The 70,969-nt window shown below is 38.1% G+C and overlaps 6 protein-coding genes across 12 annotated transcripts; 4 read left to right on the forward strand and 2 right to left on the reverse strand.

The window, feature by feature from the left end:
- The first annotated feature begins 701 nt into the window (after window positions 1–701).
- On the forward strand, window positions 702–3,079 carry LOC112167850 (FBD-associated F-box protein At2g26860). 2 transcript variants are annotated; one of them, XM_024304938.2, is made up of 4 exons: window positions 702–916; window positions 1,192–2,198; window positions 2,342–2,500; window positions 2,584–3,079. In XM_024304938.2, exons 2-4 carry the CDS (start codon window positions 1,257–1,259, stop codon window positions 2,869–2,871), a joined length of 1,389 nt encoding a protein of 462 aa, XP_024160706.1. In that variant the 5' UTR covers window positions 702–916; window positions 1,192–1,256; the 3' UTR covers window positions 2,872–3,079. The 2 variants fall into 2 exon arrangements, with proteins under 2 accessions (XP_024160706.1, XP_024160707.1); XM_024304939.2 differs by having other exon boundaries at window positions 1,234–2,198.
- Window positions 3,080–3,799: 720 nt separating this feature from the next.
- LOC112164081 (F-box/LRR-repeat protein At3g26922) lies at window positions 3,800–6,592 on the forward strand. Its single transcript, XM_024300321.2, has 4 exons — window positions 3,800–3,852; window positions 4,731–5,681; window positions 5,824–5,976; window positions 6,058–6,592. The coding sequence occupies exons 2-4, from the start codon at window positions 4,746–4,748 to the stop codon at window positions 6,349–6,351; spliced, it is 1,383 nt and encodes a 460-aa protein (XP_024156089.1). The 5' UTR covers window positions 3,800–3,852; window positions 4,731–4,745; the 3' UTR covers window positions 6,352–6,592.
- A 3,266-nt stretch (window positions 6,593–9,858) lies between these two features.
- Window positions 9,859–13,295, forward strand: LOC112166231 (phosphoinositide phospholipase C 2). The gene is made up of 9 exons (XM_024303019.2): window positions 9,859–10,296; window positions 10,378–10,574; window positions 10,696–10,831; window positions 11,013–11,165; window positions 11,255–11,451; window positions 11,597–11,714; window positions 11,836–11,988; window positions 12,104–12,190; window positions 12,858–13,295. Exons 1-9 carry the CDS (start codon window positions 9,988–9,990, stop codon window positions 13,158–13,160), a joined length of 1,653 nt encoding a protein of 550 aa, XP_024158787.1. The 5' UTR covers window positions 9,859–9,987; the 3' UTR covers window positions 13,161–13,295.
- A 16,619-nt stretch (window positions 13,296–29,914) lies between these two features.
- On the forward strand, window positions 29,915–42,554 carry LOC112166942 (phosphoinositide phospholipase C 2). Of its 6 annotated transcripts, none has more exons than XM_040505535.1 (10): window positions 29,915–30,774; window positions 30,862–31,058; window positions 31,191–31,326; window positions 31,494–31,658; window positions 32,075–32,271; window positions 32,421–32,538; window positions 32,655–32,807; window positions 32,930–33,016; window positions 41,169–41,414; window positions 42,019–42,554. In XM_040505535.1, the coding sequence occupies exons 1-10, from the start codon at window positions 30,463–30,465 to the stop codon at window positions 42,181–42,183; spliced, it is 1,776 nt and encodes a 591-aa protein (XP_040361469.1). In that variant the 5' UTR covers window positions 29,915–30,462; the 3' UTR covers window positions 42,184–42,554. The 6 variants fall into 6 exon arrangements, with proteins under 6 accessions (XP_040361469.1, XP_040361471.1, XP_040361470.1 ...); XM_040505537.1 differs by lacking the exon at window positions 42,019–42,554 and adding an exon at window positions 41,934–41,999 and having other exon boundaries at window positions 29,917–30,774; XM_040505536.1 differs by lacking the exon at window positions 42,019–42,554 and adding an exon at window positions 41,540–41,684 and having other exon boundaries at window positions 29,917–30,774.
- A 10,191-nt stretch (window positions 42,555–52,745) lies between these two features.
- Window positions 52,746–55,184, reverse strand: LOC112166137 (putative serine/threonine-protein kinase-like protein CCR3). Its single transcript, XM_024302909.2, has one exon. The coding sequence runs from the start codon at window positions 55,102–55,104 to the stop codon at window positions 52,804–52,806; it is 2,301 nt and encodes a 766-aa protein (XP_024158677.1). The 5' UTR covers window positions 55,105–55,184; the 3' UTR covers window positions 52,746–52,803.
- A 1,132-nt stretch (window positions 55,185–56,316) lies between these two features.
- LOC112167114 lies at window positions 56,317–59,426 on the reverse strand. The gene is made up of 6 exons (XM_040507400.1): window positions 59,399–59,426; window positions 58,936–59,040; window positions 58,303–58,664; window positions 57,979–58,074; window positions 57,259–57,318; window positions 56,317–57,176 (listed from the first exon to the last, which is right to left on the reverse strand). The coding sequence occupies exons 2-6, from the start codon at window positions 59,036–59,038 to the stop codon at window positions 56,985–56,987; spliced, it is 813 nt and encodes a 270-aa protein (XP_040363334.1). The 5' UTR covers window positions 59,039–59,040; window positions 59,399–59,426; the 3' UTR covers window positions 56,317–56,984.
- Between the last annotated feature and the right edge of the window lie 11,543 nt (window positions 59,427–70,969).

Here is a 70,969-nt window from a genome sequence, read left to right on the forward strand (position 1 = left end):
ACACCAAGCATAATCAGCAACAACAGACACTCCTCGAGATCAAAGTGAACTAGGTTCGATCTGAGGACAGTGAGGCAGACTTGTTTACTAAGTCATTGCCCAAATCCACGTTCGAGAAACATGTGGCAAAAATTGGCTTGCGGAAATTATCTGAACTTCCATGATCGTAGTCATCAGGGGGAGGCGCAGACATCAGGGGGAGATGTCTACATGTTCACCTCGAAACGTGAAGGGTGTATTGTGCTCTTTTTCCCCTTCGACCGAGGTTATTTTTGTCCCACTGGGTTTTTGTTACTCGGCAAGGTTTTTAACGAGGCAACGAGAGAAGCACCGCGTTTGGGCAACACAAGGAGGAGTGTTTAAGGAAAACTTAATTTGTGTTTAGCCCAAACTCTAAGTTACTTGACCTAGTGGTAATAGGGTTCGATTAGAAGGATCTAGATTCCTAATTGATGTAAGATTACTTTCCTTGTATGATTAAGATTCTATGCATTGTAATCCTCTATATAAAGAGACCCCTATTATCAATGAGAATACACAGCGAATTTCTCTCAATTTCAGTTTCTCTACAACAGTTATTGTTTTCTTTCTTTCTTTCTTTTTTTTTTTTTTTTTTGAGAAAGGAAATTGGATTTTAAGTCACATTACTGCAGTTTTGGAGGGAAAGAGATCCACTTTCCCGCGCTCCCCAAAGTCGATACTAAACACCCAATGAGTTGGTCGTGAACTGTGAAACCCTTTGCAGCCACCAATTTCCACCGTCAAAACCAATCAGTCAGCCACAAGGTGCTGGGCTCTGCTTCTTCGTTGTCTCTTTCGTCGCCTCTTCCAAACCCATTTCCTATTTTGCCAAAAAAGACCACAAAGCACATACATTTCATCGATCAGCGGCCATCCTCTGGGTCATCCATTTTAGGTAAAGTACTCTCCTTTATGAAATACATGGTTCCTTGAATTTGAGCAACTTTGTTTTGCCATACTTTATGTTGGGCTTCATTCTTTTTTCCCTTCAATTGTTGTTCTTCAAAGGATTTTTTTTCTGACTAGAAATTGATTTTCCGTCTGACATATTATGGTTGGTGTAAGATTGTTAGAATTGTTATTAAAATATTGCACTATCATATTCATATTGAAGTGGAATTGTAATTGTGATGCCATAGTTGAAGTGTATAAAAGTTTCAAAACTTGTAGGTTCTTTTTGCAATTGATTTTTGATTGTAAGAGATCATTCAGCATAATTGTGACAAGGTGGAGCTATGGATGCAAGTTCTCAAATGCTAAAACCCAAAAGGCAGAAGTTGGATGGGGGAGAAGAGAATCGAGATATGGAAGGAGGCATGAAGAGTTTAAGCAATTTACCTGATGTGGTTCTTGAAAAAATTCTCTCCTTGCTTTCGACAGAGAATGCTATCAGAACAAGCATACTTTCGAAAAGATGGGAATACCTATGGACATCAATTCCCACACTCAACTTTTTTCAAGGGACTCTTAATAAGAGAACTGCCATGGTGAATGCTGTGGAAAGAGCACTTATGCTTCGTCGTGGTGTTGATATAAAAAAGTTTACTCTTTGCTTTGAAGTGCTAGGTGATGCATCTCTTCTTAATCCATGGATCTCTGCCATAGTAAGGCTCAACGTTGAAGAGCTTTTTCTTGGCCTGTATAGCTTGAATGGACCGCTTTGTTTGCCTCATTCTTTGTTTAGTTCCTCAATACTGAAGGACTTGCAACTAGATGTGCCCTTTATTTTCAAAGTTCCTTCTACTGTTTGTCTCTCAAGTTTAAGGAGCTTGACACTTAGGTCTGTGGTGTTTTCTGATGAATACTCTACCCAGCAACTCTTTTCTGGTTGTCCAGTTCTTGAGAAATTATCTCTACATAACTGCAATTGGGGGAATCTCAAGTTTGTGAGTATTTGTGCTCCAAAGCTTTTGAGATTGATCATAAATGAAAGTGATTTGCAAATTTCCAGAGATGCAGGCGGTTGCCGGATTATTGTGTTTGGTGTCAGTCTTACATATTTTTCTTATGCGGGTGAATTCCTAAATGAATATACCTTTCATAGCTCATCAGTAAATCAGGCTGAGATTAATGCTTGTCCTACTAAGATGTGGAGACATTTGAGTTACCGATTGTATAAGCTTTTTAGAGGGCTATCTAGTCTGAAGATACTAACTACCTGTTCTTATTTCTTTAAGGTATGTATGCTTATCTATCATTAATTTTCAGTTAGAGCTATCAATTACTGTTTACAAATTGCATGTGTTGCATTACCTTTCTATACAAGGAATGATTTGGAAAGTTTTTGGTCCTAATGATTGGCTGCACCCTGTGTGCTTAGGTCATGCTGGCTAATGTATCAGAGCTGCTTGCCCAGATGCCCTTGTTCAATGATCTAACCACGTTGGTATTGGATTCAGTACGAGTAGATCTTGATTGTGAAGGACTATTGAGGATGCTCCAAAACTGTCCCTGTCTTCAAACTCTCGTATTCAGTGAGGTAAATTCATAAGCATTACAATGTTTATCTTGCATTGTGTTTTCCTGTAATATTGTTAAAATTGCTGAACTTTGATGATTCAGGGGATTAGCCTGTCCTCTGGTGATGCAAATGATGATGGGGTTTTGGACCCACTGCCTCCTTGTTTCTTGACAAGTCTCAAAGAGATTAAAGTCTATGCATTTTATGGAGATGAGGATGAAATTTATGCAGTAGAGAGTTTGCTTAAGACTGCAATGGTATTGGAGAAGGTGATTGTAACTTTCGCTAAGTCTCTTGAAGGAGGACCAGAGGAGATAAATGATGTTGGCAGACAGTTGAGTGATTTCCCAAAGGGGTCAGAAATCTGTGAAATTGTTCTTCAGTACTGAGTTTTTAATTTGTACTCTAGACTTTTAACTTGCTTTAACATGCTTTCGTTTTGTAACCTGCTGATGTGCAATGATCTTCTGTTACTTTGGCTCTGTAATTTGTTATGATCTTGTATCCTCCATGCAGAAATATCAGAACTAGGCTAGAGAGATGAATAGCCTGCTGCTGATTATTTCCATTGTTAACCTTAAACTGATTGCCCCCAAATTTTTCTCAACTTATAGTTCCCTATTTGAATATATATATATTTTTTGGTCAAGATTACTACTTAAATACTACATCTCTTGTTTATTTCAAATCAATCTGCATCGTAAGAGAATCAATAGGCAACCTGGGGGAATGAAGTCCTCTATGTTAATGTGTTACTGGCTTGTAGTGTACTGATTCTTTTGCTTTTCTTGTGAAAAAGTTCGGAATTCAAATTTTCATCCCATTAAGAGATTGTGTTTGTCTTGTGCTACTTATTGTTTCGTGTCTAATAATTTTGTCGAACAAATCAACGCTATAAAGTAATATTATCACAGAACCATAACAAAACACAAGCAATCAAGTTGCATTTTCATCTTTTTGTTCATAAGGGAAAAAAAAAATCCTAAACTGAATGCTTCAAAACGGTTAAGGATTTTAGAGCACTTGGTGCAATACTACCAAGTTAATTAACACCAACTTGATTTGTGTTTTGTAAGTCATGGGTTCGGATTCATATTCGGGTCAAACAAACATTAGCCGGCCCAAACAGGAATATAACCCAGTAAATGGCCCGTTATCATGCAGCGCCTTTTCTTTATCTGCCGCGTAAAAACTTTTCACCTTCCCCGGGTAAATCAAGAAGTAAATTTTATTTACCAAAAAAATATTCAAAACCTCTTTAAAACCCCCTTTTCATTTCTGTGGTGGGTTTTTCAGTTTCTTTCTGGGCTCCAAACGTTTCCTTTTCTCCCTCTCCAGAGCGATCATCTTGCTCATCATTCGGTTTCTGGGTAAGTTCTCTCTTCCTTTATGTATTGCTTCTTGATTTTAATTAACTGGGTTTGCTTTATCTCATTGAATTTTGCTGTTCTTTATTGTTTTGTTCTCTGTTTACATTCACTGAAAGTTTAATTCTTGAGTTCTTGGGGAAAATGTGCTTCGTTCTTTTGTATATACATTCACTCGGAGTTTAACTTTCACCAAAGACTGATTGAATATCCAAGAAACCCATACGATTGAATCTTCAAGAAACCCAGATGATTGAACTTTCAAGAAACCCAGATGATTGAACCTTCAAGAAACCCAGATGATCGAATCTCTAAGTAACCCAGATGATCGAATCTCCAAGAAACCCAGATGAGTTTAGGTTACCCAGAATCAGAAGAGGGAGCTAATACTATCATAGAATAATGGCAAAGAGTATGAATATCTTGAAGAACACAATGAAATCTTTAATAAACTTTCATCATATGAACTCAGAATATAATCATATCAGTACAACGAATCAATCACACACACTCTTCTCTCTTCTTTATCTCTCAAATGCAACAATCTCTCACCTCTCTATTAGTTTCTTTCTCTCTTCTTGTTAATCACACAATTATCTACGTCCCTGTATATACTACTGGATTAGCTTGAGAAGTAAGCCATCTCTATCACCCTGTTTGTGGTCACCACACAGATATTGCACCTGTTCCTCTTCTAGTAGAATCCTGCCAACCTGGAGATACAATGTATTCTTGTACATGTATATGTACTAACATGATCAAAATGAAATTCCAAAAGGAGGGCTATAGTTCTGTATTTTATTTTTTAACTATTACTGTATTTCATTTTTTAAAACTTGTTGGTCCTTCTCTGCCTAATATTGGTTTCTATGTTATATCAGGGAAAAGATAGGACTATGGATGCAAGTTCTCGAATGGTACAATATAAAAAGCAGAAGTTGGATCGAGCAGAAGAGATGATAGGAGGCAGCAAGAGTTTAAGCAATTTACCGGATGTGCTTATTGTAAAAATTCTCTCCTTGCTTCCAACCAAAGATGCTATCAGGACAAGCATTCTGTCTAAAAGATGGGAATACATATGGACATCACTTCCCAATCTCAAGTTTATTCAATGGAAGTTTGAGAACAAGAGAACTCTCTTGGTGAATGCTGTGGAAAGAGCGCTTATTCTTCGTGGCCCTGCTGATATTAAAGAGTTCAGTCTTTCATTTGAAGTGTTGGGGGATGCATTACGTGTTAATACATGGATCTCTGCTGTATTACAGCACAATGTTGAAGATCTTTCTTTAGTCCTGCACAGTTTCAAGGACCCAGTTTCTTTGCCTCGTTCTTTATTTATGTCTGCGACATTGAAAGTGCTCCTGCTGGAACTGCCCTGTATTTTCAAAGTTCCTTCTACTATTTGTTTCTCAAGCCTAAGGAGCTTAACTCTTTCGTCCGTGGTGTTTTCTGACGACTACTCGGCCCAGCAGTTGTTTTCTGGTTGCTCAGTTCTTGAGGAAATATTTCTATATGGTTGCAATTGGGCAAATCTCAACTTTGTGAGTATTTCTGCTCCGAAGCTTTTGAGGTTTACCATAGATGAAGGGGATTCACAAATTTTAAGAGGTTCAGATGGTTGTCAGATTATGGTACTTGGAGTTAGACTCGCATATTTTTCTTACACAGGTGAGTTCCTAGATGACTATTGCTTTTATAACTCATCAGCAAATGAAGCTCTGATATCTCTTAATTCTATCAAGAGGGTCCAACATGTTAGTTACCGGTTGAATAAGCTTCTTAATGGGCTCTCTAGTGTGAAGCACCTAACCATCTGTGATACTTCCTTTGAGGTATGTTTGCTTCTCTTTTAGTGATTACAATTGTTAATTTGATCCATCAATTTCTTTTTCCAAATTTCATGAGTTGCATTAATGACCTGTGCCACGAAGAGAGTCTAACTCATCTTGCTAATTGGCTTGACCCTGTTCTTAGGTGGTTCAGACTAATGCTTCAGAACATCTTATGCCCTCGTTCAATAATCTAACAACCTTGATATTTGAACGAGTGGAAGTAGATCTCGGTTGCAAAGGACTATTGGCCTTTCTTCAAAATTGTCCTTGTCTCAAGTATCTTATATTCTGTGAGGTAACTTCATAATCACTAAAATCTGTACTCTTGAATTGTGTTTTCCTGTATTGATAAAATTGTTGTATTTTGATGCTTTAGGGGATTGGTTTGTACTCAGATGATGCAAAAGATGATGGGATGTTGGAGCCACTGCCTCCATGTTTCTTGAATAGTCTTGAAGAGATTGATGTCTTAGAATTTTGTGGAGATGAGGATGAGCTTCATGCAATGAAGGTCTTGCTAAAATGTGCAATGGTCTTGAAAAAGGTGACTATTAATTGGTGCAGCGGTGTTCAAGTGGAACCAAAAACGATGAAGGACATTAACAAACAGTTATTAGATCTCCCCAGAGGGTCAGGAAACTGCAAAGTTGTTTGTTTGTGCGCTCGTTGAGATTTAAATTTCTACTCTAGTTTTGGGATGCTTCAGTTTTGATCTGTCTTAGGTTGAACATTAGCTTTCAACTTGATCGAATTCTCCAAGTTGAATCTTTCTAAACCGAAACTAGCCTAGAGACAATTTGTTGTAGCTAGAACATGGATTGCAAAGGGTGCTGCTGACTAGCTACAAAGCAACAAGTCATATGGAACTTTATTTAGTTCATATTTTGATGTTAGTCTGGAAGAAACTTGGAGTGTTATTGGTTGCTAATGGCCTTCTCAGCTTATCCATTGCTCATTAGAAAATGTCACCCAATTATAATAGCAAATTGGACTGGCTGGGTTGTATGAGGTACTGTTGATTAGCTATTAAGCTACAGTTCATATTGAATCCAAAATAGTCATTTGTTCATGCTGTCAGCCTATCAATAAGCTTTCAAGAGAATCAAATCAATCAATAGGCAACCTGTTAATGAAGTCCTCTATGTTAATGTACGTGTTACTAGTTTGTACTGTGTTGGTTCTTTTAACGGTCTTATGTTCATAGTGGTAATTTGTGTTCATGGATTTATGTTTATTTCGTGTTTCATTTTAAATACGTGCCCATTTCAACATGACCTATTTAGTTAATTTTGTGGAACAATCCAATACTAACTCATTTTGTGCTCGACAGATTTCATGCAACTGTGGTTTTTGCTGCATGGTTGTTGTATTCATCAGTCTGTAGCTAGTTTAGCTCAGTGCTCCCTTTGAGTACTTTATTTCATTTTGTTCTCAGAGAGGTTTTGGTTCTTGTCCCCCTCTCTCGTTTTGTGATTTTTTTTCTTTTATTACTAAAATAAAATAGAGGGACGGGCGGTGGGTTCCCGGTTGTGATGACCCCCTTTCTTTCGAGATTGCGGGTGAGTGCCAATTACCCCAAATCGGTTGTCACAGAGGAACTAATATCGCCTAATCATTTATTTAATTTAAAAAATAAAAAAAAACAATACAAACTCATTTTGTTTGTGAAGTGTTGGTGGTGTACTGGTGTTAAACAAACATTATCCCATTTTTTAACGCGGTGAAAAGTCCCATTTTCAGTTTGGCGCCCTTTTTTTCTACCTACCGGGTGAAATATTTTCACGTTCCCAACTCAGCAAACTCAAAAACCTGTTTAAAACCCAATTTTTATTTCACTAATAAAGTGGTGGGTATTCTGGGCTCCAAACCTTTCGTCTTCTACCTCTCCAGAGTTCATCTGGCTCATTATTCTGATTCTGGGTATGTTCCCTCTTCCTCTAGTGATTCCTTCGTGATTCTAATCAACCGGGTTTGCTTTATCTTATTAAGTTTTCATTTTATAGCTTTGTGTATACATTCACTGAAAGTTTAATAATTGAGTTCTTGGGCAAGTGGGCTTTATTCTACTGCTTTTTCATTCAGACCCAAATCGATTTTCATTGAAAAATGAAGCAGCTTCAGGCGATTAGATATCTGAGATGTGAATATTGGGTTTTTGATGATATGCAGACCAAAAGGTTTTCTCTGACTGGAATTCGATTGGTTGGTGTAAGACTGTTGGGGTTTTTGATAATAAAAATGAATATAAAAAAGGAGAGAAATAGTTCCGTATTTATGGTGACATATAGTTATGTATCTCATTGTTAAGATGGAATAAATTTGTTAAACTGCTAGGTCCTTGGCTACCTATTATTGGATTTTATGTTATCTGAGTAGGGTAGATAGAAATCTGAACTATGGATGTAAGTTCTCAAATGGCAAGACCCAAAAGGCAGAGAAGAGATGAAAGGAGGCAGCAAGAGTTTAACCGATTTACCTGATGTGCTTATTGAAAGAATTCTCTCCTCGCATTCTTGCAATCAGGAGTTCAGGAAAAGCATACTGTCTAAGAGATGTTCAATTCCCAATCTTGAATTTGTTCATGGTTGGATGCCAAGAGATCCCCCTTGGTGAATATTATTGAAAGAGCACTTGTTCTGCGTGGCTCTGCTGATATAAAACAGTTCCGTCTTTTGTTTCCTGTGCTTAATGATGCATCTCGTGTTAATGCATGGATCTCTTCCTTAGTACGGCTCAATGTTGAGAATCTTTCTATAGACCTGTGTAGCTTGAAGGAACCAATTTTGTTGCCTCATTCTCTATTTACGTCTGCCACACTGAAAGTGCTGGTGCTTGATCTGCCCTGTATTTTCAAAGTCCCTTGTACTATTTGCTTCTCAAGTTTAAGGAGCCTGACACTTATGGAGGTGGTGTTTTCTGATTACTTCTCAAGCCAGCAGTTGTTTTCTGGTTGGCCGGTGCTTGAGGAATTATGTCTTTATAATTGCAATTGGTCGAATCTCTAGTTTGTGAGTATTTGTGCTCCCAAGCTTTTGAGAGATGAAGGGGATTCACAAATTTCAAGAGGTTCAGATGGTTGCCAGATTATGGTATTTGGAGTTAGTCTCACATCTTTTTCTTACTGGGGTGAGTTCCTAGATGACTATTCCTTTTATAACTCATCCGCAAGTGAAGCTCATGTATCTCTTAATTCTATGAGGGTCAGACATGTTAGTTATCGGTTGTATAAGCTCCTTAGAGGCCTTTCTAATGTGATGGACCTAACTATCTGTTATACTTGCTTTGAGGTATGTTCTCTTCTCTTTTGTTGATTACAATTAATTTAATTTGTCTATGTCTATGTGCAAATGCATGTCTCGCATCAATGTTCTGTGCCACAAGTGCTGGGCTAACATCACGTCTTGCTGATTGGCTTCACCTTGTTCTTAGGTGGTTCAGACCAATGCTCCAGAACTTCTTGCCAGATGCCCTTGTTCTATAATCTAACCGCTTTGGTATTGTATCCGCTGCAAGTAGATCTTGGCTGTAAAGGACTATTGACCATGCTCCGAAACTGTCCTTGTCTTCAAGCTTGTACATTCTGGGAGTAGCTTCCTAATCACTAGAATATATTTCCTTGTTTTTTGTTTTCCACAATTCCACTTTTCCTTCCATGATTTTAGAATTGCTAAATTTTGATGATATAGGGTATTAGCCTGTCCTCAGATTTCTTGAAAAGCCTTGAAGAGATATATGTCTGAATTTAGTGGAAACAAAGATGAGCTTTATGCATTAAAGGTTTTGCTAAAAATTGCGATGGTGCGTGATGATCAAGATATTAGAGAAAATGTCACACAGCACAGCAGGATCCCCTTAATTATATTAGCAAATGGGAAATATTCTGTTCAAGCTCTGAGAGAGAGAGAGAGAGAGAGGGAGAGAGAGAGAGAGAGAGAGAGAGAGAGAGAGAGAGAAGTAATCTCTTTACTTTTGCCAACACAAACTATTGGCCAAAGAAAAAGTTTGGGGTGAGATTGGAATTACCATATAATAACAAAAATAGTAGAGCGAATGTGGAATACTGAAAAATAAAGTTTGCATGAGCACAGATTCTGACTTGGCTGTAAAGCCATTCCTAAGAATTTCAATCCATTTATTATCTTCCAAGAAATTCCAACGATTATCAATTGTTGATGTGTATTTAGATTCCTCTTTAGACATATAATGTATGTGGATGATTTCTGAAAGCAAAGACTATGTTCTTCGTTTCTCTGTTTATGTAAAGAGTATCTAGAGAAACTATTGCCAACACAAACTATTGGCAAAGATGTCCACCAATAAGCAGTCTTTCAAGGTCTGCTTCTGTTTCAGAAGAATATTTAGGCTGAAGGTGGCAGAGCCTCCGGAAGATATCAAGAAAATGTTTGATATGTATGCCGAAAATGGTACCATCTCCCTCGATGACCTTCACAGCTTTCTGATTGATTTTCAAGGAGAAGGTGAGGCCACCAAAGAAGATGCTCAGGCCATTTTCAACAGTCTCAAACATCTCAACATTTTTCAAAGAAAAGGCCTCCATCTTGATGCCTTCTTTCGATATCTCTTTGGTGATCTTAACCCTCCAATCTCTTCAAAGGTAGATTCATTTTTACCTGTATTTTCAGGAATTATAGTGATCCTCTGAATATTAATGTATATGATATGTTTGGTTGATCAGGTGCATCATGACATGAAAGCTCCATTGGCTCATTATTTCCTATACACCGGCCATAACTCATACCTGACTGGAAATCAACTCAGCAGTGACAGTAGTGTCTTCCCAATCATCCAGGCACTCCAACGAGGCGTTCGAGTTATTGAATTAGATTTGTGGCCTAATTCTAAAAAGAATGGTGTAGAGGTTCGTCATGGAGGGTATGAATTAGTTTCATTTGTTGTTGCTTTCCTATAATTACAACAATGATATTAATTTTGTCCAATATTTAGCAATCGTGTAGTTAATACATGATCTCTTTGAACCTTTTCTAAATTCTAGGACTTTGACTAGTTCGATTGATCTCATCAAATGCTTGCGTGCTATTAAGGACAATGCTTTTACTGCTTCTGAATATCCTGTTGTTATAACATTTGAAGACCACTTAACTTCAGATCTTCAAGCTAAAGTAGCCAAGGTAACAAAAACATATACCCTTTCCCATCACAAATTGTTTGTATCACATTTACTGATGACATCTATGATAGAGATGAGACTCATGTGAAACTCACTACACACCTTTGTTAAGGATATAGTTAGAGAGTGAACGTGGTTCATGCTATCATTTTCTGATGAAAAAAAATAAATTGAGATTGTAGATGGTGACTGAAACATTTGGAGATATGCTCTACGTCCCTAACTCGGAATTTTTAATGGAATTCCCTTCACCTGAAATATTAAAGAGAAAGGTTTTGATTTCAACCAAGCCACCGGAGTATCATGAAACTCAGAGGTCTGGAGCCACTGATAAGGTGCATATGAAGTAGTACTGTACATTGTGCTAATCATTTGCTTACTCCTACTTTTAAGGTATCACTGATTAACACTTGAAAATAAGCAGGATAGTGACGAAGATGATCCAGAAGAAGATGAGGAGAATGCTACTCTACAATATAAGCAGTTAATTGCAATCCATGCTGGAAAACCGAAAGGGGGGTTCGATATGTGGCATATTGATCCCTTGAAAGTCAGACGTCTTAGCTTGAGCGAGCAACAACTCGAACGTGCATCAAGAACTCGTGGAACAGATATTGTTAAGTAATGTTTACATTCCTTAGCTTTATGGATACAATGTTGAATACTCGGGCAATTCAAGTTCCGGGGTTCACCATGTCTGAATTCATGTTACTCTTATTGTTTTTCACCATCTAAATCATCAAATTTGCTCCAACTCATTTTTTAGGTTTACACAAAGAAATTTGTTAAGGATATATCCCAAGGGTACACGTTTGGACTCATCAAATTATGACCCTATGCTTGGATGGAGCCATGGAGCTCAGATGGTCGCATTCAATATGCAAGTTAGACTTCTTTAACTTCTAATTTGATTTCCTAGCTAGTTTCATATATACATGATCAGCTTTTTACTTGTATTGGAAGTTCTGCTTCTGCCTCACCTCAACCAATTTATATTTCTCCAAGGGACATGGAAAGCACCTTCATATTATGGAAGGAATGTTCAGAGCTAATGGAGGTTGTGGTTATGTGAAAAAACCTGATTTTTTACTTACCAGCGGTCCAGATAATGAGGTTTTCAATCCTGAAAAATCGTACCAAGTTAGGCAAATCTTGAAGGTGGGTTGATATCTGATTAAACCTGTAACCATGTGTCCACGTCAGTTACTCTTACTATTTAGATATGTGATGTTAAGAAGTGTCTAGCTTCATAATCTCTCTTCTGGATAAACAGGTAAAAGTTTACATGGGCGAAGGATGGCATTCAGATTTCCACCGCACACACTTTGATCTTTATTCTCCACCGGACTTTTTCGTGAGGGTAAGTCGACACGTTTCATATAGATTCCTAACAAATGGGAAGTAATGTTACGAGTTATGACAGTGTTATTCTAGAATATTGATGAATAGATAAAGAAAAAAGTTTTACGGTACATTAATACATCAATACATTAAAGTAGACTAGTTTGATATATATTAGTCTCAAACCAGTGTATGTCTGTATTGAACTAGTGTACCTTTTTTTTTTTTTGGAGTATGAAACTAGCCTACCTATGTCAAACTAACCTGCAGACAAACTTATCATTTGAATGTAAGACCCTATATATTAAACCTATTTTATATAGGTGGCAAATACCATTTACCATTAAACTATTAACTATATGGGCTAGCTAATTAGGGAAACATTAATTTCTTTGTAGATTCTGACATCAATAAGAGTACTACTGATGGAATAAACCCTTTTTGAAATATTTAAGATTCAAATCAACAGTCTCATGACATAATATTTTGGTTGCAAAAAGAACATTACCATGCAATTAGTAAATGTGTACTATAATGTCCAACTTTTGCAAGTTCTGTTATCAAACCATTAGTCTGGATTATTGATCATTTAGACACGAATTTGAATTAATTCGTATTAATAGTCCGATAACATAATAATCCACATATGTAACAACAGAATATTACGCTTTAACGTGTGTTTGTAGGTTGGAATTGCTGGAGTCCCAAAGGACACAATAATGTTGGAGACCAAGCCGATCGAGGACGACTGGATTCCAGTGTGGAATGAGGAGTTCAGCTTCCCATTGAGTGTTCCAGAACTAGCTGTGCTTAGAGTTGACGTTAAAGAGTATGACAATTCCGGAAATCATGACTTTGGTGGCCAAACATGTCTGCCAATATCAGAGCTCAGAACTGGATTCAGAGCAGTTCCTCTGCATAGTAAAAGAGGGGTAAGGTATAAATCTGTGAAGCTGCTTATGAAATTTGAGTTTGAAAGTCCTGAGTGAAGTATATGGTATCTCATTCTCTGCTTCTACTGTAATCTATTTACATGTGAAAACTAAATGAACTACAGCACATTGTGTTTCCATTATCAAAACCTGGAATACTATTAAGGCAAGTGATTGAAGGTCTGCTACAAATTTTCTGGCATTAAAATATGAAAGTTCTCCATTTGTAGAATTTGTTGTTTATATTAAACCACCACCATCGGACTTCTGAATTCAGGCTAGTTGACTTGAAAAAGAAAAAAGGAAAAAGCTTGTGCTAAAAATAACTTCAGGTCTCTGTTGAGACCAACCCTTATTAGAGGCCATTCTACATTAGCAGCCCATAACTCAAGCACTCTCCAGAATTCTCTCAATCACCATCGTACCTTCGTACTACAACTAGCAACTTTGTTTTCTTCCTCATAGTAGGCGGTCCTGAACCGCGTCTTTTCCTAGCTCAAGGACTTGGTCCCATTTTCCTTTAAATATGTAACTGTTGCACCTTGTTTTGGCAATCAATGAGAAATGAGTTTTGAATGATTGCCTTTCCTTTTCAATTTACTCTTTGCACTCACTAGTCTCAGAGAAATTTATTGTGCTGATCACCATGTGTTTGAATCCTCAAGATGAGTTAGAAGTTTTCATACACTATTGCATTGGAAAGGAAAAACATGTTGTGAATGAAAATGACTATTCATGCAATAGGTATTGCTTAATGTATGCGATTGACAGACTCGTAATGTATGCGATTGACATACTTGTAATGTGCGATTGATTAGTATACCTATTATGTATTGTCTTTTGTATACATGATGTAACCCTATATAAACCTCATGGTGAGATGAATACAATACAATGATCCAATTCTCTACAACACGTTATCAGCACGATACTCTAACCCAAGCCCTAGCCAGAAAAAAACCCCTAACACCCGAAATTTCTTTCACCAAAAACTGCCGCAAGCTCCTAGCCCTTGCTAGCCATACCGTGCGCTGCTCCTGCAGCCCTTGAGCACCCGTGTGCCTCCTACTACCCTGCAGCATTGTCGCACACCTGCTGCCCCTGCAGCACGCTCGTTCCTATGCAGATCAACCTGTTTGCACGCCCCGAAACGTCTTGATTGGGACCTCAGATCAAAATCCTTCCCTCATCAAAGTTGTTCGTCTCTGCCTCTTCTATCTGACCTCCAAATTTCAGCCCTATTGGAGTCGTTTTGAGATCTGTACACCATTCGAAGTGGGAGCTATTTAGAAGCGAATCTGCTCCGAATTTCAACAATTTTTAAAGATTAAAGTTCCTGCTTTCTTGTCTTTTAAATTCCTTTATTTTCTGCAGGATTTTCAATATACGAACATGGGTTCGATTATTTAATAAAGCAGAATTGTGGGGATTCACGCTTAACGAACTAAGAGTGTTCGTATGAACTAAGAGTGTTCATAATGCTCGGACTAAGAGCGTCCGTAAGCATCAAATTGTGACCATATTAAAACATTATTGTTTAGTCTAATCCAAAAGAGATTCTTGGAAATTGTTTTCTTGGTAGCATAGCTCGGAAATCTTATTATTTTAGTTTTCGTGGAAGTTTAGCTCCGAAACTAATATATCTTCTCTTCTTATTTTCAGGATGTCGAATGAACCTAGACTCGACTTTCCCATGCTTGACTCAACAGGCTCGGATTACCACAGTTGGGTAACTGATGTTGAGAACCACCTCACTTCAAAGGGAATATTACCTATAATCCAAGCACTTAACCCGGATCGTGTGTACATGCGAACACCTACAAAGCTTGCTCAAGCAGTTATCTTGATGCGACGCCATATGGATAAGGCACTCAGATTGGAGTATATGTCGATCAAGGATGCAAGAGAGCTATGGGTAGCGCTAGAAGAGCGCTTTGGCAATGTCCAAGATTCCTTCCTCCCTAACTTGAAGGTTCAATGGAACAATCTGCGCTTTGCTGATTTCAAGTCTGTTGCTGAATATAGTTCATAAGCTCTTCGCCTACAGTCCATGTTGAGGTTTTGTGGACAACCTGTCACAGAGCAAGTGCTAATTGAGAAAACTCTCTCCACCTTCCCTGTTTCATCCATTGTGGTATCAAAGCAATACTACACTGAAGTCAGTGCTGGAGGGATCACGAGGTTTCATCAGCTTATCAATCTCATATCTGTAGCTGAGAAACATGATAACATACTCATGAGGAATTATAATTTAAGGCTCATTGAAACTAAAAGCGTTCATGAGGCGAATTATAATGCACCCCAAAGAGGGCGCAAGGAGCAGAACCCTAAGAATAAGGGATATGAGAGACGTATGGGTCCATACAACCGCCCTAACAAGGAAGGAAACCGCAGGTTTGGTGCGGATACACGTGGTGGCAATGCCACACGTGGGAGAGGTGGTCGTGGTATCCCTGGTCGTGGTGGTGGCGCTATGGCTCGTGTTGGAGGCGCTATGGGTCCTGGTGGTGGCACCAACCCTCCTAGGGAACGCCCACAACGTGCACCTCAGTTAAAGGGAGGCAACCACAATGACATGTGTCATCAATGTGGATCAAGTGAGCATTGGTTCAAGCAATGCAAGGTAAGCGAGCAACTAGCTTCAAGATACAGGGCATACAGGGACCTGGGGAGCAAGAAGTGTACCTTGCAGAAGAAGAAGAAGATGGTGGAGATGTCAATCTCACCATAGAGGACTTCAAAGCTGAAGATGAAGTGCACAAGGATGCTGCAAACTTTGATTAGAATAGTCCTTTTATTTTCCAAGAATTTTTGTAATGGTAATGTGCCTTAGTCAATAAATGACAATTGTATTAAACTCTTTCTTATGTGGTGCACCAAATGAAATATGATGTCTAGGAAAGTCATTGAGATTAATGGTACTTAAGAGAGCCTCACTCCACCAACATCTCTCTCTACTTTCCTGGTCATATTTGATTGGAGTTACCAAACGGATAGAGTGACTATAATGTGTCTTAGTTTGATTTTATTTTGGATTAGACTTTTTGGGACATCTGATGTAATCATTGGCTATCTTTATTAATAAAGTATCGTATTATTATTCAATGTCATGGACATGTTTTAAATCCGAACTTTATTATTTTTCAGTATGTTTCCTGGAGAGTTGGAATGCTTTGTTGATAGTGGCACCACACATACTATATTGCGACATAGGCAACTATTTCTATGGATGACGCCTAGTCGATCTTCTGTGACTACGATGGCTGGACCATCACAATTGATTCATGGTCGAGGACCAGCTCAATTTATGTTGTCAAATGGCACAAGTATTAATGTCACCGAAGCTCTATATGCTCCTAGGGCTGGAAGGACCCTATTGAGTTTTAAAGATATAAGAGCCAATGGTTTTCATGTGGAAACACATTGTGAGAATGGACAAGAGTTCCTTTGCATCACCTCTAATGACTACGGACATAAACGAGTATTAGATAAACTTATGTGTCGATCTAGTGGGTTGTATGCAACCACTATTCGAATTATTGAATCCAATCATGTCATGAGAGATGACTTATGGGATTCTGACACATATAGGCTTTGGCATGACCGTTTGGGACACCCAGGTCGTGATATGATGATCCGTATATTAAAGACTTTACACGGACATCCATTATTCAAAACGAAAAGAAGTCAGAACCAAAATTCGATCCAAGGTAGGGATGGTGTCGCCTACCCCCTGCGGCCCAAAAGTGGTATTGACACCACCAATACCTCCTTGGTTCCTTTTTCTACTTATAAAGTCAATTGTGACTTCGTGGCTCAATTGAATACTTCCCTAGTTGCTTCTAAAGCCCATCTTTCATTTTGCAAAGCCTGCTCTTTAGCAAAATTAGGATCGAGACCATCCTATGCAAAGGACACTAAAGAAAATATTCCATTCTTACAAAGAATCCAAGGTGATATTTGCGGACCTATTCAACCAACTTGCGGACCATTTAGATATTTTATGGTGTTGGTTGATGCATCGACACGATGGTCACATGTCATGCTATTGTCCACAAGAAATGCTGCATTTGCTAAACTCCTAGCACAAATTATTAAATTAAGGGCTCACCACCCTGATCATCTCATTAAGTCAATTCGTCTTGACAATGCTGGAGAGTTTACATCAAAAAAGTTTGATGACTATTGCATGTCCATTGGGATTGAGGTTGAACACCCTCTTCCTCATGTTTACACCCAAAATGGTCTCGCAGAAGCTGCCATTAAAAGACTTCAAATGGTCGCTAGAGTATTGGTTATGAGCACCAATCTCCCTGTTTCTGCTTGGGGCTATGCAATATTGTATGCAGCTGTGCTCATTCGTCTGAGGCCTACTGCCACTCAACCCTTTTCTGCGTCCCAGATAGTTACTAGTTATGAGCCCGATGTCTCACACTTACGCATATTTGGGTGTACAGTTTATGTGTCAATTGCGCCGCCACAGCGCACCAAAATGGGTCCTAAAAAACGATTAGGCATTTATGTTGGATATGACTCTCCAACCATTATCCGCTACTTAGAACCCTTGACAGGCGATCTATTTACCACTAGATTTGCGGATTGTCACTTTGATGAGACAGTCTTCCCGTCGTTTGGGGGAGATAGGAACAATAATATTCAACAGGAACGACAAGAATTGTCGTTATCTGTCCCCACTTTGTCTCATCTTGATCCCCGAACCGCACAGTCCGAAATTGAAGTGTGGAGAATTCTCGATCTTCAGAACATAGCAGACTCTATGCCTGATGCGTTTTATGATATCGCTAAAGTGACAAGATCACATATACCTGCCGCAAAAGTGCCTGCAAGGATTGATGTCCCTAAAAATCATGGAAATGGCGCCACCCCTAGGGGTATTGGGCATGGCATCTCCACCACTAATAGTGATGGCAAAGTGGCTCAGGCCAGGCTCCCAGCAAGGAAACGTGGGAGGGCCAAATGTTTGATGGATTCTTGCCCGAGAAAGAAAGTGAGTTTGGCACAGAAGGATCCATTAATCATCGACATAAATAACCCATCTCATGAAGATATTCCGGATTATGGTTATGTCCAAGAGACATCATTGGGGGACGCTCCAATGTTAGAACCAATTCCAGGGAATTTGGAAATCTCCATAAATTACACTAGTGTACATGAGACGTTGAATCGAGATTCTATTATCCTTGATAATGTGTTTGCATATTCTATTGCTTAAGGAATTATAGAACATGATGATATCGAACCTCGCTCCGTTGAGGAATGTCAACGAAGAGCAAACTGGCCTAAATGGAAAGATGCGATCCAGGTTGAATTGGATTCACTAACAAAGAGACAGGTATTTGGGCCTATAACACTGACACCTCTAAGTATAAAGCCTGTTGGCCATAAATGGGTCTTTGTTGGAAAGCGTAATGAGAAAAATGAGGTTGTTAGATACAAAGCCCGCCTTGTGGCGCAAGGTTTCTCACAACTCCCTGGAATCGACTACGAAGAGACATATTCTCCCGTAATGGACGTTATAACGCTCTGCTACCTTGTCAGTTTGGTAGTTTCTGAAAAACTTGACATGCAACTTATGGATTTGGTTACAGCATATCTCTATGGGGATCTAGATTCATATATATATATATATATATATATATGAAGGTTCCAGATGGACTTCAATTACCCAAGTCAAGTGTGTCTAAACCACGGAGCGTGTTTTCAATAAGATTGAGATGCTCACTATATGGATTGAAATAGTCCAAACGGATGTGGTATAACCGTCTAAGTGACTACTTGATTGGGAAGGGATATGTCAACAATGAAATATGCCCATGCGTGTTTATAAAGAGGACAAGTTCCGGATTTGCAATTGTAGCAATTTATGTCGATGACATGAACCTAATTGGAACTCTAGATGAGTTAAAGGAAACTGCTAAGTACTTGAAATCCGAATTTGAGATGAAAGATCTTGGGAAAACACGGTTTTGCCTCGGACTAGAACTGGAGCACCGTAGTGATGGGATTATGATCCATCAGTCAGCATGTACTAAAAAATTATTAAGGCGCTTTAATGAAGATAAAGCAAAGCCTGTGAGTACTCCCATGATCGGTCGTAGTCTTGAGCCTGAAAAAGATCCGTTTCGTCCAAGGGATGAGGACGAAGACTTATTAGAGGCTGAAGTGCCCTATCTAAGTGCAATAGGCTCATTATTGTACTTAGCTCAATGCACAAGACCGGACATCTCATTCACAGTGAACTTGTTAGCTCGACACAGTTCTGTGCCAACACGCCGCCATTGGATTGGCATAAAGACAATCTTTCGATACTTGAGAGGTACGATTGATATGGGCTTGTTCTATCCCTACAGAGAGAAAAGAAATAATGGAAGTGTGGGATCGGACTCCACAAGGCAAAACGCCACCTTTCGTGCCCCTCCTCCTTTCCATCAAAATGGCAACGATGTCTTGATGGGTTTTCCTGATGCAGGGTATCTCTCTGACCCTCACAAAGGTCGCTCCCAAACGGATTATGTCTTTACCATGGGAAGCACTGTGATATCTTGGAGGTCTACAAAGCAAACCCTTGTTGCTACTTCCTCAAATCATGCAGATATTATCGCTCTACATGAAGCCGTGCGAGAATGCATATGGTTAAGGTCTGTAGTTAGACACATTCGAGAAACTTGTGGTTTGAACCTACATGCATTTATGAAGATAATGCAGCTTGTATTGAGCAAATGAAGTTAGGTTTCATCAAGGGCGACAACACCAAGCATATATCGCCTAAGTTCTTTTACAATCAGCAACAACAAACACTTCTAAATATTGAAGTGAATCAAATCCGTTTAGAGGATAATGTAGCAGACTTGTTTACCAAGTTGTTAGCTAAATCCACCTTCGAGAAATATGTGAAGAGCATCGGATTAAGAAAGTTATCCGAACTCCCATAATTGTAGAAATCAGGGGAAGACCTTGACATCAGGGGGGAGGTATGATGCCTACATGTTCGATCTCGAAGAGTGAAGGACGTGTTGTGCTCTTTTTGCCCTTCGACCAGGGTTATATTTGTCTCACAGGGTTTTTGTTAGCTAGCAAGGTTTTTATTGAGGCAACGATCAAAGCGTCATCATCGAGTTTGAGCGGCACAAGGGAGAGTGTTGAAGGATGTCGACTACTCCACATTCACGCGCATTGTGCTCTTTTTCTCCTTCGACCAAGGTTGTTTTTTCCCATAGGATTTTTATTACTTGGCAAGGTTTTTGACGAGGCAACTTAGAAGCGCATAGCAGAAGCAACACTATTGACATGGAATATCCAAGAGGGAGTGTTGTGAATGATAATGACTATTCATGCAATAGGTATTGCTTAATGTATGCTATTAACAGACTCGTAATGTGCGATTGATTAGTATAGCTATTATGTATTGCCTTTTTTATACATGATGTAACCCTATATAAACCTCATGGTGAGATGAATACAATACAATGATCCAATTATCTACAACAAAACATACTTGATAAGTTTGCTATGCTCTCCATGAAACACGCAATGGTCGATGCAACTTTATTACACGCTCTTGATGCGTACATTGATGCATATCTATTTACTAACACATCAAACGTTAGCACGAACCAAGAAATCCCCAAGTTAAGGGCATCATTGTAGCCAATTGCAAATCCTATTTCGTCTCCAAAATAATATGCTTTGTAGCTAAAAAATTAGAGACAGATATGGGTGAATTGGTCAATCTCAGCTTCAAACAACTGAGTAACACAAAAGCGTCAGATTGACAGATGAAGAAACCATGTAAAACTCATAAGTTCAAAAGGATAGTATCATTTTGGACAGTATATAAACACAATACCAAATCAGCTAACATGTTTTACACGAACAAATGGGATGATCAATCAAGCAGATAAGAAATGTTCTTCTCTAGCAGGATGATCAAGATATTAGAGAAAAATTCAAAATGTCACACAGCAGGGTCCCCTCAATTATATTAGCAGCTAGGGTTTACATTTCGTATGGGATGATGTTAACATTGACCATGTTAATTTACTTTTCGTAGTGGGAGGAGGACTGATGGCTCTGCTAGGGTTTTCACGCTACAGAGTCTCAGCCTCGTTTTGCCTTGATTAATCATTCTGACTTCTTCATGTTCGTTATGTCTGAGCCACGATCGTTTTGTCCGTGGCCGTTCCTCATTGCAACTAAGCCAGCGCTGCCTCGGTCTTATGCTTCTGCAACAATGATGCCGGTCATTCCGATTACTAATCTACCTGCGCCTGTTATTCATGATGGGAGAACGACTGTGACAATTTCAAAGGAAGGGTACCAATCCGGATTAGAAAATGCAAACACATGTTATTGGGTCGTCTATATATGGCAGCAAAGAATAAACCCTATTCTTCATCAGACTTGTATCGTATGTTGTGATTGGTTTGGGGTGATATTGGCCATTGGAGAATTATTCCCATGGGCAAGGGATACTTGTCTTTCAGCTTTACATCTGACGCGGCTTGTTCTAGGGTTTGGGAGAAGGGTGCAATTGCCCTTAAGCCTGGGATACTGAGGTTTATGAGGTGGGCACCCAATTTTTCCCCTGCAAATCAAATCAAAAGATTACCAATGCTCAGGTTTGGGTGAATTTTTGGGATTTAGGTCTTGAATTTTGGGAGCCTGTGAAAATTGATTAGAATACCTTGGATAGAAAACTTGGTCTCTTTGCTAGGGTCTTGGTTGATATTGATTTATCTTATGATCCTCCACATAAATTGGTTGTTCGTCGCAACAACGGAGATATTGTTGTGATTGAAGTTGGATACGAGCGTCTCCCTGATCTTTGCTCACATTGTGGCAATGTTGGGCACAACGTTACAACTTGTAAGCTTCTACAAAATCATGCAGCTTCTGGTCATACTGTGATTGAGATGGGTCAAGGTCAATCGTGTAAGCGTCGTCGACGAAAGACAAAACAAGTATTTGTTGCAAAGAATACTGAGCAAGTGGATAAGGGAAAGAAGATGGTTGTTGCTCCTATGCCAAGTGTGAATGCAGATGCTAGAGAGGGTCCTTCATTAGCACGAGCATCTCCTCCTCTTGCTACAGCAATGGTTGTTGATTTGGAATTGAATAGGGTTATGGATATTGTTGAACAAACTCCAATTGTTGAGAAGTTTACTGCTCCAACTACTAGTCCATCTATTGTTGAGCAAGCCATTTTTCCAATAGTACAGGAGATAGGACAAATTATCTCCAGCCCAGTTGCAAGTTCAGTTCCAACAAACTCTCCAGGTAATGTTAATGTCAATATTTCCACAGGTAATTGCTTTGAGATTCTTTCTCAAATGCAGCAAGGAAAGAGCATTGTTGTAGATGAGCAAGAGGAAGTTGGAGAGCGCAATGACAATTTGGTTGGCAATAATAATACAAATTCTACTTTGGTAGAATCTATTGCTCATCAAGCTAAGTTCTGTTGGGGTGATTTGGAAAATGAAGAACCCCTTGGTCATCATACATATGCTCAGGCTGAGATAAGTCCGGTGTGTTCTTGGTTTGATGAGGGTGAAGCAATTCTGGCAGACGAGAATCTTCTTGAGTCTCTCTCAAAGTCTCAAAATAAAAGCTCTGCTTAATCTTGCTTATGTTTTGTTGCCTTTTGAGTTAGCTGTTTTTTTCCTAAGCGTCTTGATTTCATGTCCACCCCACCCCCCCCCCCCCCCCCCCACGTACTATCTTTTTTAATTAATAAATTATTTTAATTGCCAAAAAAAATAAAAAATTAGCAGCTGTTTAAGGAAGAAAGAATTCAAGAGAGATTGATGAGAGAATTATATTTCATTATTGAGAATAGGAGCCCTATATATAGGGATTACAAAGTACATGTTTTAATGTTACAAGGAAATCTAATCCGAATAGAACTAGGAATTCTAGAACATTCTCTCCTATCACTACTCCTAGTTTGATAAGGCACACTAGATTGATTTTCCTTCAACACCCCCCTTGTGCCGCTCAAACTTAGTGGTGACGCTTCATCCGTTGCCTCGTTAAAAACCTTTCTTGAGTGAAAAACCCTGTGGGATAAAAACACCCTCGAGGAGGAGAAAAAGAGTACAACACGTCCTCTACTCTTCGAGATCGAACATGTAGACATCATAACTCCCCCTGATGTCGATATCTCCCCCTGATTACTACAATCGTGGGAGTTCGGATAACTTTCTCAATCCGATGCTCTTCACATGTTTCTCGAAGGTGGATTTAGGTAACAACTTAGTGAATAAGTCCGCTACATTATCCTCCGATCGGATTTGATTCACTTCAATCTTTAGAAGTGATTGTTGTTGTTGATTATAAAAGAACTTAGGAGATATATGCTTGGTGTTGTCGCCCTTGATGAAACCTAACTTCATTTGTTCAATACAAGCTGCATTATCCTCATAAATGCATGTAGGTTCATCTGTCGTAGATTTCAAACCACAACTTCCTTGAATATGTCTAATTATAGACCTTAGCCATATACATTCACGTACGGCTTCATGTAGAGCAATAATCTCTGCATGATTTGAGGAAGTAGCAACAAGGGTCTGCTTTGTAGACCTCCAAGATATTGCAGTGCTTCCCATGGTAAAGTCATAATCTATTTGGGAGCGACCGTTGTGAGGGTCAGAGAGATACCCTGCATCAGCAAACCCATCAAAACATCATTGTCGTTTTGATGGAGGGGAATAGGGTGAGGCCGGTCACCATGGGTGGCGGCAACATGGCCGGCAGCCAACCCTTGGACGGTGGCATTTTCCCTCTTGGGTTCGATCCCAAATTTCCGTCATTCATTTTCTCTCTGTACGTAGGGATAGAATAAGCCCATATCAATCGTACCTCTTAGGTATCGAAAGATTGTCTTTACACCAATCCAACGACGGCGTGTTGGCGCATAGCTATGTCGAGCTAACAAGTTCACTGCAAATGAGATATCCAGTCTTGTGCATTGAGCTAAGTACAATAATGCGCCTATTGCACTTAAATAGGACACTTCGGCCTCTAATGATTCTTCGTCCTCATCCTTTGGGCGAAACGGATCTTTTCTGGGCTCAAGACTACGGCCGATCATGGGAGTACTCACAGGCTGTGTTTTATCTTCATTAAAGCACCTTAGGATTTTCTGAGTATATGCAGATTTGATGGATCAAAATATCATCACTACGGTGCTCGAGTTCTAAACCGAGACAAAACCGTGTTTTCCCAAGATCTTTCATCTCAAATTCGGATTTCAAGTATTTAGCAGTTTCCTTTAACTCATTTAGAGTTCCAATTAGGTTCATGTCATCGACATAAACTGCTACGATTGCAAATCCGGAACTTGTTCTTTTAATGAACACGCATGGGCATATTTCATTATTAATATATCCCTTCTCAATCAAGTAGTCACTTAGACGGTTATACCACATCCGTCCGGATTGTTTTAATCCATATAGTGAGCGTTTAATCTTATTGAAAACGCACTCCGTGGTTTAGAGCCACTTGATTTGGGTAATTGAAGTCCATCTGGAACCTTCATAATTATCTCTGAATCTAGATCCCCATATAGATATGTTGTAACCACATCAGCCATCCATAAGCTGCATGTCAAGTTTTTCAGAAACTACCAAACTGACAAGGTAGCAGAACGTTATAACGTCCATTACGCTAGAATATGTCTCCTCGTAGTCGATTCCAGGGCGTTGTGAGAAACCTTGCGCCATGAGGCGGGCTTTATATCTAACCACCTCATTTTTCTCATTACGCTTTCTAACAAAGACCCATTTATGGCCAACAGGTTTTACATCTGGGGGTGTCTGCATTATAGGCCCAAATACCTGTCTCTTTGCTAGTGAATCCAATTCAGCCTGTATCGCATCTTTCCATTTAGGCCAATCCGCTCTTCGTTGACATTCTTCGACAAAGTGAGGTTCGACATCAGCATATTCTATAATTCCTTTTGCTACATGATATGCAAATGCATCATCAATAGCCATAGAATTTCTATCCATCATCTCATGTACACTAGTGTAATTCATGGAGATCTCTCTATTCTTTGGAATTGGTTCTGACATTGGAGCGTCCCCCAATGATGTCTCTTAGACATAACTATAATCCGGAATATTCTCATGAGATGGATTATTTATATCGATGATTAATGGATTATTTTTTGCCAAACTCGCTTTCTTTCTTGGGCGAGAATCCATCGAACCTATGGGCTTCCCGCACTTCCTGGCAGGAGTCGTGGGCCTAGCCACAACATCACTAACACTGTGAAAGGGGACGTTGGCACCATGCTCAGGTACTCTTGAGATGGCATCATGTTCTCTAGTTTTAGGGACATCAATCCTTGCAGGCATGTTTGCAGCAGGTATATGTGATCTCGTTGTTTGACGCGGAAACCAGTTGGCTTGCAAACTGTCTCTTTTGAGCGTGTGTACGCAGGCGTGCCAGCACCGTGGGGTGCAGTCGTCGGGATAGTCCCTTGACCTGACTTCTTCTTCAAGCGCTGTGGACGAGGAGAGCACCAACCTCGTCACAGGGTTCTTCTCTAGCCTTCCGAGAAAGGACTTCTTGCCTTACGGATAAGGACTTTGGGTGTTCTCTCTTCGCGTCACCGAATCGATACTTAGTATTGTAGACTAAGCAGAGCAATCACTGGGAAGTTTGGAGAAAGCACGGGTTTTGCTAAAGCGTGACTTTATCTTCGTTGGGTTGCGAGGGCGTTACCCTTACTTCGCTGGTTGTATCGGTGGCAGTAGTACTAGCAGTCGGCTCGCGAGGAGACTAGGACTGGAAGCACGGTCGCCGAGTTAATCTGGTGATGCTGACAGTCGGCTCGCGAGGAGACTGGGACTGGCGGGCGGTCACCGGGTTTCTACGAGGTTGAAGGTTTGCTCCGGGGAGGCTTTGTAATCGCTGGGATTAGTTGATTCGAGAGCGGTCCTCTTCTGTCCTTGAACCCTAGTATTTATACCTAGGGCTTTGACTGTTCCTTGCTATAGAAGGATTATTGATTGAAGTTTCCTATTCAATCTCTGCTACTTGATTCCAATAAGGCCTCGTTTTCCCTATGGATTACGGAATGGGCGAAGCTGTAACCCAAACCCAAGCAGGCTTATTTTTGGGCCGCAGGTATCGGCCCGATATGCTAAATCCATTAAAGGATCTTGCCAAAAATACTTTTGGGCTCAAACACTCGTCACTTTAGCGATATCAGAAAACGCATCAGGCATCGATTCTGCTATGTTCTGAAGATCGAGAATTCCCTGCACTTCAATTTCGGACTGTGCGGTTCAGGGATCAAGATGAGACAGAGTGGGGACAGACCACGACAATTCCTATCCTTCCTGCTAAACATTTATGTTCCTATCTCCCCCTAACGGCGGGAAGACTGTCTCATCGAAGTGACAATCCGCAAATCTAGCGGTAAAGAGATCGCCTGTCAAGGATTTTATGTACCGGACAATGGTTGGAGAATCATATCCAACGTAAATGCCTAATCGTCGTTGAGGACCCATTTTGGTGCGCTGTGGCGGCGCAATAGGCACAAATACTGCACACCCAAATATGCGTAAATGTGAGACATTAGGCTCATACCCAGTCACCATCTAGGACACAGAAAAGGGTTGAGTGGCAGTGGGTCTCAGACGAATAAGCACAGCTGCATGCAATATTGCATAGCCCCAAGCAGAAATAGGGAGATTGGTGCGCATTACCAATGCCCTAGCAACCATTTGTAGTCGTTTAATAGCGTCTTCTGCGAGACCATTCTGGGTGTGAACATGAGGAACTAGATGTTCAACTTCAATCCCAATGGACATGCAATAATCATCAAAAGTTTTTTATGTAGACTCCCCAGCATTGTCTAATCTTATAGACTTAATAAGATGATCAGGGTGGTGAGCCCTTAACTAATAATTTGTGCTAGGAGATTAGCAAATGCAGCGTTCCTTGTGGACAATAGCATGACATGTGACCAGCGTGTCGATGCATCAACTAACACTATAAAATATCTAAATGGTCCGCATGGTGGTTGAATAGGTCCACAAATATCACCTTGGATTCTGTGCAAGAATGGTATATTTTCTTTAGTGTCCTTTGCATAGGATGGTCTCGATCCTAATTTTGCTAAAGAGCAGGTTTTGCAGAACAAATGATGGGCTTTAGAAACAACCAATGAGGATTTTGGTTGAGCCACGAAATCACAATTGACTTTAGAAGCAAAATTTGGAGTAGAAAGAGCATTGGTGGCGTCAATGCCACCCTGAGGCTGCAGGGGGACGGCGGCGCCAGCCAAGGATGACCTGTTTTGGGGGTGAATGGCGCCGTGAGGCGCAGGGGCTCTTTCGGTGTCCAAAAACCAATTTTTACTTCTTTTCGTTCTGAAAAATGGATGTCCGTGTAAAGTCTTTAATATATGGATCATCATATCACGACATGGGTGTCCCAAACGGTCATGCCAAAGCCTATATGTATCAGAATCCCATAAATCATCTCTCATGACATGGTTAGATTCAATGACTCGAATAGTGGTTGCATACAACCCACTAGAGCGACACATAAGTTTCTCTAATACTCTTTTATGTCCGTAGTCATTAGAGGTGATGCAAAGGAACTCTTGTCCATTCTCACAATGTGTTTCCACATGAAAACTATTGGCTCTTATATCTTTGAAGCTCAAAAGGGTTCTTTCAGCCCTAGGAGCGTAGAGAGCTTCAGTGACATTAATGATTATGCCATGTGACAACAAGAATTGAGCTGGTCCTCGACCATGAATCAATTTAGATGACCCTGCCATCGTAGTCACTGAAGATCGAGTAGGCGTCATCTCAATAAATAACTACCTATTTCGAAGTATGGTGTGCATAGTAGCACTATCCACAAGGCATTCTAGCTCTCCAGGAAACATACTTGAATGAATAAAGTTCGAATCAAAATCGACACTTTATTTCAATGAAAGCCAATGATTATGTCAAAGTTTCTAAATTTAATCCAAAAAGGATAATCAAGCTTAGACAAGTAGTAGTTACTCAATCAGTTTGGCAATTCCAATTTGGTTGTGACCAGGTAAGGTAAGGCGAGATTTTGGTGGAGCGTTGCTCACTTTTAAAACCGTTCTCTCAGTTCAAACCTTTCCTAGACATCACAATTACTCTTGAGTACGCCTAGTGAGAAAGAGTTATAACCACTGTCTTTGTTGATAGTGTCCAAATTTTTTGGATTTGGATTGAAACTAATGACGTTTATATGGTCAAATTTTTATGCTTACGAACGCTCTTAGTCCGTAGCCTACGAATGCTCTTAGTTCGTAAAAATCGATGCTCATGGTCGCTCTTAGTCCGAAGATCACGAACGCTCTTGGTTCGTATATAGCGTGAATCCCCACGATTCTGGTTTTAGCAAATCGAACCGACATTACAGAAAGGTGGGATGTAGAGGAAGGGATTTTGTAAGTCCCCGAAGAAAAGTAAATTTAAATTTCAAAAACGGGAACAACTTACTTGTGAAAACTTACTCATGAATTTCAGAACTTGAAATTCTAAATACACGCGCGTGTTGATGCAGGCGTGCTATCGATCTTGGGTTGGGGATTGCAAACTATCATTCAATCCCTGCTGTGTGGCCGATACAGGTCTGGCCGAGGTAAGCCAAGGAGCTGGCCGACTGATGCGTGCGCAGGGGCGCGTAGGCGCTGCAGGGGTAGTCATGCAAATGAGGCTAGCGTTGGCTAGGAGCTGCTGGAGTGATGCTTGAAGGTGGCAGCAACGGTTTTCAAGGATTTTTTTGTTGAAATTAGGAGCAGATTTGCCTCTGAACATCTTTCACTTTGATTGGTGTATAGGTCTCAAAACAACTCCGATATGGCTGAAATTCGGAGGTCAGATAGAAGAGACAGAGACGAACAACTTTAATGGAGGAAGCATTTTGATCTGAGGTCCCTATCAAGATGTTTCGGGGCTTGCAAGCAGGCTGATCTGCAGAGGAACGAGCGTCCTGCTGTGCTGCAGGGGCAGCAGGCGTGCGGCAATGTTGCAGGGGCAGTAGGCGGCACACGGGTGCGTAAGGACTGCAGGGGCAGTGTGCAGCGTAGGGGCGCGCAGGTGGGCAGCAGCGGCTAGTCTAGCACGGGCTAGGTGCAACGGTGAAAAGGTGATGTTGAAGAATTTTCTGGTTTTGGATTTTTGATCTCAAGGTTAGGGCTCGTGCTGATAACGTGTTTAAGGAAGAAAGAATTCAAGAGAGATTGATGAGAGAATTGTATTTCATTATTGAGAATAGGAGCCCTATATATAGGGATTACAAAGTACATGTTCTAATGTTACAAGGAAATCTAATCCGAATAGAACTAGGAATTATAGAACATTCTCTCCTAATACTACTGCTAGTTTGATAAGGCACACTAAATTGATTTTCCTTCAACAACAGCAGCTAGGGTCCCCTCAATTATATTATGTTCGTGCTGAGCATATATTTTTGGCAATGATAAAAGAGAAAGCAAAGTGAGAGACCCATATACATATATGAGATCAGAGAAGCAATCTCTTCACTTTTGGCCGAAGAAAAAGTTTGGGGTGAGATTGGAATTACCATATAATGATATCGATCGTTTGTGTGACATTGATTACAGAAAGAGGTTAGCATATCAATGGAGGAGATCTAAAGTCTTTACAGAAATTGTGGCTACTATTACTTACTCACCTGAGTTTTAAATATAGAAAAAGGTTTTACCTAATCTGTCGTTACTATTATAGCACCAAAACAACCGAAAGAAGAGCAACCCACAACAAAGAACATCTTGTGATATAAGGACTTACAACATGCCAATGAAATGTCCACCTTGGAGACCACGAACTCCGCCGCTTTGGAGAAGCCTCTTGGGGACGACGACATCGGCGGAGGAGGGCGTTCATAGGTCGCTGGAGAGGAGGTGGCAGAGGGCATGCTGCGGGGAGCCAAGCTACAGAGGAACGTGTGAGACTCAGTCCGCAGAGCCATGCATGCTGAGAGAGAAACAGGAGAGGTTTGAGTAAACGCTCTTATGGCCTGAAGAACCAAGCTTTTTAAAAAAAAAAAAAAAGGGCTGGGCTGCAGCATAACCCAACCCCCACCGTTGTTCCGTGCCTGAGAGGGAATTTGGAATACTGAAAAACAAAGTCAGACGTCTAAGAATTTCAAATCCATTACAACGACTATCAATTGTCGATGTGTATTTAGATTCCTCTTTAGAACATTTAATGTAAGTGGATGAAATTCGAAAGCAAAAGACTATGTCTTCATTTCTCTCTTTTATGTGAAGAGAATCTAGAGAAACTATTGCCAACAGAGACTATTGGCAAAGATGGCCAACATTAATAAACAGTCTTTCAAGGTCTGCTGCTGTTTCGAAAGAATATTCAGGTTCAAGGCGGCGGAGCCGCCTGAAGATATCAAGAAAATTTTTGATAAGTACGCCGAAAACAGCATCATGTCCCTCGATGGCCTTCACAGATTTCTGGTTGAGTTTCAAGGAGAAAGTGAGGCCACCAAAGAAGATGCTCAGGTCATTTTCAACAGTCTCAAGCATCTCAACATGTTCCAAAGAAAGGGCCTCCATTTTGATGCCTTCTTTCGATATCTCTTTGGTGATCTTAACCCTCCAATTTTTTCAGAGGTAGATTCATATTTATTTGTATTTTCAGGAATTATAGAAAATTTCTGAATATTAATGTATATATTAAATTATGTTTGGATTGATCAGGTGAATCATAATATGAAAGCTCCATTGGCTCATTATTTCCTATACACTGGCCATAACTCATACCTGACTGGAAATCAACTCAGCAGTAACAGTAGTGTCAAACCAATTATCCAGGCACTGCAACGAGGTGTTCGAGTTATTGAATTAGATTTGTGGCCTAATTCTAAAAAGAATGGCGTCGCGGTTCTTCATGGAGGGTATGTATTAGTTTCATTTGTTGTTGCTTTTCCTGTATTTACGAAAATGATATTAATTTTGTCCAATATTAGCAATTGCATGTTTCTACTTAATTAATACATGATCTCTTTGAACATTTTTCTAATTTCTAGGACTTTGACTCGTCCTGTTGAACTCATCAAATGCTTGCGTGCTATTAAGGACAATGCTTTTACTGCTTCTGAATATCCTGTTGTTATAACATTTGAAGACCACTTAACTTCACCTCTTCAAGCTAAAGTGGCCAAGGTAACTAAAGCATATACCCTTTCCCATCACAAATTGATTGCATCACATCTACCGATGACATCTATGATAGAGATGAGACACATTTGAAACTCACTGCTAAACTTTGGTAGAAAGTAAACGAGGTACATGCTACCATTTTCTGATGAAAAAAATTAATGAGATTGTAGATGGTGACTGAAACATTTGGAGATATGCTTTACGTCCCTGACTCGGAATTTTTAATGGAATTCTCTTCACCTGAAATGTTAAAGAGAAAGATTTTGATCTCGACCAAGCCACCAGAGCATAATGAACGTCAGAGGCGCAAGGACTCTGGAGGCGCCACTGATAAGGTGCATATGAAGTAGTAACATTTGTTTACTTCTATTTTTAGGACTCATTTGGTTTGCGGAGAGTAATCATGGAAAAAAGAAAGTTATTTCTTTCTTGCGTTTGGGATGCCAAAAAAAAAAAAAAATCCTGAAGCAAAGGAAAATATGCTGGAAAATGATTTATTCCGTACTCCAAATGAATCACTTTCTCTCATTTTTTTCCTTGCATTTATTACTCACAACACAATAATTTATTGCATTAATACAAACTTTTTAACAATTTTCAAATAACTTTTCTTATGTTACCAAATATCGGAATTGAAAGTTCTTCGGAAATCTCATTTCTCTTCCCACAAGAAAGACAAAGAAATTATTTTCCTTTCCGCGAACCAAACGAGACCTTAAGGTACTACTTATTAACACTTGAAAATAAGCAGGACAATGACGAAGATGATCGGGATGAAGATGAGGAGAATGCTGATCTACAATATAAGCAGTTAATTGCAATCCATGCTGGAAAACCGAAAGGGGGGTTGGATATGTTGCATATTGATCCCAAGAAAGTCAGACGTCTTAGCTTGAGCGAGCAACAACTCGAACGTGCATCAAAAACTCGTAGAACAGATATTGTTAGGTAATGTTTACATTCCTTAGCTTGATGTATACAATGTTTTAACACTCCGGCAATTCAAGTTCCGGGGTACACCATGTCTGAATTTATATTACTCTTATTGTTTTTCACCACCTAAATCATCAAATTTGCTCTACGAACTCATTTTTTAGGTTTACACAACGAAACTTATTAAGGATATATCCCAAAGGTACACGTGTGGACTCATCAAATTATGACCCTATGCTTGGATGGAGCCATGGAGCTCAAATGGTCGCATTCAATATGCAAGTTAGACTTCTTTAACTTGTAATTTGATTTCCTAGCTAGTTTCATACATGATCAGCTTTTATTTGTATTGGAAGTTCTGCTTCTGCCTCACCTCAACCAATTTATTTTTCTCAAAGGGACATGATAAGCACCTTCATATTATGGAAGGAATGTTCAGAGCTAATGGAGGTTGTGGTTATGTGAAAAAACCTAAATTTTTACTTACCGGCAGTCCAGATAATGAGGTTTTTAATCCTGAAAAATCGTACCGAGTTAGGCAAATCTTGAAGGTGGGTTGAATATCTGTTTAAACATGTAACCATGTGTCCATCTCAGTTACTCTTCTTATTTAGATATATGATGTTCAAGGAAGTGCATGTCTAGCTCCATATTCTCTCTTCTGGATAAACAGGTTAAAGTTTACATGGGTGAAGGATGGCATTCAGACTTCCACCGCACACACTTTGATCTCTTCTCTCCACCGGACTTTTTTGTGAGGGTAAGTCAATGAAACGTTCATTCTAATATAGGTTCCTAAAAATGGAAAGTAATGTTATGACAATGTTAATCTGAACTATTTGATTGAATAGACTATGGTTTGAGGAAGTTCTACACGGTATCGTTACATCAAGATAGATTAATCTGATATAGAGATAGACTAGCTCTATGCATTGGTAGTCTAGTCTCGAACTAGGGTACCTCATTATTATACTAGTCTACCTATGTCAAACTAGCTAGTCTACTTAATGTATGGGCAATTACTGTAGACAAACCTATGATTTGAATGTAACATCCGGATTCTCTACTATAACAATATGTGTTAGAATGTGCTTGGACTTCAATGTGATGCTGCCACATCATAGCATGGCAATTAACAGCTTAAAGTAAAAATTTATAGGAAACCCAAATTCGATGGGATGCACCAGATTATATCACCTCCCTTTTCCTTTTCTGTTTAAGTAAAAGAGAATTCGAGAGAGATTGAAAGGAGAATTGTGTTTCATTATTGAGAATAGGAGCCCTATATATAGGGATTACAAAGTACATGTTCTAATGTTACAAGGAAAACTTAATCCAAGTAGAACTAGGAACTCTAGAACCTTCTCTCCTATTACTACTCCTAGTTTGATTAGAACCTTCTCACATTGTGGCAATGTTGGGCACAACGTTACAACTTGTAAGCTTCTACAAAATCATGCAGCTTCTGGTCATACTGTGATTGAGATGGGTCAAGGTCAATCGTGTAAGCGTCGTCGACGGAAGACAAAACAAGTATTTGTTGCAAAGAATACTGAGCAAGTGTGAATGCAGATGCTAGAGAGGGTCCTTCATTGGCACGAGCATCTCCTCCTCTTGCTACAGCAATGGTTGTTGATTTGGAATTGAATAGGGTTATGGATATTGTTGAACAAACTCCAATTGTTGAGAAGTTTACTGCTCCAACTACTAGTCCATCTATTGTTGAGCAAGCCATTTTTCCAATAGTACAGGAGATATGACAAATTATCTCCAGCCCAGTTGCAAGTTCAGTTCCAACAAACTCTCCAGGTAATGTTAATGTCAATATTTCCACGAGTAATTGCTTTGAGATTCTTTCTCAAATGCAGCAAGGAAAGAGCATTGTTGTAGATGAGCAAGAGGAAGTTGGAGAGCGCAATGACAATTTGGTTGGCAATAATAATACAAATTCTACTTTGGTAGAATCTATTGCTCATCAAGCTAAGTTCTGTTGGGGTGATTTGGAAAATGAAGAACCCCTTGGTCATCATACATATGCTCAGGCTGAGATAAGTCCGGTGTGTTCTTGGTTTGATGAGGGTGAAGCAATTCTGGCAGATGAGAATCTTCTTGAGTCTCTCTCAAAGTCTCAAAATAAAAGCTCTGCTTAATCTTGCTTATGTTTTGTTGCCTTTTGAGTTAGCTGTTTTTTTCCTAAGCGGTCTTGATTTCATGTCCACCCCTCCACCCCCCCCCCCCCCCCCCCCACATACTATCTTTTTTAATTAATAAATTATTTTAATTGCCAAAAAAATAAAAAATTAGCAGCTGTTTAAGGAAGAAAGAATTCAAGAGAGATTGATGAGAGAATTATATTTCATTATTGAGAATAGGAGCCCTATATATAGGGATTACAAAGTACATGTTCTAATGTTACAAGGAAATCTAATCCGAATAGAACTAGGAATTCTAGAACATTCTCTCCTATTACTACTCCTAGTTTGATAAGGCACACTAGATTGATTTTCCTTCAACACTCCCCCTTGTGCCGCTCAAACTTGGTGATGACGCTTCATCCGTTGCCTCGTTAAAAACCTTGCTTGAGTGAAAAACCCTGTGGGATAAAAACACCCTCGAGGAGGAGAAAAAGAGTACAACACGTCCTCTACTCTTCGAGATCGAACATGTAGACATCATAACTCCCCCTGATGTCGATATCTCCCCCTGATTACTACAATCGTGGGAGTTCGGATAACTTTCTCAATCCGATGCTCTTCACATGTTTCTCGAAGGTGGATTTAGGTAACGACTTAGTGAATAAGTCCGCTACATTATCCTCTGATCGGATTTGATTCACTTCAATCTTTAGAAGTGATTGTTGTTGTTGATTATAAAAGAACTTAGGGGATATATGCTTGGTGTTGTCGCCCTTGATGAAACCTAACTTCATTTGTTCAATACAAGCTGCATTATCCTCATAAATGCATGTAGGTTCATCTGTCGTAGATTTCAAACCACAACTTCCTTGAATATGTCTAATTATAGACCTTAGCCATATACATTCACGTACGGCTTCATGTAGAGCAATAATCTCTGCATGATTTGAGGAAGTAGCAACAAGGGTCTGCTTTGTAGACCTCTAAGATATTGCAGTGCTTCCCATGGTAAAGTCATAATCTGTTTGGGAGCGACCGTTGTGAGGGTCAGAGAGATACCCTGCATCAGCAAAACCCATCAAAACATCACCATCATTTTGATGTATCTTGGACATAACAATAATCCGGAATATTCTCATGAGATGGATTATTTATATCGATGATTAATGGATTATTTTGTGCCAAACTCGCTTTCTTTCTTGGGCGAGAATCCATCGAACCTATGGGCCTCCCACACTTCATGGCAGGAGCCATGGTCCTAACCACAACGTCACCATGGGTGGGGACGTTGGCGCCATGCTCAGGTATCCTTGAGATGGCGCCATGTCCTCTAATTTTAGGGACATCAATCCTTGCAGGCACGTTTGCAGCAGGTATATGTGATCTCGTCACTTTAGCGATATCAAAAAAAATATCAGGCATCGATTCTGCTACGTTTTGAAGATCGAGAATTCTCCGCACTTCAATTTTGGACTGTGCGGTTAGGGAATCAAGATGAGACAGAGTGGAGACATACCACGACAATTCCTGTCGTTCCTGTTGAACATTTATGTTATTATCTCCCCCTAACGATGGGAAGACTGTCTCATCGAAGTGACAATCCGCAAATCTAGCGGTAAAGAGATCGCCTGTGAAGGGTTCTAAGTAGCGGACAATGGTTGGAGAATCGTATCCAACATAAATGCCTAATCGTCTTTGAGGACCTATTTTAGTGCGCTATGGTAGCGCAATTGGCACATAAACTGCACACCCAAATATGCGTAAGTGTGAGACATTAGGCTTATACCCAGTCACCATTTGGGATGCAGAAAAGTGTTGAGTGGCAGTAGGCCTCAGACGAATAAGCACAGCTGCATGCAATATTGCATAGCCCCAAGCAGAGATAGGGAGATTGGTGCGCATTACCAATACCCTAGCGACCATTTGTAGTCGTTTAATGGCGGCTTCTGCGAGACTATTTGGGTGTGAACATAAGGAATTGGATGTTCAACTTCAATCCCAATGGACATGCAAAACATCAAAAGTTTTTGATGTAAACTCCCCAGCGTTGTCTAATCTTATAGACTTAATAGGATGATCAGGGTGGTGAGCCCTTAACTTAATAATTTGTGCTAGGAGTTTAGCAAATGCAGCGTTCCTAGTGGACAATAGCATGACATGTGACCAGCGTGTCAATACGCCAACCAACACCATAAAATATCGAAATGGTCCGCATGGTGGTTGAATAGGTCCACAAATATCACCTTGGATTCTTTGTAAGAATGGTATAATTTCTTTAGTATCATTTGCATAGGATGGTCTCGATCATAATTTGGCTAAAGAGCAAGTTTTGCGGAATGAATGATGGGATTTAGAAACAACCAATGAGGATTTTGGTTGAGCCACAAAGTCACAATAGACTTGAGAAGCAAAATTTGGAGTTGAAAGAGCATTGGTGGCGTCAATGCCACCTTGAGGCCGCAGGGGGACGGCGGGGCAGGCCAAGGATGGCCGGTTTTGGGGGTGAACGGTGTCGTGAGGTGCAAGGGCTCTTTCGAGGTCCAAAATCAGATTTTTACTTCTTTTCGTTCTGAAAAATGGATGTCCGTGTGAAGTCTTTAATATATGGATCATCATATCATGACCTGGGTGTCCCAAATGGTCATGCCAAAGCCTATATGTGTCAGAATCCCATAAATCATCTCTCATGACATGGTTGGATTCAATGACTCGAATAGTGGTTGCATACAACCCACTAGAGCGACACATAAGTTTGTCTAATACTCGTTTATGTCTGTAGTCATTAGAGGTGATGCAAAGGAACTCTTGTCCATTCTCACAATGTGTTTCCACATGAAAACCATTGGCTCTTTATCTTTGAAGTAATAAAGTTTGAAAAATATGTCCACGACATGAGATAAAATAAATGGATACTTTATTAATAATAGCTAATGATTACATCAAAGTTTCGTGACCATTTATCTAATCCAAAATAAAAATCAAATTTAGACAAATCATAGTCACTCTATCCGTTTAGTAACTCCAATCAAATATGACCAGGGAAGTAGCGAGAGATGTCGGTGGAGCAAGGCTCTCTTAAATACCACTAATCTCAATTACTTTCCTAGACATCATACTTAATTAGGTGCGCCACATGAGATAGAGTTAATACAATTGTCATTTATTGATTAAGGCATATTGCCATTACATAATTCTTGAAAAAAAACAAAAGACTATTCTAAATAAAAATCTACGGCATTTTGTCTTCATCGCCAGATTTAAAGTCTTTGTGAACTTGATGTCTTGATCACAATGATGCGACTACCTTCGTAGGTACATTGCAAATTTAGGTCCATTGATCAGACGTTCCATATCTGAAATAGACACCATAAAGAGAATTCTCCCTTGATTGAGGCGCATTGGCGCAATATGCATAGTCCCTATGACTGGTGGCGTTGGAAAGTGATGACCATGGCCAACGTTGGCTCCATGGTTTCCAACCCTTCATCCCTCAAAATCACGCTCCTACGGTCGTGTGATTATCGCCTTGAGCGATTACCTTCTTGAGCATTTCGATCGTATGGATCATGACGTCGATGGTGACTTTCTCTAGCCATAGGACGATGCTCTTGATAGCTACCTTGAAGCCTATCAATTTCCTTTTTCACAAGCTCGTTGCCATGTCTTTCATCAGTGGCCATAGCTTCAATAAGCTGTTGAAAACTTGTGATCCGTCTAGCATTTACATGAGTCCGAAATAAATTTAAGAACCTCATAGCATGGACAGGGAAGGTATTGAGGGTTTTCTCAATCAATTGGTCTTCTGTGATTGTCTTTCCACAGAGATGCATCATTGCTCTTATGCAGAGGGCTTCCGAATAAAATTGCATGACAGTGTCAAATTCAGAGAAGCGTAGATCATTCCATTCTGCTTCTAAATTTGGAAGGATGGAGTCACGAACATTGCCATATCGTTTGCGAAGCGCTTGCCAAAGCTTTATGGCACTATCCTCATTTACGAACTCAAACTGTAGGTCACTATCCAAGTATCCATGTGACGTTTCATGAAGGCAAGTGCCCTGGAATTATCTTTCTCAGTTTGAGGGTCTGGAGTTGTTGCAGTAGGACAAAGCTCTTGGATTGTATGCAATAAATCACGGGCAATAAGGTGGATCTCGACATCAATGGCCCATATTAAGTTCCTTTTGCCTGCATAATCCAATGGAACAAAATCGAGTTTGTTCGTGTTTGGCATCCTGAAAGATGAAACAAAAACAAGTTAGTTTCGGAGTCAATGCTTCCACGAAAACTAATATAAATAGGATTTCTGAGCTATGCTACCAAGAAATCGATTTCCAAGAATAATTGGATTAGACCGAAACAATGATGTTTATATGGTCATAAATCGATGCTTATGGACGCTCTTAGTCCGAAGTCTTACGAACGCTCTTAGTTAGTATAGCGTGAATCCCCACGATTCCGCTTTCTCAAGAATCGAACCCATGTTATAAGAAAGGTGGGATGTAGAAGAAGGGAGGTTGCAAGTCCCCGAGAAAAAGAAGAAGAAATTTAAATTTCGGAAAGCAGGAACTTTGATTTAAAAACTTGTTGAAATTCGGAGCAAATTCTCTTCTGAATAGCTTTCACTTCGATTGGTATACAGATCTCAAAATAACTCCGATAAGGCTGAAATTCTGAGGTCAGATGGAAGAGACAGAGAAGAACAACTTTGATGAAGAAAGAATTTTGATATGAGGTTCCAAACTAGATGTTTCGGGGCTTTCAATAAGACGAACGTGCACAGGAAATGAGAAGGATGCAGTTGGTGTGCGTTGGTGCTGCAGGGGCAGCAGGGATGTGTGCACAGGGGTGCGTAGGTGCTGTAGGGGCAAGTGAGGCCAGCGTGGGCTAGGAGCTGCGGTGATGAAGAAGATTTTCGGGTTTTTGATTTTTGGTTTGTGGTTAGAACTAGTGTTGATAAAGTGTTTAAGTTAAAAATAATTCGAGAGAGATTGAAAGGAGAATTGTGTTTCATTATTGAGAATAGGAGCCCTATATATAGGGATTACAAAGTACATGTTCTAATGTTACAAGGAAAACTTAATCCAAGTAGAACTAGGAACTCCAGAACCTTCTCTCCTATTACTACACCTAGTTTGATTAGGCACACTAAATCGATTTTCCTTCAACATTTTCGTGTTTGATCTAGCAGTTTATGCCTATTGTTATTTGTGATTCAACCCAAGTTTCTATTATGCGAGATTCAAGGAACAAAGAGCAAGGTCCTATATCATGAGGCGCTGCGTTACCATGTTCATCTGCTGGTATGATTACAATGATTTATGAAAGAGACTAGGATCCAATTACAGAGAAGGAAATCTCTCTCTCTCTCTCTCTCTCTCTCTCCCCCTGCTTTCGTTCTATAAGATCTCTTTGGTTTCTAGTTTTGCTCAGGAAATGGGTTCAGTTCTCAGGGTAAAGGTATGGTATATTAACATTTCTCATACATTAACTATTTTTACCACTTTAAGGACTCATGTTACCACTTTGAGGACTAATATTAATATTTTGAGGACTCATTTTACCACTTTTAAGGCAATTGTATGCATGTCATACGTTAACACATTGTAAAATTTTCCCAGTTCTCAACTCTTTTCTTGAGGAAGATATATACTTTACATAATTTTTTTCCATTCTTTTGGCGGTTTTGGATTCTGAATCAGAGACATTAGTTCTTGATGTTAGTTGCTTTGTTCAATGAAACACAATGAATATATATATGGTTCCTGTTCTTTCCTATTGTTCTTGCTTGAGGTTTCTACAATCTGTGCAAAAGAAAGTTATGAAAACTTGTTGACAGCTTATTTTAGTGATGCAAAAATGATGAGGAGAAACTTTATCAAAGAAGTTTTTGATTAAGAATTTTTACTTTAAACTGTTGGATTGTCATTTTATGACGTGGCAACATCATAGTGAAGTCCAAGCAGATTCTAGCAAATATAACGTTATACCAGAGAATCCGGATCCAGGGCTTTATATATTAGGGAAAACATCACAAATGGTGTATGAACTTTAGGCATTTCTACACTTTGGTGTACCAACTTTCATAACTATCAGAATGGTGTATCAAGTTTGCTCCAATCTTTCATTTTGGTGTACGCCGTTAAATTTTCCGTTATCTTTACCAAAAAAAAAAACTGACAAAGCTAAAGGAAAGATAACGGAATTTATTTTTTTTTGCAAAGATAACGGAAAATTTAATGGCGTACACCAAAATGAAAAATTGGAGCAAACTTGATACACCATTCTGATAGTTATGAAAGTTGGTACACTAAAGTGTAGAAATGCTTAAAGTTCATACACTATTTGTGAAGATATCCCTATATATTAACAGTCTCATAACATAATTTTATATATTTTATATATCTTTCAAAAAATCGTTTACCATGAAACTATTAAGTAACCATATAAACATCCCTAATTAGGAAAACATTAATTTCTTAGTAGATTCTGACATCAATAAGAATACCTCTAATGGAATAAACCCTTTTTGAAATATTGAAGAGTCAAATCAAAACAGTCTCATGACATAATATTTTGGTGGCAAAACATCACATTACCATGCAAGTAGTAACTGTGTACTATAATGTCTAACTTTTGCAAGTTCTGTCATCAATCCAAAATCTGGATTATTGATCATATAGACACTGATTTGAATTAATTCGGATTAATTGTCTGACAGCATAAGATTCCACATATGTAACAACAGAATATTACACTATAACGTTGTGTTTGTAGGTTGGAATTGCTGGAGTCCCAACGGACACACTAATGGAGGAGACTAAGACAATCGAAGACGAGTGGATTCCAGTGTGGAATCAGGAGTTCAACTTCCCATTGAGTGTTCCAGAACTAGCTGTGCTTAGAATTGAAGTTAAAGAGTACGACAGTTCTGGAAATCATGACTTTGGTGGCCAAATATGTCTGCCAATATCAGAGCTTAGAACTGGGTTCAGAGCAGTTCCTCTGCATGATAAAAAAGGGGTAAGGTATAAATCTGTGAAGCTTCTTATGAAATTTGAGTTTGAAAGTCCTGAGTGAAGTATATGGTTTCTCATACTCTGCCTCTATTGTAATCTATGTACATGTGAAAACTAAATGAACTACAGCACATTTTGTTTCCATCATCAAAACCTGGAAAGCAGGTGTTAAGGCAAGTAATTGAAGGTCTGCTACAAATTTTCTGGCATTAAAATAAAAAAAATTCTCTATGGGTAGACTTGTTGTTGGTATTAAGCTACCACCATGTGACTTTTGAATTTAGGCTATTTGACTTGAAAAAGAAAAAAAAGAAAACCTTGTTCTAATTAAAAATAACTTAAGGTCTCGAAGAATTTGCTTGTGCTGATCACCATGTGTTTGATACTTTGAATCCTCTAGATGAGTTGAAGTTTCATACATTATTTCATCTGAAAGGGAAAACATACTTGATAAGTTTGTTATACTTTTTATGAGTCAAAATAGCGCATTCTTAACGCACATTTATAAACCTATATGAAACAGGCAATAATACATGCAACATTATTACACGCTCTTGGTTTGTACATGCATTGATACATATCTATTTACCTAACACTTCAAACGGCAGCAAGATCCAATACCTCCCCAAGTTAAGGGCATCAATGTGGTCAATTGCAATTCCAATTCCAATTCCGTCTCCAAAACAATATCTTTTGTAGTTAAAAAATTAGAGAAGGACATGGACGTGAGTTGGTCAGTCTCAGCTTCGAGCAACCGAGTACGTAACGCATAAGCATTGGATTGGCAGATGCTTCAAGAAACTCAGTGCTTCAAACCTGATAACTTCTTTCTTTCTCTTGCTTATAAAGCTTGGAACGTAAAATGAAAATTCTAGTGGCCTAGATGAAGAAACCATGTAAAACTCATAATTTCCTAAGGGTATTATCATTTTGGACATGCACTATATAAACACGACACCAAGTAGAAGATCCTTCTTCCACTGAGGTTAGCAATTGACCTCAATATTTTGTAAAGTTTAGTAAACCCTAATACTGTACTAGGCTAGGCTGGCTAGAATGCTAGACAACTCGATACAACAATGACAGGATGACTCGATGTTCATATTTGAACATTTCATCACACAGGATCCAATTTTTTTAATCTATTTTTCAGTGATGACTCACGAACCAAATAGCAAAATTGTAATTAATTAATTATTAATTAACGACTAACTAGAAATTAATAATCTGTTCAAACGGTGTAGCCGCCGCAGGCCCCGTTTTGTAAACGGGGGGAACAAAAAGTCAAAAACTATTTCGCCCGTGTTATTCTAGAACTGCGGTATGCTACAGTAACTACTGATGTGAAGATTGCAAAGACCAAAATGACCCTTGATCTGATTGCAATCTCTAACAGATCTTCATGTCTCACACTACAACAAATTTTCCTTTACAAAAGGACGAGATGGTTACTTAATCCTTCATGTCAAACAAATGTACAATCATTGCAGCTTAATTCCTATGTTAGAATCAGAAATAATTTGTAATAATGTAATATTGTTTAGGATTAACAGTTTTCCCCTCTAAGGTTTTGGAGTTTTAGTATTTCACTCTTTCTATTTTCAATTTTAAATTTTTACCCCTTAAGCTTTCTAATTTTAATTTTTTATATAAGGAGTCTACTTTAGGGGCTAAAATTGCAATTTCAAAGAAAGAAAAAAAAAACTCAATGACAAACTCCTCCTTTGATCCTCCTCCCCAAAACCAAACCGTTCTTCATCTCCCTTCTTTTGTATCTATCTCTATCCACTGTCGCCGCTCTCCAAAATCAAGCCATTCAACTCCTAGGTTTCAGTTTATAAAGACTTGAGAGGAGAGAGAGTAGATCTGAGTTTCTCTCTCCTCTACCAACTGGTCCCTAGCTACACATCACAACTCACCTCTACCACCACCATGCTCGCCAGTCTCCGAAAAATCCTATTCGGCCTCCGCATTGTCCGGTCACGCCGGAAACCAACTCACGCGCCAATCTCATCATTACCTAGAAATGATATGGGCACCCATTGTACTATCATGGCCGCACCTCCTCTGCTGCTGTTGTGACCCGACACCTCCCCATCCCCAAACAACCACCCCATCTGAACCCCCGTCATCAATCTCCCTCCAAACCAACAAGCCATAATCCTCACCCCAGTCCCTCAAGCCAGGTCTGTCCCCCCAATCTCACCCCCCTTCCATTTCCAAACACAATAAACCCAAAATTGACCACAACACAATTACAAAACATTGAAATAAACCCGAAAAGACTCGAACTTTGGGATCAAGTCCGAACCTTTAAAGGGCTTGATGACGAACTACTTCTTGTCGAGCTGAGGCGGCTGGGTCTTTTGCCGGGACAAATTGTCGGGCTGGGTGCGGCGACTGTTGTCGTTGTTTTCGGGGTGGGTTTGGTGGTGGAGGTCGTTTTTGGTGTCGGGCTGAGACTGAGACTTGGCCTTTTTCATCATAGGATGGGATGTGAGAGAAAAAGAAGAGGTGGTGGTTGATGAGGAGCGTTTGTTAGGGTGAGACGTCGAACTTAGCAACATAGCATTGTTTAAGGGAGGCGGTGATTTTGGAAGCCGGAGATCGAAGAAGAAGAAGATTTGGTCGATTTTCGTGGTGTTTTTTTTCTTTTTCTTTGAAATGACAATTTTAGCCAGTAAAGTAGGCTCCTTTGTCAGACTTGACATCTAAATTGGACTGAGAATGAGACATTGGACAAGGAACACTAAAATTGAAGGGGAAATTCCCACTTACACATTTTTTAGGGGGGTAATTCCCAGTCACCCAAAATATTTTCAAAATACCGAAAAGGGGTACAAGACCAGCATAATAGCATTTCTCTTTTGCTGCACCACCATTTGTCCTTATAATCACATGGTGTTTGTCCACTTTTGTATCAGATTGCATGAGTTTTTGTATGATAGCTCCTTGTAAAAAGAGTTTGCAGAGAGTTTGTTTCCTTTTGCATGAACTTTTGTATATTAGTGCATGTTATTTTGGACTTGTAGTACATGTAGCTTTGGCCTTGTCAGGAGCTCTAGATTGGCAAGCTAGCTGAAGACTAGTATAAGATGTAAAATAGATACCAGATGGAGTACGTTGGAGAAGAAAAAATCTCAGTACCCATTGCTTTCCTTTGTAAACACTTTCAGTATCAATAAAGCCCTTTGTTCATAATATCATCTGTTCATATACTTTCTAACACCACAATCATCCATACATAACCCACAACAATAATCTGTAGCTATAATATGGAGCAGTAGCTGTGGTGACACTTTATTCATGTTCGTGTGAAGCAAACTAGCATTCAACCAGTGTTTTCTGTTGCAACTCCATAGAAGACTGTACAGTTTGTACTAGCACGTTCAAGTAGGTTCATCTTACTTTTTATTTTCCGGTTTTCTTAGTAGACTTCTAGTCCAAAATAGGGAAACACTGAGATAATTATGCTATTATATTGCTAAACGGACGATCATATTATCTTTAAGGATTCCTGTTTTAATTAACATGCATGCCAAGATAACTAATAAAATTAGTCAGGGAACCTCTGAGTCTAAGAACCTCTGTTTCTGCTCTTGTTTGGCCCAATAGGTTGGCTTTGTATGCAGTTTTAAGCTCTTGTCCATGTTCAAGACTCAATCTTTAATAGATGTTTTGGCATATGTGTAGTTAGGACAGACCTCCTTAAATCTGGTATCAGAGCCTAGTTTAGCATTATAATAGTATAGTTATATCAGTAAAGTACCTTGAGGACAGAAGTCATAAACACACCTAGTAAGAAAACAAGAAAAATTTGAACCTGTAATTAAGAGTCAGTACAATCCGACCCTGTATTGGGGGGCAATAGACGACTATTGGAGGCCAATAGACGATTCCGTTATCTTGAATTCTAACCTGTTTGTTATATATCTTTGAATCTGTTGTTGTTTTATGATAGATTATCTTAATTTAGAGATTACAGAGCATCAAAAACGTAAGATCACTCTAGATCAGAATACTTTAGTTTGTTATTTTCCACAGAAGAATAATAAGCATATTTTGCATAGTGAAGAACATCCAATAATTAATAGTGTCATAGACCTTATAATTAGCCAAGCAGAAAGTATAAAATTAGAACATAGTCAGTATAATCAGAAATTACAGCAAGTATTAGATTATTTTCAGAAAAAATCCCTACAAATAATTAGACAAAATTTAAGTTTTATACAATCACAACTAGAAGATAATAATAGAAATATACAAAGGTTTCCTAGTAGAAAAGAAATAAAAGAGCTTGTAGACATCATTGACAGTAAGCCGAAGCAAGTAGAATTGCAGTCCTTAGAAATTGTAGAACAGCTGAAAATAGAAGTACAAAAAATAAAATTAGTACAAAAAGAATTAACAGAGCAAGTAGAAAAATTGCATAGTAAAATAGATAGATTATTAGTTTAATGAATGATTCTAGAAATAATAATAATTACATCAAAGCATTAAAAGAAGTTAGTGAGTTAGAAGAAGAACCAATAGGATTTTCAGACTTTACAACAAGTGTTCCTAGTAATAATATTCCCATAAGGCAAAATAATATTATTATCCAGTTGATAATAAATTTAGCAGAAAAAATAGATCACATAGAAGAACAAATAGCAGAAATTAATCAACTTTTAAATAGCACTTCAGCATCATTACTACCATCTTTAGTTACTAAATTAGAAAATTTAACATTAGGCACAAGCAATATAAGAAAAAGAAAAATAAACCCTTCTGATAATAGCAAATGGAACTCTTTAGAAGAAAAGGAAAAGAAATAGTAAGAACCGAAAATATATATCCTAGTGAAGAGGCAACACAAGACTTTCTTAGAAATGGATTTTTAAGATCACAAAGAAATAGACATAATTTATATCAATTAGGAAGATTTGAAAATAGAAATAGCATAGTAAGTAGCATAAGTCAATATGAAATAAGTTGCATAGATAAAGAAGTTATACTAAATTTACTTAGTAATTCGGCAATAGAACAACTTAGAAAATCAAACTATTCACAAATTCATATAGGAACTATATTAATCGGAATAGCAGGATTAACTAGAGCACAAGTAGGAACTAAAGCATTAGTATACATATATGATGATAGATGGGATAATCACCAACAAGCAGCCATAGCAACAGCTGAAGTAGACCTTAGCACAAACTTAGCAATTATAGGTTGCATTCCAAATTATGTAATGAATATTAAAGAATTTAGTAAATATATTAAGGTAAGCATTAGAACAAAAAATTATAATATGAAAGGAGATTTTAAAAACTTAAGTGTTAGTTTAATGTATGCAGGAAAAGTGTCAGACAAATTTAACTATAAGTTTAATGTTGAATTCCAAAACTTAGTACAAACTTTTGGAAGTAAACATGTTAATATGATAGAAGCAAAACCAGTAGATAATAGTTTTTTAGAAGGAACTCAATGGTTATTACATAATTTACATGGATCAAAAAATAAACAACCTGATAAAGCACAAATTTTTGAAAATCACTTAGGAGAAGCATCAGTAAGGTTTAGCAATTATAGACAAATAGAAAATGTAGACGACTTAGAAAGTGAAGCAGAAATTAATATGGCTTTTGATAATTTAGAAATCAATATGATTGAACATAATTTTGATAACATAGTAGATAAATTAATAGACGACATAGATAATTTGAGTGAAGAACAATACTTAGAAAAATATAAAACTTATGAATTAGGATTACATAGACTAAATGATAAGGAACTGAAGCAATTAATATTAAAAATAGGATTAGAACATATTTTAGGAGAAAAAGAATATAACAATATGTTAATAGAAGTAGAATGTATGCCTGTAGACGAAACTAGTTCAACAGGAACTTCAGGAATCCATACTGAACCAAGAGTAGGTAGAACCGATCAACAAAATATAAGACTAACTAGAGAACATTATGCAGAAAATAGTAGAACTTATGATTATGAAGAAACTAGACCTAGAAAAAATAGAATACCTTATTCAGGAATAGAACATGTAAACTTAGCAAGAAATATATTAAACATAGATCATGTAGACCCACAAGATTGGGAAAAAACAATAGAAAGATGGGAGAAAGGATGTGTACATGCGGCAATCATGTTAGATTTTAGTAATACAACTGATATGTTAGATTATTTTGAACATACTTTAGATGGAATGGTATTTGATTTCTTTCAAGCATGGAAAGTAAAAAATCCACAACAACATCAAGCAGTAAAAGAAACTTTTAATATAGATACTTTTGTTAAACTTATTAAGTATGAGTTTTTAGATCATAATAGATTAGATGGTAGAAACGAACAAGAACAAATTAGAGCAATAAGAAATTTAGAGCAATTACAAATTTGTGATTTGCAATACATAGGAGAATATACTATAGATTTCTTTAAATATTTAGGAAGAACAGGTAGGATTAATGACATAAATTTATTAAATACATATATGACTAAAATTAAAGGACCAATAGGAGAAAAAATATGGAGAGAATGGCAAAAACACCCTAGAAAAGATGATATAGCAATAGGACCTAGAACACAACATGTATATGATATATTAAGAGAAGAATGTAGACAATTAAAAGCAAAGAGACAAATTAGAAAACAATTTTACATGAGCTATAAGAACATAGATTTACCTAAGCAATATGGTTGTCATAGGAAAGATAAGTATAATAAGAAAATTAGACCATATAGAAAGAGCTATAGGAAGAAGTATAGATCATATAAGCAACATAAAACCTTTGACATACAACCTTCAAGAACCTTTAGGAAGAGAAAATACATTCCTAAGCACTTTAGGAAAAGAACCAATAAACCTTGGATTAGAAAATACAAAGCACCAAAAGATAAGAGTACTTGTAAATGTTATTTTTGTGGTGAAGTAGGACACATTAGACCTAAATGTCCTAAGTTAGGAAAACAACCTAGAGAAAAAGTATAATTAATTGAGCAATTTAAATTAGAAGAAGATGAAGACTTAGAGTCAATATATAGCTTAGACAACTTAAGTGATAGTGAAAGCATTTATAGCATAAATAGCATAGATATGTTATCCGAATCAGAATTAGAGTCAGATTACTCTAGTAATTCAGATAGTGAACTAGATGAAAATATATGTATGTTTGAGGAAGAACAAGACGAATTTCAATATGTTAATTTAGGTTGGCCTCAAGAATGTAGTAAATGTAAGAAAGTAGTAGCTGAAAAATATTATACAAGCAAGATAATATTTTGTAAACCTTGTTATACTAATGAAACATTAGAGCTAAATTCAATAGAGGATGAAGAAATTAATATGCAAAACATTGGAGAAAATCAGAAAACTAGTTCTTTAATAACTATTAATTGTGAGTTAGAATTATCTAAAGAACATAAGATTCAAACAGTAGCTATGATAGATACAGGTAGCACTAAGAGTGTCATAAAGGAAGAGTTAGTACCAACACAATTTAGGCAAAAACTAGTTAAACCAGTTAGAGTATCACAATTCGATACTAGAACTGTATACTTAACACATTGTATGACTAATATACCTATAAAGATAGAAAGACAATTATTTACCTTACCTTTAACATTTATATCACCCGTAGGATCTTATCAATTTATCTTAGGATTAAACTTTCTTAAAAGCTTACAAGGATTTTTGTATATACCTCCGGATATAACTTTCTTTAAGAAAGGTATAACTACAACTGATCAAAGTAATTTGATAGAAGCTTATAATAGCATTAGCATAGAAGAGTCAAGAGAAAATAGCTTTAGAGAAGAAGAAAATCTAGATAACAATGTCGATGAGCAGAATAGTATAGAATATGATGAATCAATCTTTGAACTTGAGTATCCAAACATAGGAGAAGTAGCTCTAGTAGAACTAAAACAAATAGGTAGACCTAAAACATTAGAAGAATTATTACAATTAGCAGAACAAACTCGAATCATAGGAGAAGATCCCCAACTACATTGGAATAAAAATAAGATTTTAGTAAAATTAGATATAATTAACCCAGATTTAACTATTAAAACAGCAGATATGCCATGTAATTTATTGGATAAACAAGAATTTGAGCAGCAAATAAAAGAGTTATTAAACCTTAAAGTAATTAGACCTTCTAAATCTAGACATAGGTCAGCAGCCTTTATAGTTCGAAAGCATTCTGAACTAAAAAGAGGTAAAGCTAGAATAGTTTATAATAATAGGAGACTAAATGACAATACTTATGAAGATAGTTATAAATTACCTAATAAAGATGAGTTAATAAATAAGATTCAAGAGAGTAAATACTTTAGTAAATTTGATTGTAAATCAGGTTTTTGGCAAATTAGATTAGCTGAAGAATCAATAGAATGGACAGCCTTCACTTGTCCAGAAGGACACTTTGAATGGTTAGTCATGCCATTTGGATTGAAAAATGCACCTTCTATTTTTCAAAGAAAAATGGATCAACTTTTGAAGAAGTATGATAGTTTTTGTAGTGTATATGTAGATGATATACTTATACATAGCAAAAATAGAAATGAACATAGAAAACACTTAGAAATAATCTTGCAAGAGTTTATAGATAATGGTATAATTATTAGTAAAAATAAAATAGACTTAGAAAAAACAAGATATAGAGTTTTTGGGAATATATATTAAGTCAGGAACTATTCAATTGCATGAACATATAGCTAAGAAGGTTATAGAATTTCCAGATCGATTAGAGGATAAAAAGCAGTTACAAGCATTTTTAGGATTATTAAATTATGCTAGAAGTTTCATCCCAGATTTAGGAAGAAAAATAGCAGTTTTACATAGTAAGACTAGCAAAACAGGTCAGAAATACTTTAATACAAAAGATATTAAGTTAGTTCAGCAAATTAAACAAGAAATTACACAACTTAAACCTTTAGCACTACCATTAGATAGTAGTTACAAAATAGTAGAAACAGATGCATCAGCATTAGGTTGGGCAGGAATTTTATATCAGAAAAAGTTTAAAGAATTACCAAAGTCTGATGAGCAAATTTGTAGATATGCATCAGGTAAATTTAGTGATATACAATCTCGATTACCAGCCACAGATTTAGAAATATTAGGCATAATTAATTCTTTAGAAGCATTTTCTTTATTCTTACATAATGAAATATTTACAATTAGAACTGATTGTCAAAATATTGTTTCTCATTATAATAAAATCACTACTAATAAACAAGCAGCCAGAAGATGGGTCAATTTTATAGATTGTATTACAGGAAATGGATTTAGGCCACAATTTGAGCATATAAAAGGAGCTGATAATACACTTGCAGATATCTTATCTCGGCTTCTTCTTTGACAGGTATGGACTTTTTCAGGCCTTCATCTTCTAGTACTCAAAGAGCAGAAAGTGGTGTGCCACCTCAAAGTGGTAATACACTAAGCATGACAGCAAGATCAGCAAATATTAGTTACAACTTTAACGGCTACACTGTGCAAGAAATTAGAAATCCACTCTTTAGATATAAAAGTACAGCATCATTATCGACTAGACAACAAGTTCTATTAGATAATTTTTGGAATATTAGAATAAATGCTATGGATATGAGAAGAGGTCAAGAAAAATTAATTACAGCACTTGAGCAGGAATTTTCAGCCAATAATTGTGATCTTGCTAGATATCAAGAAGAGTATCCTAAGTCAAGAGCACAATATGCTAGACTTCAGACACAATATAATCACCTTAAAGCACAGCATGATAATCTGAATGCATTGTATTATAATTTGCAAAATGAGCATGATACAGTAGTTGATCATTTTCGTACACTAAATATAAATTATCAGAAAACAGTTGAGTTTATTAAGCAAGAAGAAGAAAGTAGTTGGCCTGCATCTCTGTTAGAAAAAGAAACAAAAAATCCCTACTTTTTACAAGCCCTAGCAAAAGAAAGGTTTTCATATTTACCTCATGATTGTAAAGATAAAATCTTCAAGTTACAGCATGATAAGCATCTTTCCCTTCAAGTAGCTATCTAGAATTTTCTCTTTAATCTTATATCTCATCCTCAACCTGGTATAGGAGTCATTTGTCATGATACATTTTCTCACCCTGAAGAAAAAGCACGATTTCATATTCTATTAGCTACTATTAATATGAGAGACTTTGGTGAAATGTACATTGAGCATAATAATCGTAGAGTTAGAGTTACTCCAGGTTTTCTAATGGAACATGGAGTGTTAAAAAGTCTTTATGTCCAAAATGAACATCATATAGAGTCATTCTCCTATCACCTTAAGTATGCTATAACTCATTATCTTAAGCAATGGGGAAGTATAGGATTAGGTTATAGTACTATCCGATTAGAAATAATTAGCATTCCTTCATATCCCCGTAGAACCAGTCTATATCATGATAAAGCCAGACACCTAGTCATCATATCACTTCGTAATTATATAGAGCCACCTCCTTTACCAACAATTGATGTGGCACCAACAGTGGAGGATATTCACAAATTTCGTGCAGCCCAGCTTGTAGTAGATGATTTCTTTGATGATACAAATCTGCAATTAATCTACCAAGCCAATGCTTTAAATATCTACACCAGAGAACACCTGGATGGAGTACCACGACCAGGAGAGCTGTACACTGTTGATATGAGCACAACCACTAAAGAAGTGTATGATTTATTGTATAAAGAAGAGCAGGAGAGCCAACAAGTGAGAGAAAGTGATGCTGATTATTGGGATAATCTCGATGATGAAGAACTCCACAACATTGAAAACATGATGGAAGCTTGACGATCATCTCACTGCATCAATAGAAGATAAGATTCAAGCATGAAGATATAGCTTTACACTTTTCAAGAAGTTCATTTCTCAAGCAAGAAGATCAAGATGAACAGCTCAACATAGTTTTCTCAGCAACTGGCAAGAAGAAACGAAGCAGCCATCCAAGAGGCAAGAAAAAGCCAAAATAACATTCAGCTTGAGACAAGCAAGGAATTCCTCAAAAAGATAAGGACATCGATGTCTTTTCACAGCAAAGAGTTGTGTAACCGGGCAACTTTCGCTCGTACTGGGGCAAATGGGAAATGTCCCAAAATTGAAAAGCTTAAGGGGTAAAAATTTAAAATTAAGAGTAGAGGGGGTGAAATGATGACACTCCCAAATCTCGGGGATAAACTAAAATTAATCATATTGTTTAATACGTACTTTTATTCGCTTTTCACAATTACTCATCATGTGTTGCTTATTTATATCCAATTATCACGATAACTCTGGATCAGTTTTACTAGTAGCATGATTTTGCTATTGAGAATAGGGAAAGAAAAAATTGGTAAGGAAGTAATGAGAAAAATAAATAAATGAATGTGGTTTTTGGATGACAATTTTACAGTGAAGGAAGGGAAATTGCGGAGGTAGAGAAGCTAACAGGTTCCTGTTCACAAAGGGCAATTGCTCTCTCCAAATTGGCAACAATGTCAGTCATACTAGGCCTTTCTTTCCCCTCTAAACTCAGACAATGCATAGCAGTATTAGCTACTAGCTGAACTGCTTCGGCCTCATTTGGCTCCGGCTGCCCAAGCCTTTTATCCAACAAGCTTTGCAGATCTCCTGCCGTTATCCTTGGCCCTGCATATTCCACAACACCAATTGGACCTGTTCCTTCTTCACTGTCACTGAAAACAGCCCTCTTCCCTGTCAAAAGCTCCAACAACACCACTCCGAAGCCATAGACATCGCTCTTTGCAGTCAAAACGTTTAGTACAAAGTACTCTGGATCAATGTACCCTACTGTCCCAACGGCCTTTGATGACATTACCTCTTGATCAGATGCCGGCCCCAACAATGACAGCCCGAAATCAGATACTCTTGCAGTCATGTCTGCATCCAAGAGAATGTTAGAGGACTTGATGTCTCGATGAATTATTGGCGGCACTGCATAAGTGTGAAGATACTCAATCCCCCTTGCAGCATCCAATGCTATTCTCATCCTCATTTTCCAAGAGTTCACAATGCTGCTACTTTTCTCCACATTTTTCTTGTTGTGCAAGTGATCATGAAGCGAGCCATTACTCATGTACTCGTAAACCAAAAGCCTCTCGTCTTTATCTTCACACGATCCCACTAGCTTCACCAAATGCTTGTGGTGAAGCCGAGACAGCAATGCTACTTCAGAATCAAACGCGCTTTCTTTCTCCTGGAATTTCTTGGTTTTTGTACTAGTATCTCCTCTCTTGATGGCCACTTCGCGACCATCGGAGAGCTTGCCTCTGTATACAATACCAAAGCTCCCGGCACCAATCTTGTTTTGGGTTGAGAAATGCTTAGTGGCAGCAGAAAGCTCTGCTAATACAAATTCTTCAGTCTTGTCTGCATGCTTTGATGATGAACTACTACTAAAGTGCTGAAATGGAGCATTAGGAACGTTTTGGATCTCAACGAGAGCCCCTACATTGGGGTCAGCAGCACTTGTGAGTTGCTCAGACTCCCGGTTGTTGAACCAAGAGCTGCACAGTCCAATCCATAAGCAGAAAAGAACAGTGCAAAGTCCAGCAAAAGCCCCAACTGATCCAACTATTACAAAAACCAACAAAAGCTTATTTTTTCCTATGGATGATGAAGAACCTTTTTCCAGTGGACTTGTTGGAAGCAAAGGCACTGCAACTGGAAGCTCGGTCTGGCATGAGTTGCATATATTCCCCGACCCACCACAAAGAGTCTCCGAATTTGGGTACACACCACAGCTGCTACAAGGAGTTTGTACACATGGACCCGGAATGATCGATCCCAAAGTAACATCATTTTCAGAACTAGACCATCCTGGTCCCCAACAAATCACTGATAGATTACCTCTTGTTAGTCCACATACAAAATCCAAACCTGCAACAATCGACTCAAACGAAACATTTCCAACAACATCACTGTGACCCCAGCATACAACATAGCCATTGCTTTGCCTTATAGCACAAGTAAAATTTGCTCCCAATGCAAGGCCTGAAAACTTGGCCCCATAAGGTACATTCAATTGCCCGGAATCATTGTTCCCTTTGCAGACCAAAGTTCCATTTTTCCTTAAGCCACAAGCATGAGACTCTCCAGCAATTAAGCTTGACATTAACACATTCTCGAACCCTTTTTGAATCTCAGCTCCAATACCATTTCCCCAACAGAGGACTCTGCTACCATTCATCAAAATCCCACATGTAAACCCACTTCCAGATGTCACTGTCTTGAACTTCAATGCCTCCCCTGGTGAGTGAAACAAAGCCCCTCCTCTCCAGCACCTGACTGTGCTAGAGTTGACCTCTCTGGCACAAACTTGAGCATCACCAACCGTAAGATCACCCAACGCTACGTCGTCACTGTGGTATATACGTCTAGGATTGAAGCTAACAGAGCTGGTGTCCCAGCAAAGAAGGCTAAAGCCACCGGACCGCAGACCACAGAAGAAGGTCTTCCCACCAGATATTGCTTCAAAAGAGACAGAGGGTTGGACTAAAATAGTCCGGTTGTTTTGGTAGCATTGTATGAACTGCGTCTGGTGGTTAGCTACAACGCCACAAATAGTTGACGTGCCATATGCTATGGCAGTGGTGGATGCTAATCCTAGGCCATTGACAACCACACTGCTGGGTGGCAGCGAAGATATGAAGGTTGTGAGGAAGATTAAGACATATACAAGTGTCATCTAAGGCAATTTGGGTCATGGAGAACTGAAAGCTTCTGGTTTTTTATTCTTCATTAGGGGAGAGAAAGAGAGATGAAAGCAAGAATAAAAATAAGAGGAATAAGCGTGTGGGGTCTTGTGGTTGTTCCCCAGCTAAAGAGGAAAAGCAGCCATTGGCAATTGAAAATTCTTCACTGTATATCGGTGCTTGCTCTGCTGCCCTTGTTTAGACTTTAGAACGAGTCTTTTTATCTTTCTTTTATTCCCAAGGCTTTGACCATTTGACAATGTATCACTAGTTAGCTTATGACTTTGGAGATCTAATGTGGTGCTGGAGATAATTGCGTTGTGCACGACAAGATGAAGAAACTCGTAAACAAGCTTGCTTTGTTTTGCAATGCTTTGAAACAAATTCGTTAAACGGTTTAATAACAAAATATATCGGCATTACTGATCAGGCAATGTTTCACTAGTTCACCAACCAAGGGTACGAAAACCCTTTTCGCTATGTTTACGATCTAACCTTGTTAGACTGTCAATTTGAACTTTACGTTTATTCTTGAAATGTGTGGTTATGTCTTTAAAATCCTATCGAATTAGAAGTTCGTGAAAAGTTAAAGGCAAAGCCCAAATTTGTGTCTGGCTTTATGATTACAGGACATAATCACACTCGGCTTTGCTAGAGTCTTTTGAATTGAGATGGAATCGATAAAGCAGACTTTTTTTTGTCACCTATCTAGTTTGGTTTCTTCCAATATGTAACAGAATCAAATCTCCAACTCTCCAAGTGTTAGAGAAATATTCAGGGGTAATAAGAGGGATACATGGTTTACCATATATGGTCGTGAGTGTCTTTCTGTGTTCTACTTCTTTATTTTTAAATTAATGGATGATGAGAATAATTCATCAGAAAATTGAACCATGAAAAGAACCCTCAACCCTCCACTATTAAATACAAATGCTGGTGAAAAATGACAAATAGCTTGATAATAAAACTACAGGAAAATCGTTTTTATTAGTTTCCTTTAGGTACGATCAGAATAACGTGCAAATCTAACATAGAAAAATACTACTTGAGGAAAAATAAAGGAAAAAAAAAACTACAAGTAGATGTATAACAAGCTATCAGAATAATAATCATAAACTGTATATAGCATGACAATCAACCTGTGTTAAATCACGAGGATTACATTTCAATGAGACTGCATTAGGAAATTAGTGTATAAACACTGCTAGAGGAAATACTATCCGTATTGAACATGCTTTTGCTGCATTTGTCCGATGAATTTACATTTTGTTAGAGGGTCATAAAATTCAGAATGAAGAAACATTCATGTCACATAATCAGTCCAACACAATAACCTTACATGGTCTATCAATTCATCACATCCCTCGCAGCACAATCTTGGACTTTATAGTAATGGCAAAACTCATTCATTCCTGGGGCACAATCTCGGATAAACTTAATTTTCCAAAATGACCGGAAAACTGTGGAAAGAAAAGGGAAGAAGTTCATACAAATTCAGATATGGGTTCTGACCCTAGAATCAAAGAATTGCTCTTTGGCTATGTCATTACTTTTATTCATCTTAGTTCAGCAAACTGGCATACTCTAATCCAGACTTGTGCTAGACAACGGGAAAAAAAACATGGATTCCCAATTAGCTCGACATACTCAGGAAAATGGCATTGACTGTGAATTCCCAACTAGAACTGAAAACTGAATGACCTACATAATAACAAAAACATGGAGTTACAGGCAGTGGGATTCAGCTTACCAAGTACCATATTTCCCATCATTTCTCTCTCTTTTTTTTGTGTACTCTTCCGGCGTAGGGGCCAGTTTGTAGCTGCACTGTCAACTACATGTTCTACATATTCGTGCCCCTTCCAGCAAGCTTTTAGAATCCCAGACCGTCATCAGCTGTGGGGTTATCATAACTTTCGTATTCGAAGTCTTCACCAAGATTTTCCATAGTCTTTCCAAAAACAAATGATTTTGTCCCCATCGTTGTGAAAGGCATTAAACCGAAAGCTCGAGCTGTCTTAATTTCTCTCGCAACCTTTCTCTGGGCCTTGGCACTAATCTTAGTCTACACAAGGTGCAGGAGAACACAACTTATTACAATGAAGTTTCAACAAAGTTCAACTCACTGCACATGCACTCATTCTTACCTTGCTTCTTTTGATAATAACTCCAGCCTCAGTTATGAAATTTGCAAGGAATCTCACATTCTGCACAAAATAGTGCATTTAATGTAACACAGTTCAAAGCATCGGAAATAAAAGAATACAAAAATGAACTTGAAATTTTAAAGGCACTTTCAAAGGCTTTATAAATATAATCACTAGTGAAAGCAGCAAAACAATATTTCAGGCTTCAGTGGATACTCAGGGCGTAAAAGGGAGATCTAAAACCGATATTCCAGAAATGTGTGGTAGCATGAGAGTAACAGTAATTTCAACAGAAACCTCTGAAGCCTTTTATACCCACCATCTACTTTCCAAATTTAAAGTTGTCTAACAACAACTTAGTTGCAATTTAATGATGTGGTGAAGAAAATTGAATATATTTCCAACATGCAAGGCAATCTGGGGCAATCAAGTAGAATAAACCCAACCAATAGGCCAGTAGTATCAAAAACTATAATCACTAAACTTCTAATCTACAATCTGGGCTTAATCAAGACTCACCCTCTCTTGCACTATTACAAGTCCCAATTGTTATTCATGTAGAGCAGGGAATATGGAATCGGGGCATCAACAATAAAACCAATTACTTAGAATCGACCTCACATATATAGCAACTGGAATACTACGTATCTAATTGTAGAGATATAGTCTTTATGCATTCCTTAGAATTTAATGTATTCAGAAACTGACAGGTATGCATACCCTGAAATCAGCTTTTTGAAGAACTTCCTTTGTAGTTACTTCAAAATCAATCTTTCTGGGAGGTTTATGAACTCCAGGCCTAGTAAGATCAAGATCCTGCAGACAGCCACATCTTAAATGAAACAGACATATATAAAGAGTACATCAAAAACATGTGGTTCAGTGGTCAAGTAGGACAGGCTAAATTGTCTGCATTTGCCATACACCAAACAAGAAAGTTCAGAATCAGGATATAACACTGGAGACCAATACTAGTAACAACAACAATGCAATAACAGAACTGCAAACAGTGTCAATGCAGAGGTAAGTTGCTCCTTTACATACTTTAACATCATAAGTCCCTCCCAGTTGATATCTCATATCTGGTCTGAAGGTATAACCATCTGTATCAACTTCCTCGATATCATATTGAATGTCCGTGGCTGCTCTCTTTAATTTTCCATCCATTCCATCTGACAATGTGTTAAAACTTTCATCTAAGCCATCGAGTACATGGGAACCACTTCCATTTCCTCCAGGCGGATTTGAAGCATATCCATCACGAGTCGTCTTTCTGAGCCTCTCAAGATTAGCAAAAAAGGTATCTGTTTTGGAATTTCCTTCAGAAGTTTTACTGAAAATCCTCGCCCCAAAAACTTCAGCAGATTCAAAGGAATTAGAGTTCTCCTTATCATCCATTCCACCACCTGAGGCCAAAAATATGATATAGCATGATCAGGCTTGAAGCATTTGAGCTTTTATTTTCATGTACATTAAGTGATAACAGCAAAAAAAAAAAAAAAAAAGCTATTTTGTAAGTGAATCAAACCAAACGCCAAGTTCAACCTCCAAAGAAACCCAAACCCAAAACATTATTCTCCACAATTCCACAAAGATTCAAGCAAAGTGCCAATATTATCAATTATCCATATTTCATGGGCATTGGAACCAAGAGCATGGAGTTATGCCGAAAAATACCTGGGGGTACATATGTGGAAAGAGTTCTCACACTGTGCGGCTGATAAAACCGGCGTGATACACCATCATTGAGAGATTGCAGGGCAAATCGAAAAACTTTCATTTCTGCCACAAAACAAAGTTGGTGAGGGTGTGCAACTTGGTAATGGAGCTCAATAAAGCATCAACAACTCAACCTTAATACATCATTGTATGACAACATATCAATAACGATAACCTGAAATCTTAACAGGTCTTCTTTTCATGCAAAATCGGAAGAAGAGCCTATTATATATGCCAACAGGGGAAACTAAATCCAGCAGCAAAAGCGAGTAGTAAAATAAACAACCTCTTTTTTTTTTTTTTGCTTCTGAACCAATATCTAAACTTCTTACTCCCTAAATTCTCAATACTAACCCCAAAAAATTTTCTAAAACAAATAACCAAGCGAAATGAATTAAGAAACCAAAGAATTCGGAAATACCCAGTAAGCTACAACAGAAGCAAAACAAGCTCAGATTCAAAATTAAGAAGTAAAAGTTGAAAATTCACAGACCCAACTCATAAAGATCAAAACTTTAAACAGACAAGATACCTGGAGAGACTGAAGAGCACGAAAGAGTTACAGAGGCAGAGATCCAAGAGAGGGTATTGTATTCTTAGGGCTTCTTCAACCATGACATAAGTTTCAGAGCCAATGGGTTGAGAAATTGGGCCTAACAATTAAGAAATAAATTACTGGGCTTGAGAAATTGGGCCTCAACAATTTCTATTCTTTTTCATTTTGTTTGTTCATCTACAATAAAGGCAAATGTCCACATAAATCTTTATTGATAGATGCACAGCGATAACGAAGTGAAGGAATAGTTTTCGTTTTGGTCTCCTGGGATTGTACTTGTCTTCTTCTCTAATGGATTGTCCATTTTATGTTGCTATCCATCGATTAGGGGATAAGTATTCTGTCTGTGATCATTTGTAATTACGTGAGATTTTGATTCTCTACATCTGTTGCTAGTTGGGTTTCATGTTGGATAAACATGTTGTAGTAAGAGGTTATTTATCATGATTTACGTCTTGCGGAGACAAACATATCCAATAATTGGTATTCACGTTAGGGCACAAGTTAGAGGACATATGCGTAATTTAAGTATCCAAGTAAAATTAATATTTAATAAGAAATTAGATGTGGTTGTAAGTAAAAGTGCGTATTAGAAAATGGTGTTTTACATCACAAATTTAAGCCTAGTAAAATCTATGAAATTTTATGCTGCACATATTGTCTTCTAATTTACATTTTTTTTCAGAATAGAAGCATTTAACCCTACTTTCGTAATTTAAATTGTTTATGGTTTGAAGCATCTTTTAAATGAGAATCTTATTGTTCCACTCATTTTCTCTATGTCAGCCCCTTGTCATTTCTAGTACTGCTTGCTAAATTATAAAATTGGATGACATCTTTCGATTAAAAAAAAAAATGTGCAAAAAACAAGCATGTTTGCTCGAAAAATTGGGCGAACCTAAGAACACTTATATCATATGCATTATGCTATGGCACATCTATACACATAGCTAAGGAAAAAGAAACAAAGTTACCAAATTAACCTAAATATCCCTATCAAAATTAAGAGATAACATGCAATGGTGATTAGTATTATTCAGCCAGATAATGAGTGGGAGGTTGAATATGTTCATGAAGAATATCGCATAATTTGGAAATCCATCATATATTTAAGAGACCTCTCTTTCTCTCTTTGTGAAGATTATAGAGTTCGGTCCCCCCACACTGACCCATTAAGATCTGCCATTATCTTCCCCACTTTGCCCTTTACAGTCACCGTTCAACTCCTTTTTACAAGGACAAACTTCAACAATGGTGTCAAATCACGATCAAACCCTTATCTTCTCGTTCAAGTTTGGGGTTCTTGTAATGGCATAACACAGTAGATTTGCTTGCTTTTTAATGGCTAGTGAGTTATTCACTTTGTTTGGAAATGGAGTTTGGACAATCCCAGTTTCCCCACATTCCATGAATGTCCCCCTAACTTCATAATCTGCATCACCAAGGGAGATGAACCAAGTGTTTGAAACTTTGAATATAAACCAAACTAGTTTCATGATCTGATTGAAATAACTTTAGCATTTGGTTGGGAACCAAGAGGACACTAGTGTTTTGTCCATCAGGAGCCTATGTGACACGTCTCATGATCAATTTTTGCTAAAGTCTTTAAACCTAGCTTCCCCAACATCCCAAATAATGAAGATGGGAGATTAATAGTTTATAATATAAAAAATGACGTAGCTTAAAAATTAGAACATTATGTTTTGGTGGGTTTATGATCGATACTCGTTCAAGGGTTTCTGCTTCAATTAAAGTCCGCTTCATCGAGATTAAAATCAAGGATGATGCACATGCTTTGTTCCCTTGAATGCTATCAAGGAAGATTTTTGTGAAGAAGCGGTACTAGTTGATTTACATTGGTTGACCTTGTGAGTTTAGTTTCGCTCGCTTTAGTAATTGAACGTAACCAAAAACAAACATTTCAATTTAGTTCTTATATTGCTTATTAGAAAGTGATAGATAAAGGAATATTAACTACTTTTATAATTCTTTTTATTATTATTTTTAAATGAAGTTGAAATTCAGTCGAAGTAAGAGATTCAACCCCATGCCGATATATATCCTTTATGAAATATTATGAATTGGTGATCGATCGGCATAGCTTTTGATCTTGGGTGCACGCAATTGTATTATGTGAGGCAAAAAGCCTTTGAAGTAATGAGTGGTTACTACGAATAAATAAATTAAGCTCAAATCAAATTAGTCTAAACAATAAAAGGAATGTAAAAGAGTAGAGATTGCATAGAGGGGCGAAAGTAGCCTAAAAGCCTATTTGTGCTTGTAATATTAGAGTGGAAGCAACTAACTTCTCTTTTTGAAAGACTAAATTTATCTGTACTATATTTAAGATAACATGGCCAGCTAACCAAGATTCATCTACCAGTATAGCTTTCTCTCAAAAAAAAAAACAACAATCTACCAGTATAGCTAGACAATATTAATTGACCATAGAATTTTCCTGCTCACCATACCCGAATTCTTTCACAACTATACAATATTTTTCAAGTTTTTTTTTTTTATCTCTAATATACACAGAGAGTGAACACCCGATTAGTTTAATTTATATGATGAGTTTCTAGATGAACCGAAACTAATAAATGCACCGCACAATATCACTTTTCATAACTTCAAACAAAATTATGTTTGAATATTTTCCTGTTTTATTTCACTTCTCATTATATTTTGAAGTTTTTGATTATCATCTTAGCTCCATAGTTTTCGGATTAGACATATCAAAAGAGAAGCCGACTTCTTTATTGGTGCCATTGCTAATAGAAGGCATAAATCAACTGCTAATATATGCTTGGAGGGATTCCCTCCCACTATCAGCTTGTAATGCTCATTTCTTTGATTGTCTAGTTATAGGGTGTGAAAGATATTCTTGTTTATAATATGTTTATCTCTAATCGGAAAAAAAAGAAGGAAAAAAAATTGAAATTTTTTTTCCATTTTTATATTTTTCTTTTGTAAAAAGTTAGAACTAATCATCTGAGATATTGTGATTACTTAAGCATAAAGCTTCAGCACCTGGCAGCATTTTTGCTCTTTTGATAAACCCACCTGGCTGGATTCCGGTGGGCTGCAGCCTTCTTGAGTACATGTGTCCATTATTCAATAAAGTATCAAACACAGTTGGAATGATGCTATATATGGTCCTTGTGGTTCCAATTAATAATTTGATTTGAGTGCAGACCTCTGACTTTTAGCGGAATAGTCAACATCATCACTTTTGCAACCCCCCAACCTATTTCTTTAAATCCCTCCTTTGAAAAAAAAGGCCCCCCCCAGATGACCAGACCAATCCATTTCCTTTTCTCTTGTGTTGGGGGAATTCAGGTTTTCTAATTTGCATCATTAAAGAATTCATATAGTTGTAGACTCTCGGAAATTTTGGCAGAAGAGTAATTAAACGACCCAAAATAGTTGGTTGGCAGGTTTGAAAAAGAAGAAGAGAGCAGCTTTAGTAGAAACAAGCAAATGGAACTGGAAGTGGAACAATTGCAGGTATTCCAAATTAAGCAAAAGCCACTTTTTACATAGAAAGTGAGATTCATAACCAATCCTATGCACAAAAAGTATATGCTCTCAAATGAGAAATCTCACCTCTCAATCTCAGTCACATTGAGACACGCTTTCTCTATTATTATCACCAGTCACCACCAACTGAAAAGGCCACTAAAATTGTATCCAACTCCCCACTTGCGCGTGCCCTTAGGCTACGCCTAAAGGGAAAGGCCAGTGAAAGTTGCCTATGTGCGATTCTTGACCGTTGATCCATGTGAATTTCATCATATCTATACTATTATTAAGAGAAGAAACTTTGTTAGTCAAAATTAAAAATTTTGACAGATTTGACTCTGAAATATTAAAAAACTTTGAAAATAAATTAAATCACAAGAGTAAATATGACAATTACAAAATGAAATTTTTTTTAAAAAATAAAAAATAAATTTTCTCATCTCCACTTTTCTCTCCCACTATTTTCTCTCTACAATAACTGTTTTATTTTATTTATTTTTTTAATTTTCTTAAAAAAAAAAAAAATCTATTACACTTGCAGAGCATGTATGAAGAACACTAGTGTCATTTATGTTTATTTTTTGTTCAATAATATGAAGTATTTTATTTTTATTTTTTTTGAGAATGATATGAAGTACTTCTCGATCATATCAGTTATACGTATTTTTCGTTGAATAAATATATAACATTTTTGTTGATTGTGTTGAGCTCTTTTTAGTTAATTAATCTCTAAGGAAACCAAGTCTTGGAGTTGTCCAAGTGCCAAAAAATGATGAAAAAGCTTTTGAGAAAGTCGGTATAGTATTTAGTTAAGAATTTTGGCACTGTGAAGGTGTGATAACGAATCTTACAAAAACAAAACTACTAACAAGAGACGTGCGATAATCTTTTCTTAGCTTATCAAATGTCTCTTTGAGGCAATCAAGTTATGATTTTCGTCATGAACAAACAAAAACATTATCAGTATCAATGATTTTATTCCATGTCTTCTTCAATGAAAAAGAATCTTCAATCCATTCCACTATAACAAAAATAAGAGAAATGCTAATAATATTTTCTTTCCAATCTTCTCAATCAATTATCTTTTCAAATTAAACCCTAAATCCCTCTACCATCTTCATATTCAATCAATATAGTCTTTGTTTATTTCTTATCCCAACCCTACCCACTCCACCCTATCACGCTCACCTCATGATGCTGGTGAAATTTGAATTCGTATCCTTCACAGTGTTGGTCATTTTAGATAACCAACAAACTAGACCTTAAGGCATCTCCAACAGACTAGCTATTTCAATAAAAAGTTATAAATTTGGCTAATTTGAGATAGTTTAGCACTCCAGCAGAATAACTATATGAAAGTCAAATTTGGCTTTTGCTAAAATCTCTAGCTAAATTTAGCTAGGGAGGAGAGAGAAAATAGCAAAAAGCTAAACACTCCACGTTCAAATTTTTTTAGTTTAGCTAACACTGATGGAGAAAAAGTTAGAAATTTACTACCTAAATTTAACTTTTAGATGATTTAGCTAAAAAAATAGTTTTTAATGTTGGAGATAGTCTTATAGGCAATCAACATAGCCTCATGATTAGAGAGTTAGTTGTCTACAAACAAAAACAGACTAAACCATAAATAGTTTAGCGATCATCAACTAAATATAGAACAATCAATATAAAAAGAGAGTTATTAACATTCCTGTTAACTGAAGAAAAAAAAAAATTATATATATATATATATATATATATAATTATGTAGAACAAGTGTGCAAATCTTAACGAATCCTTTTGGGAGGTGAACACACTTGGAACTAATGCCAAGGGCTTGCAACTCGATTCATGTAAGTCCAAAGAAGCTGTCACGAGCAGAGAGCTTTTTGTGTGGTGGGGCGACTCGGGCGACTCTTTAGTTAGTGAAAGGTTAATGGCTAATAGACGAAAGCGATGGTGATGTGTGGGAGAAGAGCCATCGGATCCATTAACATCAACTCCAACATTATAGGAGAGAGAAGGAACGAAAGAAAATGGTGGGTGATATTCATTCGTCCATATATGAATAAAGATGTTGATAGCGATTATTGTTCACATGAAGGGTTTATGTCCTTGAGTAATTTCAGTTTGCTTCTAGGGTAGGTTTATGTCCTGGAAATATGACATTGCCAAAACTTTTAGAATAGAATCAGCTTGTAGGGCCATCAATCTTCCATCTTGCGCCGTGAGTGGTTGTTAATGTTAAGAGAGCGATAATGATATTTTAATTTGAAGATAATAACAGTAATACTTTTATTATTATTATTATTATTATTATTATTATTTATTTTCTTTAAAAAAAAGGCTAGTGCGGCTGCCCTCAAACATTGATTAATGAAACTGCTGAATATAAGGGGGGCACATTGAACCTAAACCCCTGATTATAATAAACACTTAGAGAACATCCGAAATAATATCAAAAATCTCTACAAAATACTTATATTTTAACAACCATCAATTAGTAAAAAGTGCATTAATGGCTACTCCATTTACTTTGATAGAGCAGTGACATACCGGAAAGATAACTCGATTACAACGAAGCATAATTACCAAAATCACAGTTTTTTCACTATGTTGCCGCCGGAAAATAAATCTAACAACACTTAGTTCCATTCTACCACTAGAAGGTTGCGACCATTTGACAATGGAACGCAGCTTTGCTAGGCCAGACAAGGCACTAATAGTGCATACACATGCATTTAGCCCGACTAACCCTACTAAATAATTCCAGGGACTTATTACATGCCCAAGGCGTGACAACACTAACGAACAAAAATAAATAAAAGTAAAAACAGAAAATAAAAAGCCAAACCAGGCAAGGCCTAAAAAATGGGCCCAAGCCCAAGCCTCTGCCAAGGAATCAGGAAGATCAACCACTAGCCAAGCCTGGCCCAAACCCAACAAGGCCACCACCGAACGACCGCATACTAAGCCGCACAACCACACTTGCCGACAGCCACCATCGCACCACCATCCCCGTCACGCCATTTATCAACCCCACCAATCCCAATCCACCGGCTCCCCATCTCGAATCCATTAAACCCATAGAAGATCGGGTCGTTTTGATCCAATTGGAGTCTAAAAGATCCCCGCCTTGACGACAGGAGCTTGTCACCACCGTCCTGTCTTAGACCCTGTGACAACACTCCAAACTGCCAACCAGACCAACCAAGAAAGATCCGAGCCCTGCTAGCTGCTACACTCTTCCCTATCCTCGACACATCGCCAGCCACCGCAATCTTTCTCAACAGATCGAGATTGCACCTATCGAGGACCCTACGCCTCACAGCAGACCCAATCAAGGTCGGAACAACCCGTCAGATGAAGGTACCGTAAGGGCGCACTGCCAGATGAGGAGAGGAAATTGTTTTGCTTTCTCAAGCGCGTGTTGGCGGGTTCTAACCTAAGAATTTTAATTTTATTAGACGAGTGTAAATGCTTTATAAAAGATCAAAGTTAGAAATCTAGTAGTTAAATTGCAACATTATTATCACTTCCTTCCCTTAATTTTTCCAGTAATTCAATCTATTTATGAAAAATAATTTTATTCATACCTCCTGAATCTGTATTTAAACCTCCCATATTTTTTTAAAGGGTTCTTGACCCAAAGCACCAAAATGAACTAAAATTATCTCACTTACCCCACCAACAGATTTTTATTCCCACTAACCCTATTTAAAGAGAAATAACTATTCTGCCCTTAACCTAATTAATAAATTACATGCCATGCCACTCTCATATCTCTCTCTCCCTATCCCCAAATTGACTCCAGACCAGTCTCTCTCATATCTCTCTCTCCCTATCCCCAAATTGACTCCCGACCAGTCTCTCTCTCTCTCTCTCTCTCTCTCTCTCTCTCTCTCTCTCTCTCTCTCTCTCTCTCTCTCTCTCTCTCTCTCTCTCTCTCTCTTCATATCGACTCCAGACCAGAAAGTCGACGCCAGCAGCCTCCTGCATCTCCTCCCTTGGCCTAAATCTATGTCGCCACCTTCTCCGGCGAGCTGCTTCAGAGCTCCGACAACGGAGATGGGCTCGGATTGCAGATCATTGTTGGTGGAGTCTCTCTCGCAGTGCCGCCTTCTCCTCCGGCAAGGATTTCCCGATAACCGCGACTTCTTCGTCGAATTCGCCCTCATTCTCCGGCCACACTTTCCAGCGAGGTCTGAATTTTGCAGAAACTGTCTTTTTTGAAGCTTTGCGAAATGGAATCATGCTTAATGCTAGTTCTGTGACTCTCTTGTGAGATTAGGATGAGATGGTTGGAAGACGCAATGCTTGATTGCTGTGAACCTTTGGCGAAGATCAAAGCTGAAGGCATTTTGACGTTGCTTTGGGTCCATGGTCTTCTTTTAATTGCAATAAGCAAGTCTTCTGTGGGTCAGGAGGTGGGATCTCTATTTGTTAGTTTGACTCCATCTGGATCATAGAGTAATCCTATAATAAATTTAGCAAATACAAATGAGATGGTAAATTGTGTTCTATTCCAATCAAGAATAGATAGGGTTAAACTGTAGAGAAGGGGCAGGTGTATTAATTACAGAATAGATCCCACCAAGCACTATCGAAACTAGAGATCTCTCTATGCCATGACCAAGTCTTATAATGATAACTGACGTGAGTACACGTTATAATGATAAATTTATGATAGAACTGTGTCCATTTGTCTGTAGGAAATGTGAAGGTAGCGGTATTTGCTTTGACTAATAACCTCTTTGTCCTCGTCTTTTTTTTTCTTTTTGAATAAAATGGAGGCAGAAGGCTCAGAAGAAAAGAAAAATAGAAAAAAGAAAGTTCTGTTGGGGGGCAATAGAGGTCTGTTAAAGGTCTATTGGGGGGCAATAGACATCTATTGCCCCCCAATAGACGTTTTGAATTGATGTAATCACCTTTTTTTTTTCTTTAATCCAAATTTTATTTGTGTAATTTTAGGAAGATTAGTTCCTATTTCGGTAATCGAAACGTCTATTGGGGGGCAATAGACCTTTATTGCCCTTCTATTGGGGGGCAATAGGCGTATATTGGGGGGCAATACACTACTGGGGCAATAAACGTCTATTGGGGGGAATAGACGTCTATTGGGGGGCAATAGACCTCTATTGGCCGGCGACAGGAATCCGACGAAAGTTGGCCGGAATCCGGCGGCCGGTGACCGGATTCCGGCGAAAGTTGGCAGGATCCCGGTGACCGGCTCCGGCGAAGTCTCATATGGTTTCTCTCTCTCTAAGTAATAAAGGATAAGGGTAAAATGGTATTTAAAAAAATTAAAAACAAAAAAAAATCTTAATAGGGTATTAGGGAAGACCTCCTTAGAGTGTTTTGGGTAAGAGAGAATTAAAAAAACTTAATGGGGTAAGTGGGAAAAAAATCCCTAAAAATAGGGTAAATGGACAAAAACCCTTTTTAAAATTCTTTTATTCTAATTTTGCCATTCTGCAAATAAAAAAAATAAAAGAAACGTTGCACCTGCAGCAGAGAAGACAACATCTTCCACACCAATCCGTCTCTCTCTCTCTCTCTCCCTCCCTCTCTCTCTCTCTGCAATTTTACAATGGTAGAAAACTGAGGCCGCCATCACATGTGAGAAGTGAAAATATGGTAAAGTTTAGCAATTCAGGGAATAATTAATATGAACTTGCACTAACCTGTGCGAATTAATTAACATGTGACAAGAATAAAAGGTGAGAAAACTTGCGATTGAATAAAAGGTGAGAAAAGAACGTTTACTGGTTTTAGTTTCGATTTGTGCATCCTTATAAATTGTAGTTTAAAATGCAGCCGAAGTTGAAGTAGTTTTCTGGGTATGCATTCTAGTATTTAGTAGCTTTTCAATATTAACTGCCGGCAGTGGATCAGCATTAGATGTCATAGTTGCGCTGCAGACGGAAGAGGAGGTGGGTGGCCTAGAGTAGAAGAATGTTCAAAGAAGAAGGGGTAAATTGAAGGTTTAATGTAAAAGTTAAAAGAAGAGATCCAAATAATAAATTTGGATGTATAAATAGAAACTCTTTATCTTTGAGATTTATCACAAAAACAGCATATATAATTGCAGTTGCTTCTCTCTATGATTGTGGATGAGATCATAAGTTCAAATAACTTCTCCTGCAAGATGACAAAGTTTACAACTCTCAGAGTAATACCTCAACTATGCAATTAGTTCGATACTTTAGTACCTCTATCAACGGTTAAATATGATGTGTTCCCCATTTTTCATAGATTTATTTTATCACAAGTTCACAACAAATGTAAGAGGAAAACGGTAGATTTGAAGTTATATAAACCACCAACACAATTGGCGATATTTGATGCAAGGTATCAAAGTGGTGAACAAATCAAAATAGTTGAAATATTATTTCAATCCTCTATAAACTCGAAGCATTCAGTTGACGCATTATTTAGTTCAAATGCTATTGCAATCGTTTATAAACATGAGTTGCTAAAATTTCTTTTATCAATTTTGAGTTGAAAATGTCATTCATTTTGCAATTCAACTAGCAGTATAATATTGATCCGCCCTTGAGGGACTGTCAGAAAGAGCCATTACTTAGAGTATACATCTAACCGTACCCCTAGAAGGGAGTACACTACACAGCACACCTCTAACAAACCCACTTATTATTATTTTTTACCAGATGAATAGTCAACTAAATCGAAGTTTAGGAAAATTACACATGACGACCCCATCGTAGAAGCTGTTTAGATAGAGTCGTTACATAAGAAATTCAACATTTAAAAGCTAAAAATGAAGCATGTCCAGAAAATTCCCTCTACTACATATGAAGAAATAAAATAGCATAGACATTGTAGGTGCCCCTTGCGACATTCATTAACCCTAAGTTGAGCTTGGTGTCATCTCTAACAATTAATATAGTAGCAGCACCAACTTCCTCCTCCATCCAATGAGCTAAGCGCAACTCCACTAGCGGGACTTCACCCTCTTCACCTTACAAGGCAGTCTCCGCTGAGCGCAACACTGCTCACTGGTCTACCACCAGGCAGGCCCTCGTGACACTGCCTGCCGCTTACTATCAGCGGAGGGATTTCCGCAAACGACGATTCCCGAGGTAACGCCTCATTCTGACGACGACCGCCACGCGGCGTTACAGTCAGGCTACGTTCCTTGGGGACACATCAACAGTCTACGACGGCCCTGATCTGGCACGTTGACCCCCGTCACTCGGGTACCAAAGATTGGTCTCGCTACCCAACACACTCTGCTCAGTGCAGCTCCCCTTAACAAACAATACATTGACCAAATGGAGGTCTATCTTAGCCGGGGAGTGGGGGCCTAGCAGGGGCCCACCCGAAAGGGTATAAAGCGTTTACTCAGTAAGTCCATGGTTGACAACGCACTGACGCTAATTATGCTTTTGCAAGACTAGCGGAAGTAACGCTTCAAACCGCTAGGCAACTCCCCAACCAAGATTGCCCTCCTTGACTGGGGACTTGTACTTATATGAGCATTTGCCAAGCATAATTAGCTCTAATGAGCCACGCTCATACTACCACCAGCGGTACCAACTACCGCCAAGGGAGTGACCTACGGAAACACAACCAAGCGGGCTACCACCTTAGCTCCAGCTCACCCCCAGATCACTGCTGACGAGCCGCCACGAGCCCACCAAGGCAGCGTCAGAAACTTCAGAAGCTGGGAACTGAAGCATATTAGTCCCACATCGAAAACATGGAAGAGATCAGTCTCTCCCACATCTATAAAAGGTTATCTCCTCTCTCTCCCTATTAATTACGCATTTACTACTTACCTACTGTTATTCTGTCAATTGACTAACTTAGGCATCGGAGAAGAGAAGACCGCCCAACGCAGTCTTCCTATGACGCCCTTTGTATTTCGTTTGACAGGCAGCGGAAGTATTGATCACACCATAAGTAGCGGTCCGC

This window comes from Rosa chinensis, chromosome 5 (genome assembly GCF_002994745.2).
Source record: "Rosa chinensis cultivar Old Blush chromosome 5, RchiOBHm-V2, whole genome shotgun sequence".
In the NCBI taxonomy this organism is placed as follows: domain Eukaryota; kingdom Viridiplantae; phylum Streptophyta; class Magnoliopsida; order Rosales; family Rosaceae; genus Rosa; species Rosa chinensis.

Bases quoted from the DNA above. Each gene is read 5' to 3' on its own strand.
- LOC112167850 (XM_024304938.2), top strand. From the start codon at position 1,257: ATGGATGCAAGTTCTCAAATGCTAAAACCCAAAAGGCAGAAGTTGGAT. The intron at 2,199-2,341 runs GTATGTATGCTT...CTGTGTGCTTAG, and splicing joins CCTGTTCTTATTTCTTTAAG to GTCATGCTGGCTAATGTATC. The intron at 2,501-2,583 runs GTAAATTCATAA...TTGATGATTCAG, and splicing joins AAACTCTCGTATTCAGTGAG to GGGATTAGCCTGTCCTCTGG.
- LOC112164081 (XM_024300321.2), top strand. From the start codon at position 4,746: ATGGATGCAAGTTCTCGAATGGTACAATATAAAAAGCAGAAGTTGGAT. The intron at 5,682-5,823 runs GTATGTTTGCTT...CCCTGTTCTTAG, and splicing joins TCTGTGATACTTCCTTTGAG to GTGGTTCAGACTAATGCTTC. The intron at 5,977-6,057 runs GTAACTTCATAA...TTGATGCTTTAG, and splicing joins AGTATCTTATATTCTGTGAG to GGGATTGGTTTGTACTCAGA.
- LOC112166231 (XM_024303019.2), top strand. From the start codon at position 9,988: ATGTCCACCAATAAGCAGTCTTTCAAGGTCTGCTTCTGTTTCAGAAGA. The intron at 11,166-11,254 runs GTGCATATGAAG...GAAAATAAGCAG, and splicing joins GGTCTGGAGCCACTGATAAG to GATAGTGACGAAGATGATCC. The intron at 11,989-12,103 runs GTGGGTTGATAT...CTGGATAAACAG, and splicing joins AAGTTAGGCAAATCTTGAAG to GTAAAAGTTTACATGGGCGA.
- LOC112166942 (XM_040505535.1), top strand. From the start codon at position 30,463: ATGGCCAACATTAATAAACAGTCTTTCAAGGTCTGCTGCTGTTTCGAA. The intron at 31,659-32,074 runs GTGCATATGAAG...GAAAATAAGCAG, and splicing joins CTGGAGGCGCCACTGATAAG to GACAATGACGAAGATGATCG. The intron at 32,272-32,420 runs GTAATGTTTACA...CTCATTTTTTAG, and splicing joins CGTAGAACAGATATTGTTAG to GTTTACACAACGAAACTTAT.
- LOC112166137 (XM_024302909.2), bottom strand. From the start codon at position 55,104: ATGACACTTGTATATGTCTTAATCTTCCTCACAACCTTCATATCTTCG.
- LOC112167114 (XM_040507400.1), bottom strand. From the start codon at position 59,038: ATGAAAGTTTTTCGATTTGCCCTGCAATCTCTCAATGATGGTGTATCA. The intron at 58,665-58,935 runs GTATTTTTCGGC...TTTTGGCCTCAG, and splicing joins TTCCACATATGTACCCCCAG to GTGGTGGAATGGATGATAAG. The intron at 57,177-57,258 runs GTAAGAATGAGT...CACCTTGTGTAG, and splicing joins TTATTATCAAAAGAAGCAAG to ACTAAGATTAGTGCCAAGGC.